The sequence below is a fragment of the Triticum aestivum genome, chromosome 7D (assembly GCF_018294505.1).
Source record: "Triticum aestivum cultivar Chinese Spring chromosome 7D, IWGSC CS RefSeq v2.1, whole genome shotgun sequence".
NCBI lineage: Eukaryota > Viridiplantae > Streptophyta > Magnoliopsida > Poales > Poaceae > Triticum > Triticum aestivum.
Genome location: NC_057814.1, coordinates 435,919,706 through 435,991,794, shown reverse-complemented (window position 1 = coordinate 435,991,794; position 72,089 = coordinate 435,919,706).

Below are 72,089 nucleotides of genomic sequence, written 5' to 3'. Positions count from 1 at the left end.
TACACCAATATGACCTAAACGGCAGTGCCACAAATAAGTTGCACTATCATTATTAACTTTGCATCTTTTGGTTTCAGCATTATGAATATGTGTATCACTACGATCGAGATTCAACAAAATAGGCCATTCATCAAGGGTGCATGACCATAAAAGATATTACCCATATAAATAGAACAACCACTATCCTATGATTTAAATGAATAACCGTCTCGTGTCAAACAAAATCCAGATATAATGTTCATGCTTAGCGCTGGCACCAAATAACAATTATTCAGGTCTAAAACTAATCCCGAAGGTAGACCTAGAGGTAGCGTGCCTATGGCGATCACGTCGACTTTGGAACCATTTCCGACACGCATCGTCACCTCGTCCTTAGCCAATCTTCGTTTAATCCATAGCCCCTGTTTCGAGTTGCAAATATGAGCAACAGAACTAGTATCAAATACCCAGACGCTACTACGAGCATTAGTAAGGTACACATAAATAACATGTATGTCAAATATACCTTTCACTTTGCCATCCTTCTTATCCGCCAAATACTTGGGGCAGTTCCGCTTCCAGTGACCAGTCCCTTTGCAGTAGAAGCACTCAATTTCAAGCTTAGGTCCAGTCTTGGGCTTCTTCCCAGGAGCAGCAACTTGCTTGCTATTCTTCTTGAAGTTCCCCTTTTTACCTTTGCTCTTTTTCTCGAAACTAGTGGTCTGGTTAACCATCAACACTTGATGCTCCTTCTTGATTTCTACCTCCGCAGCCTTAAGCATCACGAAGAGCTTGTGAATTGTCTTTTCCATCCCTTGCATATTATAGTTCATCACGAAGCCTTCATAGCTTGGTGGCATTGATTGAAGAACTCTGTCAATGACACTATCATCTAGAAGATTAACTCCCAGCTGAGTCAAGTGGTTATGGTACCCAGACATTTCGAGTATGTGTTCAGTGACAGAACTCTTCTCCTCCATCTTGCAGCTATAGAACTTCTTGGAGACTTCATATCTCTCAACTCGGGCATTTGCTTGAAATATTAACTTCAACTCCTGGAACATCTCATATGCTCCGTGATGTTCAAAACGTCTTTGAAGTCCCGATTCTAAGCCGTAAAGCAAGGCACACTGAACTATTGAGTAGTCATCAGATTTAGCTTGCCACACGTTCATAACGTCCGGAGTTGCTCCTGCAGCAGGCCTTGCACCTAGCGGTTCTTCAAGGACGTAATTCTTCTATGCAGCAATGAGGATAATCCTCAAGTTACGGACTGATAACCCACAAGTATAGGGGATCGTTTGTAGCCTTTTTGGATAAATAAGAGTGTCAAACCCAACGAGGAGCTAAAGGCAGAACAAATATTCCCTCAAGTTCTATTGACCAGCGATACAACTCCACGCACACTTGACGTTTGCTTTACCAAAAACAAGTATGAAACTATTTTGTAGGTGTGATGATAGAACTACTTTGCAAGAAAAAAACTAGAAGTACTTTGCAAGATAATAAAAGTTAGGTGTTTAGTAAAGGGGTTTGTGTCAACAAGAAAGTTATTTGTCCCTAGGCAATCGATAACAAGTATCGGTAATCATTCTTGCAACTTTATATGAGGGAGAGGCATGAGCTAACATACTTTATCTACTTGGATCATATGCACTTATGATTGGAACTCTAGCAAGCATCCGCAACTACTAAATATCATTAAGGTCGCGAAACCCAACCATAGCATTAAATATCAAGTCCTCTTTACTCCCATACGTCATACCCCACTTACTCGGGTTTAAGCTTCTGTCACTCTCGCAACCCACCATAAGCGAACCATGAACATATTGCAACACCCTACATCGGGGGGCCCTCATGTTTGCGCGAGAATGGAGGGCACCATAGGACAGCACCATAAACAAAATATACAATCATACCAACCAAGATCACGATTAACCCACATGACAAAACAGATCTACTCAAACATCATAGGATGACCATAGATCATTGGGAAATAATATATGGAGTTGAGAACCATGTTTAAGTAGATATTATAGCGGGGGGAAGAGGTGTTACACCGCTGCATAGAGGGGGAGAGAGTTGGTGTTGACGGTAGCAAGATTGTTGATGTAGATCGCCGTCCCGATCGTTGCCCCGGCGGCACTCCGGCGCCACCGGACGCGAGGGGGAGAGAACCCCCCTCCTTCTTCTTCTTCTTCCTTGGCCTCCCCCCTAGATGGGAGGAGAGTTCCCCCTCTGGCCCTTGGTCTCCATGGCGGCGGAGGGGCGGGAGCCCCTCCGAGATTGGATCTCCCTCTCTGTTCTCTTCTGTTTCTTATATTCCGGGAGATCCGTAACTCTGATTGCGCTGAGATTTTAACACGATTTTTTTCTGGATATAAGCTTCCTTGCGCACGAAGTAGAGCCCCAACCGACGTTCGAGGAGGGCACAACCCACCACCACGCGCCAGGGGCCTCTGGCGCTCCCTGGTGTCTTGTGGGCTGTGTGAGCCTCCGTTTGCGGTGATTCCAACTCCCAAAAATCACATATATTCCAAAATAATTCTCCGTAAAATTTTATTGCATTTGGACTTCGTTTGATATGGATTTTCTGCGATACAAAAAACATGCAAAAAACAGGAACTGGCCTGGGCATTGGATCAATAGGTTAGTCTAATAAATCATATAAAAAGGTGCCAAAAATATGTGAAACTTGTATAATATTGGCATGAAACAATCAAAAATTATAGATACGACGGAGACGTAGCAGCATCCCCAAGCTTAATTCCTGCTCGTCCTCGAGTAGGTAAATGATAAAAAATATAATTTTTGATGTGGAATGCGACCTAACATGAACTTGATCATATGTCTAGTCACGGCATGAATATTAAGACATAAGTGATTCAAAGCAATAGTCTATAATTTGACATAAAGACATCAATACTCAGGCATCCCAACAAACGATCATATCTTTCAAAATAACAACGCTAAAGAAAGCTATCCCTACTAAATCATATAGTCATGTCATGCTCTATCTTCTTAACACAAAGTATTTATCATGCACAACCTCGATGCCAAGCCGAGCAATTGGTTCATACTTTTTAACGCGCTTCAGCTTTTTCAACGCTCACGCAATACATGAGCGCAAGCCATGGATATAGCACTACGGGTGGAACAGAGTATGATGATAAAGGTAAATATAAAGAAGACAAAAGGTAAGAAAGTCTCACACCGACGCGGCTAACCAACGGCTATGGAGATGCCCATCAATCGATATCAATGTGAGGAGTAGCGATTGCCATGCAACGGATGCACTAAGAGCTATAAGTGTATGAAAGCTCAATATTAAAACTAAGTGGGTCTGCATCTAATCCTATAATGAAAAATTCCCACTAGTATATGAAAGTGACAACATAGGAGACTCTCCATATGAAAAACATGGTGCTACTTTGAAGCACAAGTGTGGTAAAGGATACTAACAATGCCCCTTCTCTCTTTGTTTATTTCTTTTTCTTTTTTTCTTTTTCTTTTTTTCTTTTTCTTTTATTTTCTTTTTTTTCTTTTTTTCTTTCTTTTTCTCTCATTGTCCGGAGTCTCATACCGACTTGTGGGGGAATCATAGTCTCCATCATCCTTTCCTCACTGGGGCACTGCTCTAAAAGTGAATAATGATGATCATGACACTTCTATTTACTTATAACTCAAAAGAAATAAAAATTACAACTCGATACCTATGACAAAGTATGGCTCTATATGAATGCCTTTGGCATGTACCAAGATGTGCAATGATCTAGCGTAACATGTATGAAAATGATGAACGGTGGCTGAGCCACAACTACTATGCCAGCTATATATGATCATCCAAAGCAATATGACAATGAATGCTCAAGTCATCAAACGGAAGCGGTGGAAGTTGCATGGCAATATATCTCGGAATGGCCATGGAAAAGCCATAATAGGTAGGTATGGTGGCTGTTTTGAGGAAGATATAATAAGGCTTATGTGTGATAGAGCGTATCATATCACGGGGTTTGGATGCACCGGCGAAGTTTGCACCACGTCTCGAGGTGAGAAAGGGCAATGCACAGTACCGTAGAGGCTAGCAAATTGCGAAAAGGTAAGAGTGCGTATATTCCATGGACTCACATTAGTCATAAAGAACTCATATACTTATTGCAAAATTTTATTAGACCTCGAAGCAAAGTACTACTACGCATGCCCCTAGGGGGATAGATTGGTAGGAAAAGACCATCGCCCGTCTCCGACCGCCACTCATAAGGAAGACAATCAATAATAAATCATGCTCCAACTTCATAGCATAACGAGAGACTATACGTGCATGCTTCAGGAATCACAAACCTTAACACCAATATTCTTACTAACCACAACCGTTTACTAGTACCTCCCACATATTCTCTCTATATCGCAAAACTATTACAAGGAATCAAACATATCATATTCAGTGATCCATAAGTTTTATGTAGGATTTTGTGACTAACCATCCAAATGACCAATTCCTATTGACTCTCTAAATAGATATAAGTGAAACACGAGAATTTAATTCTTTCTATAAAATATCATGCTCTAATAAGTATAAGTGAAGCAAAAGAGCATTCTACAAACAACGGTTTTCTATGTGAAGAGAAACATGAAATCCAAACTTCAAATGATATAAGTGAAGCACATGAAGCATTCTATAAAGCCATACTCAAAAGATATAAGTGAAGTGCATTGAGCATTCTATAAATAAACCATGGGCTATCTCATACCAGCATGGTTCATACAAGAAAAGTGAAAAATAAACATAAAAGACGCTCCAAGATTTGCACATATCACGCGAACGAAACGACAACGAAAACATACCGATACTTGTTGAAGAAAGATGGGATGCCTTCTGGGGCATCCCCAAGCTTAGACGCTTGAGTCTCCTTGAATATTTACTTGGGGTACCTTGGGCATCCCCAAGCTTGATCTCTTGCCTCTCCTCCTTCTCCTCATATCGAGACCTCCTCGATCTTTGATCACTTCATCCACACAAAACTCAACAGAAAGCTCGGTAAGATCCGTTAGTATAATAAAGCAAATCACTAGTCTAAGTATTGTTGCAAACCAATGCATATTTTGTTTTTGCATTGTAGCTACTGTAATATAACTTTTTCATGTCTTAATCCACTGATAGAATCGATAGTTTCATCAAAACAAGCAGAATAATGCATCCAAAACAGAATCTGTCTTAAACAGGACAGTCTGTAGTAATCTGAACATTCACCATACTTTTGGTACTCCAAAAATTCTGAAAGAATTAGGACAAATAAAAAATTTGTATAGAAAGACATTACAAAAAGTTTCAGAACCGTTTGACGTTCCAGTAAAAAAAAGTAAAATCACGCACTACAGCCAAAGTTTCTGTTTTGCACCGCACAAACCAACAAGCAATCTAAACATCCTAAAGGCAAATCTTGGCACATTATTTTTATAATACAATGGAATTGTACAAGGGGGTAATTATTATTTTTTGAAAATTTTCTGTAATTAAGATTCACAAAGTTTCCGTGAGCATGAACAAAGTTCAAGGAGCTCCCCCACTTCAACAATGCTTGTCTCTCTCACTTTCACTTTCCTTTTTGTAAAGTTTTAGGTTCCCCTCTATATATTTTTTGTTTTTAAACTTTATAAAAGCACTCAATAGAAATAATTGACTCTCTAAAACTTCAGTCTTGTCTCCCTGGCAGCGCTTTCTTTAAAGCCATTAAGCAAGGCATAAAGTGCTCAAGTAATGGATCGACCCGGATCCCAAGGTATATCAAAGCCAATTTTAATTAGCAATGAGTTGGAATTTAGTAGTGAGCACAAAGCAACACATATCAAGCGATGATGGTGTCTAACTCTCTTCCTATACATCGGCATGTCATACAAGAACAATTCATGCACATCAAGTAAAGGCCAATACATAGCATAAGCAGTTTCTTGCAATTTTATCGTGTTGGAAACATAGAGAGGTGGAGATATAGTTCCTCTCTCATAATAATTGCAAGTAGGAGCAGCAAGCACATGCATATTATATTCATCAAAATCATCATGTGTAGTAGCAAAATGCAACCCATGAACATAATCCTTAATAAGAGCAAACTTCTCCGATATAGTGTAGTTTGGAGAATTCAAAAAGATAATAGGACTATCATGTGTGGGTGCAATAGCAAAAATTTCATTCTCAACATAAGGAACTATAGCAAGTTCATTGCCATAAGCATAACTCATATTGGCATCTTGGCCGCAAGCATAACAAGCATCAAGTTCATCAAAAATGGATATTTCAAATGAATCAACGGGATCATAGCAATTATCATAGCATTCATCCTTCGGTAAGAACGAAGGGGCATTGAGTTGAAGAGTTACTCTCATTAGAAGGTTGGCACGGGTAGCTAATCCGCTCTTCCTCCATTTGTTCTTCGCTCTCCTCATCATCTTTTTCATCTAATGAGCTCGCAGTTTCATCAATTTCTTCTTCCATAGACTCCTCAAAATGTAAGTCTCTTCTTGGATAGCGGAGACTTTCTCAAATAAACACATCAATATCGTAATTAAATTTATACTTATCATAGCAAAATTTAAGGATAGCAAAATTTTCAGGTCTATAAACTGAATCATCAAAATCTTCAAACTTTTCAAACAAAGATTCAATTTCATAAGCACCCTTAAAAGCAACAAATTCTTCTATTCGTTCCACATCATAGTAATCATATGTACCATTAGCATAAGAAGCCAAGGTTTCATTATCATTAAATTTGCATGAAAAGGGAAGGTGTGGAGCATTCATCCTAGAGCAACAAGTAAAATCATATCTCAAGCATAAATCCCGAGCATACCAATGCAACATATAAATTTGATCCCATAAAAGTTTCCCCTTTTGTGTCAAGCGATAATCCCTAAAGTATTCACGTTGATCCAACGTTACTCCCATTATCAAGTTGAATGGGGTTTTCTCAGGATTATCAAAGTAGTGCATAATATCTTTCACATAACGAGCTCGAGGGTTTTAGGAGGTTCCCCATCTCCATGAGTAGCAGGTACAACTAATTTTTTTGGTGTTTCGTGTTCCATATCCATAACTGAAGATAGAGAACATCTTAGAACAGGAAATAAAAACTACTTGGTGATAAAGCAAACAAGCACACACGAGAATATTCACCCCACGCTATAACTCCCCGGCAACGGCGCCAGAAAAAGGTCTTGATAACCCACAAGTATAGGGGATCGTTTGTAGCCTTTTTTAATAAATAAGAGTGTCGAACCCAACGAGGAGCTAAAGGCAGAACAAATATTCCCACAAGTTCTATCGACAACAGATACAACTCTATGCACACTTGACGTTTGCTTTACCGAGAACAAGTATGAAACTATATTGTAGGTGCGATGCTAGAACTACTTTGCAAGAATAAAACTAGAAGTGCTTTGCAAGATAATAAAAGTTAGGTGTTTAGTAAAGGGGTTTGTGTCAACAAGAAAGTTATTTGTCCCTAGGCAATCGATAACTAGTACCGGTAATCATTCTTGCAATTTTATATGAGGGAGAGGCATGAGCTAACATACTTTCTCTACTTGGATCATATACACTTATGACTGGAACTCTAGCAAGGATCCGCAACTACTAAAGATCATTAAGGTCGTGAGACCCAACCATAGCATTAAGTATCAAGTCCTCTTTACTCCCATACGTCATACCCCACTTACTCGGGTTTAAGCTTCTGTCACTCTTGCAACCCACCATAAGCGAACCATGAACATATTGCAACACCCTACAGCGGGGGGCCCTCACGTTTGCGCGAGAATGGAGGGCACCATAGGACAGCACCATAAATAAAATATACAATCATACCAACCAAGATCACGATTAACCCACAGGACAAAACAGATCTACTCAAACATCATAGGATAACCATAGATCATTGGGAAATAATATATGGAGTTGAGCACCATGTTTAAGTAGAGATTACAGCGGGGGGAAGAGGTGTTACACCGCTGCATAGAGGGGATAGAGTTGGTGTTGACGGTAGCAAGATTGTTGGTGTAGATCGTCGTCCCGATCGTTGCCTCGGCGGCACTTCGGCGCCACCGGAAGCGAGCGGGAGAGGACCCCCCCCCCCCCTCCTTCTTATTCTTCCTTGGCCTCCCCCCTAGATGGGACGAGAGTTCCCCCTCTGGTCCTTGGTCTCCATGGCGGCGGAGGGGCGGGAGCCCCTCCGAGATTGGATATCCCTCTCTATTCTCTTCTGTTTCGCGCTCCCCAGATCTGGCCGAAAATCGTTTCTTATATTCCAGGAGATCCGTAACTCTGATTGCGCTGAGATTTTAACACGATTTTTTCCGGATATAAGCTTCCTTGCGCAGGAAGTAGAGCCCCAACCGACATTCGAGGAAGGCACAACCCACCACCATGCGCCAGGGGCCTCTGGCGCGCCCTTGTGTCTTGTGGGCTGTGTGGACCTCCGTTTGGGGTGATTCCAACTCCCAAAAATCACATATATTCCAAAATAATTCTCCATAAAATTTTATTGCATTTGGACTTTGTTTGATATGGATTTTCTGTGATACGAAAAACATGCAAAAAAATAGGAACTGGCACTGGGCACTGGATCAATAGGTTAGTCCAGTAAATCATATAAAAAGGTGCCAAAAATATGTGAAAGTTGTATAATATTGGCATGAAACAATCAAAAATTATAGATACGATGGAGACTTTTCACGGAACCAGTCTGTGTAGTTGCTACCATCATCTTTCAACTTAGCTTTCTCTAGGAACGCATTAAAATTCAAGGGAACAGTAGTACGGGCCATTGATCTACGACAACATAGATATGCAAAAACTATCAGGACTAAGTTCATTATAAATTTAAGTTTAATTAATCATATTACTAAAGAACTTCCACTTAGATAGACATCCCTCGAGTCATTTAAATGATCACGTGATCCATATCAACTAAACCATGTCCGATCATCACATGAGATGGAGTAGTTTTCAATGGTGAACATCTCTATGTTGATCATATCTACTATATGATTCACGTTCGAACTTTCGGTGTCAGTGTTCCGAGGCCATATCTGTGTTGGGAAACGTAGCATGCAATTTCAAAAATATACCTACGATCACGCAAGATCTATCTAGGAGATGCATAGCAATGAGAGGGGGAGAGTGTGTCCACGTACCCTCGTAGACCGAAAGCAGAAGCATTATGTTAATGCGGTTGATGTAGTCGAACGTCTTCATGATCGAACCGATCCAAGTACCGAATGCATGGCACCTACGTGTTCAGCACACGTTCAGCTCGATGACATCCCTCAAACTCTTGATCCAATTGAGGGTCCAGGGAGAGTTCCGTCAACACGACGGCGTGGTGACGGTGATGGTGATGTGATCCGTGCAGGGCTTCGACTAAGCACTACGACGCTATGACTGGAGGAGTAAACTGTGGAGGGGGCACCGCACATAGCTAAGAGAAATCTTGGTGTGCCTTTGGGGTGCCCCCGCCCCCGTATATAAAGAGGGGAGGAGGAGGCCGGCAGCCAAGAGGGGCCCGCCAAGGGGGGAGCCCCCCCTTTCCTTTCTCCACCGGAGGGAATAGGAAGGAGAGGGAGAGGGAAAGGGAAGGGGGGTGCCGCCCCCTCCTCCTTGTCCTATTTAGACTCCCTATGAGGGGGGCACATGGCTACCCCCCGTGGGCTTCCCTCTCTCTCCCTTAGGCCCATGTTGGCCCAACACTTCCTCGGGGGGTTCCGGTAACCCCTCGGTACTCCGGTATGTACCCGATACACTCCGGAACCCTTCCGGTGTCTGAATACTACCTTCCAATATATCAATCTTTACCTCTCAACCATTTCGAGACTCCTCGTCATGAACGTGATCTCATCCGGGACTCCGAACAAACTTCAGTCACCAAAACATATAACTCATAATGCAAATCGTCATCAAACGTTAAGCGTGCGGACCCTACGGGTTCGAGAACTATGTAGACATGACCGATACACATCTCCGGTCAATAACCAATAGAGGAACCTAGATGCTCATATTGGTTCCTACATATTCTACGAAGATCTTTATCGGTCGTACCGTAATGACAACATACATTATTCCCTTTGTCATCGGTATGTTACTTGCCCGAGATTCGATCGTCGGTATCATCATACCTAGTTCAATATCGTGACTGGCAAGTCTCTTTACTTGTTCTGTAATGCATCATCCCACAACTAACTCATTAGTCACATTGCTTGCAAGGCTTATAGTGATGTGCATTACCGAGAGGGCCCAGAGATACCTCTCCGATACTCGGAGTGACAAATCCTAATCTTGATATATGCCAACCCAACCAACACCTTCAGAGACACCTGTAGAGCATCTTTATAATCACCCAGTCACGTTGTGACGTTTGATAGGACACAAGGTGTTCCTCTGGTATTCGGGAGTTGCATAATCTCATAGTCAGAGGAATATGTATAAGTCATGAAGAAAGCAATAGCAATAAAACTTAACGATCAGTATGCTAAGCTAACGGATGGGTCTTGTCCATCACATCATTCTCTAATGATGTGATCCAGTTCATCAAATGACAACACATGTCTATGGTCAGGAAACATAACCATCTTTGATTAACGAGCTAGTCAAGTAGAGGCATACTAGGGACACTCTCTTTTGTCTATGTATTCACACATGTACAAAGTTTCCGGTTAATACAATTCTAGCATGAATAATAAACATTTATCATGATATAAGGAAATATAAGTAACAACTTTATTATTGCCTCTAGGGCATATATCCTTCAGTCTCCCACTTGCACTAGAGTCAATAATCTAGTTCACATCGCCATGTGATTCAACACCAATAGTTCACATCACCATGTGATTAACACCGAAAGGGTTTACTAGAGTCAATAATCTAGTTCACATCGCCATGTGATTAACACCCAAAGAGTACTAAGGTGTGATCATGTTTTGCTTGTGAGAGAAGTTTAGTCAACGGGTCTGCCACATTCAGATCCGTATGTATTTTTGCAAATTTCTATGTCTACAATGCTCTGCATGGAGCTACTCTAGCTAAATGCTCCCACTTTCAATATGTATCCAGATTGAGACTCAGAGTCATCCAGATCGGTGTTAAAGCTTGCATCGACATAACTCTTTACGATGAACTCTTTATCACCTCCATAACTGAGAAATATTTCCTTAGTCCTCTAAGGATAATTTTGACCGCTGTCCAGTGATCTATTCCTGGATCACTATTGTACCCCTTTGCCAAACTCATGGCAAGGTATAGAATAGATCTGGTATACAGCATGGCATACTTTATAGAACCTATGGTTGAGGCATAGGGAATGACTTTCATTCTCTCTATATCTTCTGCCGTGGTCGGGTTTTGAGTCTTACTCAACTTCATACCTTATAACTCAGGTAAGAACTCCTTCTTTGACTGATCCATTTTTAACTCCTTCAAAATCTTATCAAGGTATCTACTCATCAAAAGTCTTATCAAGCGTCTTCATCTATCTTTATAGATCTTGATGCCCAATATGTAAGTAGCTTCACCAAGATCTTTCTTTGAAAAACTCCTTTCAAACACTCCTTTATGCTTTCCAGAAAATTCTACATCATTTCCGATCAACAATATGTCATTCACATATACTTATCAGAAAGGTTGTAGTGCTCCCACTCACTTTCTTGTAAATACAGGTTTCATCGCAAGTCTGTATAAAACTATATGCTTTGATCAACTCATCAAAGCGTATATTCCAACTCTGAGATGCTTGCACCAGTCCATAAATGGATCACTGGAGCTTGCACACTTTGTTAGCACCTTTAGGATCGACAAAACCTTCTGGTTGCATCATATACAACTCTTCTTTAATAAAGCCATTAAGGAACGCAGTTTTGACATCCATTTGCCAGATTTCATAAAATGCGGCAATTGCTAACATGATTGGACAGACTTAAGCATCGATACAAGTGAAAAAATCAAATTGTAGTCAACACCTTGAACTTGTCGAAAAACCTTTTTGCAACAAGTCGAGCTTTGTACACCATAACATTACCGTCAGTGCCATTCTTCTTCTTGAAGATCCATTTATTCGCTATGGCTTGCCGATCATCGGGCAAGTCAACAAAGTCCACACTTTGTTCTCATACATGGATCCCATCTCAGATTTCATGGCCTCAAGCAATTTTTTGGAATCTGGGCTCATCATCACTTCCTCATAGTTCGTAGGTTCATCATGGTCTAGTAACATGACTTCCAGAACAGGATTATCGTACCACTCTGGTGTGGACTGTACTCTGGTTGACCTACGAGGTTCGGTAGTAACTTGATCTGAAGTATTATGATCATCATCATTAACTTCCTCACTAATTGGTGTAGGCATCACTGGAACTGATTTCTGTGATGAACCATTTTCCAATTCGAGAGAAGGTACAACTACCTCATCAAGTTCTACTTTCCTCCCACTCACTTCTTTCGAGAGAAACTCCTTCTCTAGAAAGGATCCATTCTTAGCAATAAATGTCTTGCCTTCGGATCTGTTATAGAAGGTGTACCCAACAGTTTCTTTTGGGTATCCTATGAAGACGCACTTCTCCGAGTTGGGTTCGAGCTTATCAGGTTGAAGCTTTTTCACATAACATCGCAGCCCCAAATTTTAAGAAACGATAGCTTAGGTTTCTTTCCAAACCATAGTTCATATGGTGTCGTCTCAACGGATTTAGATGGTGCCCTATTTAAAGTGAATGCAGCTGTCTCTAATGCATAACCCCAAAAAGATAGTGGTAAATCGGTAAGAGACATCATAGATCGCACCATATCTAATAAAGTAAGGTTACGACGTTCGGAGACACCATTACGCTGTGGTGTTCCAGGTGGCGTGAGTTGTGAAACTATTCCACATTGTTTTAATAGAAGGCTAAACTCGTAACTCAAATATTCACCTCTGTGATCAGATCGTAGAAACTTTATTTTGTTGTCACGATGATTCTCCATTTCACTCTGAAATTCTCTGAACTTTTCAAACGTTTCAGACTTGTGTTTCATTAAGTAGATATACTCATATCTGCTCAAATCACACTACAAAAAAAAGACACATCCGTGACATTTTGGGCCGAATGAAAAATATTTTTGTCATACATATGACACTTCTATAACGATAATTGTGACAAAACCCGGTATCATCATAGATGTGGTGGGCTGCTACTTCTATGACAAAAAATCATGATAGAGAATGGGCTTTTCGTCCTAGGCGGGCCGGAGACGCAGCTGCATGACATTCTTTGGGCCGTCCATGATGGAAAAAACCGTGGTAGAAGCGAGGGGGAGGAAAATTTCGGAGAGTTCCCGGTTACGGTGGGAGGTCGGGGGCCGAGCGATGCGCGTTTTTCTCGTACACGTACGCGCGTGTGTGCGAGGCGTTGGCTCTAACTGAACCCGAGCGAGGCGTTGGGCTCTAACTGAACCCGAGCGATTGCACTGCAGGCTACGCATTACTGAACCCGAGTGATCGATCGATGGCTGTTAACTGAACCCGATCGAGCGATTCCTTCGCTACTGCTGCTAACTGAAGCCGATCGATTGGATGAACAGTGAGCGTTGCGGGGGGGGTGGATGAACAGTGAGCGGTGGCGTTGCCTCTGGATGAACAAGACCCCGTGGTGTGGAGGGCTGGATGAATAGTAGACGGTGGAGGGGTGCCCGTGGAGGGGTGGTTGAACAGGACCCCGTGGTGTGGAGGGCTGGATGAACAGTAGACGGTGGCGGGGTGCCCGTGGAGGGGTGGTTGAACAGTAGCCGGTGGAGTAGCGTGCGGTGGAGGCTGGATGAACAGGAGCCCGTGGAGGCTAGAGGAGGTCGACGGTGGAGATGAAAAGTATCCCGTGGAGTCCCGTTTTCCGGTACGCCACACCTCCCCGATCAACAGGACCCCCGTTTCGACCGTAGCGCTCCAACACAAGTCCGTTTCCTCCGTTTTGCCGTACGCCACACCACTCCCAATCAACAGGACCCCCGTTTCGACCGTAGGAGGTCCGTTTCCTCCGTTTTGCGGTACGCCAGACCCCTCCCGATGAATAGGATCCCGTTAAGAACGTGGCCGGTCGAACACAAGGCCGTTTCCTCCGTTTTGCGGTACGCCAGGCCTCGTTTCCATCACCTGTTCCGTCCAAGCCTCCCGATGAACACGACCACGCATTCCGTTCCGACCCAGCCGGTTGACTCCCACGCGTTCCGTTGCCTCCCGATGAACACGACGCATTCCGTTGCCTCCCCATGAACACGACGCATTCTGTTGCCTCCCCATGAACATGACGACGACGCTATTTCTCGGTTCCGACCCAGCCGTGTACACGAGCCCTGGCCGTACGTATGCGCAAGTAGGCGTTCGAGACCCTGCCCGTATGTACGTACGTGGCCGTATTTTCTTTCTTGCACCCTGGTCGTTGTATGTACGTGTACATGCTACGTGCGCGCCTCTACTACGACACATACACGCCTCTACTACGACACGTGCGCACCTCTACATCGACCAGTATATATGTACGTACACGTTCGCGACCAGAATGACAACGCTACGTACGCTTCGACCAGGTGGGTCCTGACTGTCAGGCACTTCCTTGCCTGCGAAGATGTAGCTGGTGGGTCCCAGCAGTCAGGGGGGCGAATCATTTTGTTTTTTGTTTTTGCCCGGACGCACTTCCTTGCGTGCGAAGGTGTAGCTGTTGGGTCCCAGCAGTCAGGGGGGAATCTTTTTTTTTTGCCCGGACGCACTACTTTGCGTGCGAAGATATAGCTGGTGGGTCCCAACAGTCAGGGGGGCGAATCGTTTTTTTTGGACGCACTTCCTTGCGTGCGAAGATGTAGCTGGTGGGTCCCAGCAGTCAGGGGGGCGAATCATTTTTTTTCAGATGCACTTCCTTGCGTGTGAAGATGTAGCTGGTGGGTCCCAACAGTCAGGGGGAAACATTTTTTTCGCGAAATACGGTGGCCCGTCTGATGGGTCCCCGCTATCAGGTGGAGGAATAATTATTTTGCGCGTAATAAGGAGGCACTTCCTTGCTGCGGCCGTGGACCCAGCTGTCAGCCTCTCCACGTACAGTCCACGTCCGATGGAAGCCATTCCTTGACCACGTTGACCACGCCGCGCCGAGAGCACCAGGGCGGTGGACGACGGCGAGTCCTAGGAAGGGGACGACGCGGAGCCGGGGAAGACGCGGCAGTGGATGCCCACGCGTAGAGGAGTATGAGGGTTCACTCGTTCGGCTGCGGTGTGAGGCTGCCGTCGCCGCAGAATAACAGGGGGTGTGGGTGCGTAGAGGGATGGCCTGGCCAGCGGTGGGAGTAGTAGGGGGCGGTGAGGCCTCCGCGGCATCACAGCCGGCCACGGGCGGCAGGAGCAGGCGGCACGACCGGCGCTGCTTTGGGCGGCTGGAGCAAGAAGACCAGAGGTTGAAGAAGCACTACGGCCGTTGGATGGACATCGTACGGTCACTGGAGCTAGAATCGTTCATATATTGACTAAAGTTGACAAAGGCCTCCGTCCCAGTCAACTTAGTAGGCCCACAAGTCAGCCTCCCACCAAGGTGGGTCCCAGCTAGCAGGGGGTATTCATTTTTTTGTGCGTAATAAGGAGGCACTTCCGGTGGGTCCGAGCTGACAGCGGGGGGAACGTTTTTTTCGCGAAATACGGTGGCCCGTCCTGTGGGTCCCAGCAGTCAGGGGGAAACGTTTTTTTCGCGAAATACTGGTGGCCCGTCCGGTGGGTCCCTGCTGTCAGGTGGAGGAATAATTATTTTCCGCGTAATAAGGAGGCACTTCCTTGCGGCTGCCGTGGACCCAGCTGTCAGCCTCTCCACGTACAGTACTCTTCCGATGGAAGTCGGTCGTTGACCACATTGACCACGCCGCGCCGAGAGCACCACGGCGGTGGACGACGGCGAGGCCTAGGAAGGGGACGACGCGGAGCCGGGGAAGACGCGGCAGTGGAAGCCCGCGCGGAGAGGAGTACGAGGGTTCACCGGTTCGGCTGCGGTGTGAGGCTGCCGTCGCCGCAGAATAACAGGGGGTGTGGGTGAGTAGAGGGATGCCCTGGCCAGCGGTGGGAGTAGTAGGGGGCGCTGAGGCCTGCGCGGCAGCACAGCCGGCCACGGGAGGCGGGAGTAGGCGGTCCCGCCGGCGCTGCTTTGGCGGCTGGAGCAAGAAGATCAGAGATTGAAGAAACACGACGGCCGTTGGATTGACATCCAACGGTTACGTCTGCTAGAATCGTTTGTTGACGTATATAATAACTAAAAAAATCTTGCATACGCGTCAACTAAACAGGCCCACAAGTCAGACCACTCCCTCTTTTTTTAATAATTTATATATAGCTCATGGCAACTTCTTATGCAATTTATTGCAGTCGTTTTTTTGGTTGGCCAGGGCCAATTTCGCATATTTCTGTGGGTTCCAAACTATTTTTAATACCGAAATGTCGAGCCAGATTTAAAGTACTTTGAAGATATATTTAAATTAGGTTAATGCCCAGTGAAATAGGAATCTGAAAATGTGAAAAAATTCAGAAATTATAAAGTAATTGCCAATTTGTCATCTGTTTTTATATTTACAACCCATTTCATATTACTTTCAAGATTTGCAGGCGTCTTGAAAGAGTTGCAGCCCATCAGGGCGTAGAAAAATAAGTAGGCCTGGATTGGGTATTCTTCAGAAAAAATAAACTGGGCTCATTTTCACAAAGAAAAAATAGCTGGGCTGGTCACATGGTGAACATAAAATATAAGCCTGGGCTAGACGGGCCACAGCCCAGTTCAAACCCTGCTCCGTCTCAACAATACCAAACAAAAAAATACTGCTCGAGTAGCTACGTCCCAGGTGTCAGCCGATCTTGTGTTGTTCTCTTGTGTATTGACTATATACGCTCACAATGTCGTGGGTCCCAGATGTCAGGAAAACACTAGGATGAAGCATTTTATTTTTCCATACGCTGACGTGGTGGGCCCCTACTGTCATCCTCTCCACGTACTTCTGCCGATTCCTGTTGTTTGTTGACCATGTTGACAACGCGAGAGGGCTGCACCGCGGCGAGCGCACCAAAGCGCGCGGAGGACGTCGGCGTTAACGATTTAGGAGACGGTGGGGCGGCGATGCGTGCGCTGAGGCGCATCCAGCCGTGGGAGGTGGAAGCAGGCGGCCCCGCCAGCGCTGGTTTGGTTTTGGCGGCTGGAGGAAGACATGACTGAAGAAACACGACAGACTGTAAAAGCAGCAGGAGTACTTAACAACCTTAACTGAAACCAGCAGGGACACTTAACAACCAAAGCTGAAAGCAGTATGAGTGCAAAGCACGCCTCGAACAGTGCTACTTTGCCTACAGTTAACCCAGGGTGAGGCCGCCAAGCCCCACGACAAGGCCCAGGCGCCACCCCGCGCATCCACAACCTTCTGAAAGCTGCTTCATCTCGCAACGTGGTCAATAAACAGAATATTCGCTTTAGAGCCATGGAAAAGCATGAACATAATCTTCTGTCCTATTCTCCAAGATGGACGGGCCTTCATTATTTGAGACCACCCATGAATAAGTATCTTTTCACCTCCAAGGGGAATTGAGTAGGTCGACATAAAACTCATGTTGTGAGCAAGCGCAAGTCTGACCCGACCATGGTCAGGCATCTATATAGGAACAATAGAACTCGGCAGTTCCTGTTTCAAGAAGATCACAACTGTAAAACTGTGTATAAGCAATAGTTTATGAACAACATATATAACAGAAAATAGCTCGTACCATAAGTTTCTCGACACAGTTGGACCTGTTCAACGAGTGCAGCAGTGGCACACATATCCCACGTGGCCTTCCACCATTGAAACGCCCCACAAGGATCTCAAGACGATCAATAAAGTGTAGGAACTTGTGGATGTCGATCCAGTCAACTTCAGTGCCATTAGTAACAGCCGAGTTATTATAGAGTAACAAACGAGCAGACTGCTTAACTCTGAAAAAACCTACACGTGCCACCAATTATAAGAAAATATTAGTTAGAAGTAGCATCTTCGTGAGAGATTCGTTGCTACTTCTAAAGTTAAATTGTGATTAGTTAGACAGAATAGGTGGATTAAGAAGTAATCGAGGCAACAAGCAAGAACCAGATACAAAACTAACATGGATGAACAATTGGAACGACGTCGGGGTGGAAGATCGCAGTGAAGATGAGACCAGGTTCTGCTATTTCCATCAACATTCGTGCGCCAACTTTCAGTCCGTAACACTTGAGAAAGTTTATCCAAGTTCGGCCATAAAAAAGCAGCGATCTTCTTGGTTCATGAACCCAACTCGGAACTTATATCCATGGCTTGTCTTCACTGTGACCATTAAACTAGTGTATTCAGTTATGGCAAGGCCGAGCATCTTGAGTACATGTGTTCTGGCAGAGCAAATAATACACTGCAGGAAAAATAATATGAGAACACAGCATGTTCAAAAAAACCCCACCCTCCCGGATAGAAAAGAGGATTCTAGGAACATACTGTGCGCGTTTCAAAATGCTGTGTTAGGATGAGAAGGAACAAGTGTGGCGTCTCGCCGAGGGCGCAGAAACCTGTAGGGTACTCGCACTTTGGGCACTGCAAATGAAACACACTAGATTCAGTAGGAAGAAAAATGCATCAACGGCGGCGGCTGCCATCCTAGGATTACCTGCGACCAAGGGACTTGGATTTATCGGGGATGGATGAAGAATTCGTACCTGGTTCTCCATGAGAAAACCCTATGCAATCGCCGAGAGGGGGTTTTCTCTGAACAAGCAGACGAGGGAGAAGGGGATTCAGGCCCAGTGAAATATTGCCGCTTCGTCCGTCCAGCTTACTGCTAAAGCTGGAAAGGGGGGTTGTGATTTGACGGCTCATTGGGCATTACTGCGGCGCTACGACCGGGGTGTGTCTACCGTGAAGTTGTGCACTCTAATTTGTGCATATGGCACGTGGACCCCGTTGCCGGTTGCCCCACATATCAGCGAAAGGAAGTAGAAAGACAGGAGTAACTAGTTACACATAAATATATTTTTGACAGAGAGATACTCCCTCTGTAAAGAAATATACAAATCTTTTATATCACAGGCTCACCTTGCCGAGAAATATACTCCCTCTGCAACGCACGGGCATTATGGGGGTTCAGCTTTTTTATGGGGGTTCAGCTGAGAATATAATACTCAGATAGGCTCACGGTTCTGGACTTTGGGCCGCAGGCCGACCCTGCATGTTTGGGGGCCCATGTGTTCTACCTCAGCGCTTTTCATATTGCAAGCGATCGGTACGGCGCTGGTTTTAGATGCTGTCGCAAGGCGAATACACAAAATTGAATAAAGCACGGCAGCTGTTGGAATGAAATCGAACGACAGTTCCTAACCAGCAATCAGAGTTGCAATTCTATCAACGATATACCATGTGATAAATAATACTGTCGTACTACTTATACACACAGGACACTTGTTTCACCATGCCAGATTATTACATCAAAATCTCTCGGAGGATAGATCAGTTCGGCAGTTGCGTGCTGCTACTGAAGAATTTCAAAGTTGATTTGGACCAGCTCTCCTTGCCGAGAAAGTTCGATTTTGACATCATCCCCTACCGCAAGATATGATTTAGATTTGAACCTTGACCATCCTTTAGCATCAATCATCATGCGACCATCCTTTGTACTTACGGTATATTGAGCAGGTTCATTCACACCAAGGCTGCGCATGGTAAGAGAAACTTGGCCGCGGTCGCCCGGATTGTTGAACGACTCCCTCGTTGCTCTAGGAATTCTCTGTTTGCAAACAAGAAGACATACCCAAACAGTTAGATCAACACAGTGAATCATGTGAAACAACATGGAAAGAAAAAAGAACGAAGCACTTGGGCGGCCAATGCTTACCAAGAAGGTGGACATGTCGGTTTTTGTAAGGACTTTGGTATATGAAGTGCGAACTGCAGCCCAGTCTGTTGCCGGTGCAACTGCACGGGCCGGAGCAGATGCAAGTGCAAGTGTTGGTGCAGGTGCCGAAGCCGCTGCTGCTGCCGGAGATGGTGCTCCTTGTAGAGCTGGTGCCGGTGTCGGAGCAGGTGCCGGTGTCGATGCCCGATCCTCCGGTAGATCAGACTGATCCGCTGACGCGGTCGGTGCCCAATCCTCAGCTGGATCAGACTGAGCTGCTGCCGCTGTCAGTGCTAGAGCAACTGCCGGTGCTCGATCTGTGCGAGACAGCGGCGATCGTGTCTGGTCTGCTATGATCAGCTTTCTAACTTGACTAGGATCCGTGACCGTGATCCAGTTTTTTTCTTCATTTCTTTTAAACGCGAGAAGGACTAATTGTGGCGTTTTTGTTAAACCAAACTGCAGTTCATCATAGGGATTCAGCTTGTACTCAGACAACAGACTGATCCAATTTTTTCCAGTAATATAAGTGATGGACAGTGCCTTCGTTACTGACACGACATAAGAAGTGAAACCTGCAAAAATAGCCATCGTAGAGCAAACCAAACGGTTTATTCTGTGATGAATGTCACATGGCAAAACCTGCATCGTAAAATTGCAGGAAAAGAAAGAAAACATGACATTAAATCAATAAGATTTAGACAGTAAATCAATAAGATTTACTTGATGTGACACGAGTGAATCCTTACCAGGAAATCACTATGTTGAAGTACTAAACAGAAGATTGATCGTCCAACTACGCGTGGCATGCAGGGGCCCCGCCTACTCCCACAAGCAGGACAGTCCAAAGGTCGTGACAAATCGTATGGACCGAACATCCATGGGACTGGAAATCCTGGTGGGTGCGATAAACCCTGCAATGCATACAGATATTGGAGTGTAACCATAATTGATAAACCGTCCTCACAAAAAATATGATCTGGATACTTCAAAATATACAGACTGAATTGAGTGGACAGACATTAACATAGACCGTTCACACACCAAAAGCGGCAGTACTAATAAACAATACAGGGTTCACAAACACAAATCAAGTACTGAACAATAGTACTTACTACAGACAAGCAAAGTTGCACTAACTAAACTCTGCAGACTATTTCTTGCCACCGACCTACGGGATGAACCCCGCATAACTGACTAGGCCATGGACTTCGTGTGAGATGTCTACATGCACCATCACCATCTTGTCAACCTTGGAGAACCTAACAGAGTGGTCTTTCCACTCATAAACATGATGATGAAGACAGGCCGCATCAGATTTGTTGGGAAGCTTTACAAGAACCACACCCTTCGTAATCGAAGGCACAGCCAGGAAATTGTTGTGGTCAAGTACAGCCTCGAGAACACGCCTGACAACAATGCTACAGGAAAACACTAGTTCAGGACACGTGGCGACAAGGACACAGCAGCTGGATAGTTCAGCAGTAGAACTCATCATCAGGTCTTCCAGTTCACACGGCATGACTTTGAGAACTTCATCTCCACCGCGGACCTGGTTCTAATTCAAACAGAAACCATATTTTATTACTACCTCCGTTCAGAAATATAAGATGATTTTCGATATTATACTCCATATATGACTACATATACGCACAGAAATGAGTGAACAAAGACACTAGAACATGTCTTCAAAGGCATGAGAGCAGAGGGATTACATGCAATATCCATAACACAAGTTACTGAGGCAAATATACCCTCTTAAAAGGTAGCATTGATGTTCATAAAGTACTCCCTCCGTCCCAAAATTCTTGTCTTAGATTTGTCTAGATACGGATGTATCAAGTCACATTTTAGTATTAGATACATCCGTATCTAGACAAATCTAAGACAAGAAATTTGGGACAGAGGGAGTAGTTGAAAGTAATCTATAAGAAATCAGTGTCAACCTCTCGCATGTTTTGGTCAAAAGAGGAATTTAGAACCGTCATTTGGCACACTAAAATCACATGCAAGATCACCCAGAAAGTTGTACTACCAGTACTAGTACTGCGTGTTAGATGAAAAAACACGATCAAGATCGAGAAAAAGATCGTCAACAAGAGACATTACCTGGACTTGCTTAATGAGGGATCCCGGAGAGGGGGGCTTGGACAGGGCGATGGCTTTGAGCTTGTCTGCGGTAGTCTCGGCGGGGTGCTTGCGCTTCTTCGTACCATGAGCCTCGACGGTTTTGGCCAGAGCCATAGACATCACGTCGGCCGGTGCTCCGGCGTCCATCCAAGAGAGGAAGCTGAGAGAGAAGAGTGAAAGGAGGAACGAGATGAGGGAGAAGCGAAGCGAGTGGGGGTTTTCTTCAAGAGAGGAAGCTGAGAGAGAAGAGTGAAATGATGGTTGCTTCGTCCGTCCAACTTACTGCTGGAAAGGAGGGGGTTTTGTGATTTGACGGCTCATTGGGCATTACTGCGGCGGTTCGATCGGGGTAGTCTACCGTCACTCTACTACGGAGTAATTTAGTGCATGGCTGGTGGACCCAGGTGCTGGCTGTCCCACACGTCGGCGAAAGTGAGTAATTTAGTGCATGGCTGGAGGAGGATCCGCACGGTAGAGCGTGTCCACTGTTTTTCTGAAGAAAAAAATGATTACAGCAAGCGTTTCCACTCTTACGACGGAGGAGTGCGAAACACGGCAGCCACTTGAACATACACAGTGCTCCTACTACTAGGCATGTGCAGTGGTTCATACGTCAGTACTACACAATCTTGTTGCTAGTGTAGTAAGATATGACGATAACAAATGATGTTGTGCGCATGTCAACTACTCCTATATGTAACATAGTACCGCTTTTTCGACTGTCCGGTCGAGAATGAACGGTGAGATCAATGTTAACAGAACTAGGTCCACAGCGCACGGAGAGTACGGTGCTACAGTACTCCACGAAACATGAACCATATGAAGCACGAATAGTGTTAGGCAGGGTGTATGAAGGGTGCACGGGATGGGAGCAAAAGTTCCCTTCTCGACCCACTTTTGGGTGTTTGGCAGAGTGCATGAAGGGTGCATGAGTCCACACTAGTAGGTTGACAAAAATACACGAAGAGGAAACAACTATATTGAGATGAGAATGCAACCAAACACACCCACACGCTTTGTGCTACAGTGACTGATCTGCACCGTCTGAGTTTGATCCAACGGTCATGTTGCGCCGAGACATGGACATGCCCATGCAGAGGGCGCCTAAACACCACCGAAGTCCCTCTGCTTCTCGAGGCGCACGACGTTGGTGATGCAGGGTGCAACCGCCCGCAGAGCCCGCTCCCGGTCGACGGGAGCCAGCTCGTCAAAGACGGCGTCCAATGGCACGAATGGATTCCGGTGACGGAGCCCTGAAAGGATTCGCCCGGCAACGGCGACGGCAGCCCGCAACCCCTCCTTGTCCAGCTCAGCCCCCACCATCGCGCGGAGACGGCTCAGCTCCTCGGAGATATAGGTGAAGAAGGAGACCAGGTCAGGAAGCCGCAGCTCGTTGAAGTCGACCGGGTGGTCGAACGGGTTTAGCCCGACGGCCGGCATCGTCGCGCTGGCACGACGGTAGGCATCGCGCAGCCGCAACACGTGCGTGGCAACTTGGTTCACCAAGTGGCTGAGGCGATCCTGGACCTCGTCACGATCGGCCCGCTCGCGCTCCAGCCGGCTCCCCTGACGGCCTATCGTATCTCCCGCTTTCTGCAGCAACGCCGCCGACGCCTCGAGCATCTTTGTGGTGGACGCCTGCCGCTTTTGAAGCTCCGTGAACTCCCGCACATAACGGAGGAGCATGGCACTCCTCTCCTCCTTGAGCTCACGGAGCTCCACGTCCTTGGCCCTGAGCTCCGCATCCTTGGCATGGAGCTCCTGTGTCAGGCGCCTCACCTCGGACTCCGTGATCTGCTGCGCCGCCATGGCACCAGGTAGAAGCAATGGGGAGAGGAAGCAAAGGGGGCGAAACGGCTGAAAGGCAATGCAATCTACGGGAAGGCGGAGGGAGCGGGGAATCTTTTGGTTTTCACCACGGTAAAACACCAGTCGACGACTTCTCACATCAGGGAGCAGTGGGTTTTTACAGGCGGAGTCATCGTGACTAATTGCTGCCGCGCCTGCTCCCGTCAATCAAAAAATTAAAAATCCTGCCGCGCCTGCTCCCGTCAATCAAAAAATTAAAAATCCTGCCGCACCCAAACACCAGAGCAACGCCGCGGTGGATATTTAAATTTACCTGCCGGCAAGTAGATAAAAAAAGGGGTGAAAAAACAAATGTGGCGGCGGCCTAGCTAATCGGTCGAACTAGCCCAACTAGCTAGCCACCGTGCTTCACTGATGTACTCGGCGGGAAAGGTGGTCTTTCGTGATTTGACGACTCATTTACTTGCTTCGGCGCTACGACCGAGGAGGACCCAGAAAACGCGCGGTAGGGCGTCCCACGTCAGGAAGAATATATGCGTGCACCACCCGGGAGGACCCCGAAACCGCGCGGTAGGGTGTGCCACGTCTCGGCACGGAGGAAAAATGTGCGTGTAAAAATATACTGTATCAGACGTAGTACCTATGGTTCGACCTCGGGACCCAGCCAGTCGGTCGAAAACACCCCACTAGCCACACAGCTTCATCATGCAAACGTGGCACGGAGGATAGATGTGGTTAGCTCCGTCTCGACCAGCCACAACGTCTCTTGTTCTAGGCGATTCTTCTATTTTCCAAGCTTTTTTTAGTTGTAATAACACCACGGCAAGCTAGCGCCGCTCTTCGTGTGTGCCCGTGCAAAGGTTAGACGATGGAGAGAAGAGAGATTGAGATCGCAGACCTGGGACCCACCAGTAAGTGAGACAACGGTCATGCACGTGTTGACGAGGCACTCCCTCTACTCTACTCAACGCAAGTACTGTATAAAATCAAGTTATGGGACAAAGCCAACAACCGTTCGTTTTTTCAGGCTATCGACTTACGCTTTGTAGTCCAGGTTGCCAGTTCGAATCTCGTCTTTCAGATTTGTTAGTTTTAGGTCCAAATTTGATTAATGACAAGTGGGACCCCCGTGTGTTGTTCCGATATTTCAGTGTAGGATGGTTTTTTTGAACAAACACTTTGCGCGGTTAGACAAGTAACGGCACGAGTTACACGTATTTTGCAAGTTTACGAACAAAAATGACAGCGGCATAGAATATCACATCCACCCCGCAGCTTAGATACTATGGTGATACGAGTTTTTACACCGTTGGAAGTGAGATCCAATGGCTTGGGAGTAGTCTTTGTAATTATGCGCAATTTCCAAACTCTCCAAAGGTTTTTTTGCAAATAAAACATTCAGGCCTCGTGTGTGCCGCTGCATCTTCGATCCAACGGCTCCCCGGTGCTCATATTAGGTGCTCCCCGTAGCTTAATTACCCGCTACGGTGATATGAGCATCTAGGTCGTATGATCAGTGATCAGATGGCACATGCGTAGTACTTGTACTTTCTGCGCATTTCCCAAACTCTATCAGCCGTATATTGCAAAAACATTCAAACCTCCTACTGTGGGCCGTTAGATCTCAGTGAACTCGTATCACCATAGAATCTACGGTGCGGGAGCACCTCATACTCTCCCGTGCGAGAAAACATAAGGTGCTATCGCAGCTTGGATGCTACGGTGATACGAGCTTGGAGGTCGTTTGATCTGAGATCCAATGGCATCTGAGCAGTCTTTGTGCTTGTAAGCAGTGGCCGAACTCTTTTGGGGCTTTTCTGCAAAAAACCATTCGAACCACCGAGGAGGTGTTGGGTCACAAATCCAACGCCTCCGAAGAGCTTGTATCACCAAAGCATCTAAGGTGTGGTAGCACATGATATTCTTACATACAGGAGAATATGATGTCCTCCTTCATCTTAGATGCTACGGTGATACGAGCTTCGAGGTCGTTGGATATGGGATCAAAGGGCATCTAAGTAGTTTTTGTACAAATTGTGTGCAATTCTCAAACTCATCAAGGTTTCCTGCAAAAATATTAAGACACATCATGTGAGCTGCTATATCTCAGATCTACAAGCTCCAAGCAACTCGTATCGGCATATAGCATCTAAGGTATGGGGGCACATGATATTCTCCCGGGGAGGAGGGGTGGGGGTGCACAACCAATCGGTGGTTGGGAGGGTGGGGACAAATATAATCTAAACAACCCTAAACAGAGCTCCACAATTTTATCTAAGGTCGAGGGGTTGACCCCCGACAATCATAGCTCCGCCTAAACACAACATTTGCATGTACTGTAGTACTAGACTTAATATTCATGTTTCAGTTTCATGTTCATTTTAAATATTGAACTGAGGACCATGGATGTCTTACATTTTACTCCCTTCGTTCCTAAATATTAGTCTTTTTAGAGGCTTCAAATGGACTGGCACATACGGATGTATATAGACATATTTTAGAGTCTAGATTCACTCATTTTGCTCCGTATGTAGTCACTTGTTGAACTCTCTAAAAGACTAATATTTAGGAATAGAAGGAGTATTTTTGAATTCGTGTCATACATGCATGGTTTGGAAAAATAGATGCACTATACTTATTGGATTGTTGTTGTGTTCGTGCGTGTGTGTCTCTGTGTGTGTGTGTGTGTGGTCATATGCTTGATACATACAAAGTTTTCTCACCTCCATATTGTTCATCTTTTAAATTTGAATTTGCATTGGAAAACTTACTAGGGATACCATGAAATGTGAAATCCACGTTGAGATCACTATATCACAAACTCACTCTAATTCAACAACTCGTCATAAATCAATTACCACGTTGAGATTAGTATTTGCAAGGAAAATACGGGTATTGTAATACACATAGATTCGTTCGGCAATTTAAAAGGTTCCTTTCGTATTCTCGAATGGTAGGACCCAACGGCGTACCAGCCAGACCTTGGCTCGTGTTGATCCTAAAAAAACCGGGCTCGTGTCCTTCGGTGGCGTGCGTGGTACGCACATTAGGCAACCCCAACCAGTCGAGCCTCAGCGTTTCAAGTCGAAATATCTGGCGGCCAGAATTCCAGCCCTAGGAAATTCCCCTCATGTCCCCGGTCCATAATGACTACCGATGAACAACGGAGGGATGCTTTAGTAACTAGACAACGTTACCTACCGTGCCGAGCACGGTTCAATTCCCTCGGTCGCCGCTCGTCAAGGTCACCCGTCAACTGCATTGCCTAGTACTACTACTACTACACCAGGATGAGCACAGAATTGAGCCCGTTTGTTCGTGCCTAGTACTTGAGTTAATATATCAGGCAATGCACTGGTACGGAGGGATTATCCTTTTACTCTGCATATATAACTTGTCTGAAGTCTAACTAAGCAAAATGTTTGACCAAATCCTTTCTTAAGAAATACAACAGGACAGATGTACGGCTTGAAAATTTATTGCATGATGCAGGTTATGATATTGTTTCGAATCCTGGATCTTAAATTTCAGAAAATCCAAAAGTGAGCATAAATTCTTGAAACTAAGCATGGTCACGTGATATGGCACAAATATTACTTCGTAAGTTTTTTCTTCAATTTGAGACAAGCTGCTTATGACAAGTTGCACAAATGAAGAGCCAAGGTATTTTGGAACAAAGACCTGTCACGTTAAGGCGAACGCTTTCACTATTGAAACCGTGGGCGTTTACGTGCCGCCACGAGTCCCCGCTTCTCATCGGCAGGTGCCGTCCGAGCAAGCGTGTGAGTCGACGGGAGGCGTGCGAGCAGACCGCTGCGCCGGCTGTCAGGGAGGCGTGCGAGCAGACCGCTGTGCAGGCTCACCGGGAGGCGAGCCCTTTGACCAGGCTCCGCCGCCCACCGTCGTCCCAACTGCTCCCACTTTTAATGTCGCCGGCGCCGCAGTTTAAAATCAACCCCGCACTACCCGGTATCGCTACAATCCTCTCTCTTCCTCTCCGATTCTCCTGTCGTCTACCTCCAACTAGCCTGACCTAAACGTACGCCATGCCGCATCACGATGGTCTGCCCTTAGTGTTCCAGTTTCCTGAGGAAGACACCCAGCCGGAGTCTCAAGAACATAAGGCGCTTTGGGACGAGCTTGAACTGGCCTTGCGGGAAGACGCCGCGCCTGTCCCCGCTCCCGTTCCGGCTCCCGTCGCCCCGACTGCGCCAGCGCCCATCCCCGTGGCATTGATGGGCTGGGAGCCGCACATTGTCGCCGAGCTTGATCCCACGGGGTTCCACGAGGTCCCCGCCGACTTTCACGCGCCCGTGCACCTGCCAGCGCATGCGCCTGCGCGTGCACTGACGCGCACGCCCGTGCCGGTGCCCGTGCACCTGCCAGCGCATGCGCCTGCGCGTGCACTGACGTGCGCGCCCGTGCCGGTGCCCGTGCACACGAATGTCTCCGCCGCGCCGTTGACAGCGCCTGTCCCCGCGCGGGTGCCAGTGCCCCCCTCAGCGGCATGGATGGCCGCCGTCGACCGCTTCCTTGCACCAACGCCAGTCGCCTCCTCCCGCCAGTTGACTCGCTCCGAAGTCCAGAACATTTTGGCCTTCCTTGAAGCTAGGCCAACGTCCAGGAGTACGCCAACAACGGCGCAAGACGCCGCCGTCGCCGTCGGTCAGTGGCCCGACGACACACAGAGCACGGCAGAGGAGCCGCTTCCCACCGCGAGACGCCCCCGCCGCCGCCGCGTAATCTAAATTTGCCATGAAAAACGTTCGGATTGCCATGCTTAAAATCCGAACGTTTATCATTTCCGTTTATTTTATATCGATCGTCGTATAATTTAAAGTCGGAGTCAGACTGAACGAAATGTATGGTTTGATCGATTGAATGTTCTGCTAGAGCCGTATCAAATTAAATATAAAACGTCATCAAGCCACATGTATTCCTTGTCATCCAACGACCTAGACTGCTTCAATGTCGAGCGCTCAACACGTTTAGCGTGCAGTTAATTTCATGCCAAAAATAGTGCTAATCACATGACAACACGCAAATAATATCCTAGTAGTTAATATCCGCATGCACTTAATATACTTCCAAATTAACGTGCATTGCACGTACACACTGACTAGTGCTGCTAGTACGTGAAACTGGTGCCGTGACTTGTGAACGCGTCCAGATATGGTCAACGGCAACATCGCCCGCGAGTTCTTCCTGTTTGCCCGTGCGTCTAAACGCAGAAGGGGAGGAGAGAGAGAGCACACATGGAACCCACCAGTAAGTGAAGGCGAATAGTACTAAAAATAATATTACATGTTATCCATTAATTAGGCTGTGGTAATATAAAAACATTATGTGAACAAAGGGGGTACAACAAACATTGCTATTCTACGTATGTTGCCTATTGACGTGCGGCTTGAAGGCCCGGTCGCATGTTCGATCCTCGTCCTTTATTTTTTAATTTGTATATGGGTCCAAATTTGTTTCATGACATGTGGGCCCCTCGGTGTGTAGTTTGTAGCACTTTAATTTGTGGGTCGAAATTTGTTCCATTCCAAGTGGACTATCGGTGTGTAGTTTTGTAGCTTATTTATAATAATTAAAGAGAACAACATAGTTTTTTCAATAATACCATGGTGCGACGTTGAAGGCGAGAAAGGACGTGCGAGAGAGCGATGACCGAGCCAGAGGGAAATCAACTAGGGGAGTTGCGTGGGTTGCAACGGTGTTTGGAGTAGTTGTGGGCCGAATGCTACGAAAATATAATCTAAACCGACCGGAATAAATGCCTACACAAATTAATCCAAGGTTGGAGTGCCCCTCGCAATGTAAATAGCTCCGGCTTTGCGAGGGATGGAGAGGTAGTAGCTTCAACGCGTGGAAGATACGGTGTGAGAAAGCGAGGTCAATCGAGAGACATATAGATAGAGAGACAAAGTGAGTGTGGTCCGACATTCATTGAACAAATATATATGCTCTGGAGAGATATTGTCCGATTGAGCTTTTTGGCAAGGGTGAGGGCTGTAAGATAGAGCTTGAGAGATGATCCAGTCACAGACGTGTAGATATATTTTGTGCGTGGGAGGAAGCAAGGTCAACCGATCACATAGGGTCGCCGTGCGATCGAAAGAGTGAGACGGGTTGGAGAGAGTGACCTAGATAGACGATGTGCGTGAGAGAGTATACAATGTGAATAGGTCGAATTGGGCTCAAACATGGTGATATATCGTTTTTGTCCGAGAAAGAGCGAGGTCAATCGAGACATACGGAGAGAGAGAGAGAGATTGAGTGAGCGTGGCCCACCATGAGGTCGAAAGAGTGGCGGCGGCTTGGATGGACTGACCTAGATAGACAATCTGCGTGAGAGAGTATAGAGTGTGTCGATCGAGGCCCGAACAGGGAGATATATCATTTGTGTGTGAAAGAAAACGAGGTTAAACGAGACTCAGATAAAGAGAGCGAGATTGAGCGAGTGTGGCCCGCCGTGCGGAAGAAAGAGTGAGACAGTCTCGAGGGAGTGACCTAGATATACAACGTGCGTGCGTGCGCACGAGAGGTTGGGGGGCTAGATAGGCAATGCATGTATTTAGCGCGAGAGGGTGAGAGGGAGAGGGGGGAGAGAGAGAGCTCGGCATGGGGTGCAATGGCGGGTGTGTGAGGTAAATACATTTGGTAACAGAGTGGAAAAAGGGGTTGTGTAGTTGAGAGACTTAGAGATCGAAACATGGAGAGAAAGAATGAACGTGTGTTGGAAACCGATAGCTTCCTAAGGTGGTTAGGAGAGGAAGATTGACCGATACAGGAAGTATGTAGCGTTTGTGCGGGGGGGGGGGGGCTAAAAACAACATTTGAATGTACATAGTACGAGACTTAATATCGATGTTTCAATTCGGTGTACATTGTAAGATTTGAACCGAGGACCAGGCATACGGGTAATTATTTCGAATTCGTGCCATACTAAGTTTCGAAAAGTTGACATTGACTCAGTTTGTTGTGCTATTTTGTAGGTCATATGTTTGAATCCATCCAAAAGTTTTCTCACTACCATGGTGTTCATCATATACATATGAATTTGTATTAAAAAAGTAGCGTGGATACAGTGAAATGCGAAATCCACGTTAGAATTGGAGATCGCTACGTGACACACACTCTAATTCAAATAACTAACTACGTGACACACACTCTAATTCAAATAACTAATTATGTGACACACACTCTAATCCACGTTAGCGTGGGTACCGTTTCGATTTTTTTTCAAATAACTCCTCATTAATTAATTTATAGTACTCCCTCTGTTCACTTTTATAAGACCTTGAAGACATTTCAGACAATGTGCAAAACAGTTCATTTTAAGTTGTCTGAAACGACTTACAAAAGTGAACGGATGGAGTATCTCGTTTCGAATGACTAATTATTGCAAGGAAAACACGGGCATGGTAATACATACAGATTCGTTTGCAAATGAAAGAAGATTCGTTTGCATTCTCAAATGTAGGCGCACCAGGCAGACCAGGGTCGTGTCGGGGTGGACGCTGCTTCGGTGCCTTAAAGGCAACTGCCTTTGGGTCACTGACATGTGGGCCAGCCACCTGTTGGGCCCACATGTCATGGACACAAAGGCAGGTGCCTTAAGGCACCGAAGCATAGTCCTGTTGGGGTGGTCGCGTGTGTCGGACGGACGCGTAGCACCCAGCCACCCACCCCCTCCCCCCCCCCCCAAAAAAAGGACGACGACAATATAAGTTCACGCTTCCATGTTTCGGATTGAAATATCTGGCGGCCCCAATTCCAGCCCTGCAAAATCTCTCTTCTCCACCGTCCCCTTCCGCGCCCAGATTGCTCAAATCCCTAATTCGCCGCCAACCCTCGAATCGCCCCTCGTCTCGTCTCTTTCCCCACCGTTCCCCACCTCTGTGCCGGACGACGACAACGAAGACGATAGTCGCGCTTCACCACCGCACCGGAGCTACCTCATCTACGCCCTCGTCCACCGCACCGGGTGGTCCACTGACAATGTCGGACGCCGCAACCGACGTGCCTCACAGACACCGAGTTCCACCGCATCAGGTGCGCTTCACTGACGCCGTCTCCCAGCTCACCGGGGCTACTTCACCGAGCACATCGTCGCACCTCCGCCCCCCGAGGCCGTTGGGGCTTCACCAACGGTCTCGTCCACCGCATCGTAGCGCTCCGCTACCACTCAAGATCTGCATCCGTGCGCGGCCAGCCAACGCCAGTGCATCACCCTCAACGGCTCTGAAGTGACCCGCACTCTAGCTAGGCGAGCATGCCCAAACGCCGACCCGAACTAGGTATCCACACATCACTCCCTTGTGCACTGTTCCGACGATGTTTGGATATCCTTTCACTGCTCTCTTAGCTTACACGCCTATGCAACTCTGACTTTAACTCTTATTTCTTCTAGAGATAACATCTGAAACAAGCAAATCCATTTTTTAGCAAAGCATGACGGCGCTACGTGATCTGGTACACATCCTGCACACCCGTATAACCTTGTAAGTATCTGTCCTCCGGTACAACATCAAGGTCGATTCCTCTTATTTGATCAACCATTCGCCGTGTCAAAAATGCAGAGGGGGATGCAAGGAGCACAAGGCCTGCACATCCAAGCAAGTGGTAACATGGACTTGTACATGGAACATCCCAAGCGCAAGCAGAGCTGCAGTGAGCCTGTACAACGAGCTAGCGTAAGTCCCTGCATTTCATTTAATTCGTACTGGCATCCGTGTATGATTTGTGTGCAGTGGCTGATCCACGAATTCAAGTTATCAGGAGCGAACATTTAACTTAAAAAATAAGAAGGCACTTGCACTCCGAAAATCAACATAACTTGAGAAATGTGAAGCTACATGCACTTTGAAAACCAGCTAATGATCTAAAGTAGTTCAGATTATAAACACTAAATGATGCAAGCACCAAAAAACACAAAATGCAACATGGTGTACAAGGACTACAAACATGGTCTGTACCTGCTTGAATTATTCGTTCTCTGGCTGAAAATACCGAAGTGTAATTGCACGTATAACCAGTGCGCAAACTGCATATCAATATATCTATCCTGCACAAGTATGCCAATAGTTTCAAACAACAGATTAGACAAGTATTTATGCTATGTTGTCATGATACGAGGACTTTCTGGTAGATGGCCTCGACGTTTCCTCAAGCTATGAAAATGCACTATAATTTGCTTGTCATCAATGCCTGCAAATCTCTGTCTCTCTCAACATAGTAGATCATCATTATACACTAAATCCTTCAATGAGCTTGCAAAATGCTTGCATTAGATCCCTCATTAGACACTATATGTTCATCACCAGGAGCATGTAAAATGTTTGCATCAAATCCTTCATTAGCAGTCTGTTCATTAGACACTTCAGGCTCAAGAACAACATGAGCTTGTATGTTTGCACCGGAAACTTGATTAGATACATCAGATTCAGTTAGTTCAGTATTGATTGGGGGAGTTATAAAATAAGTAGAAATTGGTTTCATTATCTCATAGATTCCCTACATACAAGCAGTTTTACAACACCGTCAGGTTTAACTATTGGCCAGAAATTGAAGAGTTGAATTAGATATAATCAGGGATGTGATGTACCTGCTCGTTGTGCATGCTACTCTTGCAAGCTGCGACTGTCCGTTTGCGCAAGCTCGATGCCATGCCCGTGTTGCGGCCGCTGCCTCCCACGCAGGCTACACCCAGGGTTGGATCTTCATCTTCTTGTCCTTCCGTTCGCTTGAAGCTCGGCAACCGCCCTCCAACGAGGGCGCAAGGAAGTGCTGTGTTGGTCTGTCCAGCGGCGGCTAGGTTAGGAGCGAACCAGACTGGAGGCTGGAGTGAATGAATTGGGATTTTTCCTGCTGTCGATCGATATGGGAGGCGCTCGTTTGGGCCGCGAGCCTGCTATAGGGCCTGCCTTGCACTTATGTTATTGGCCCATCCAAATTGAAACATTTTTCTTCATTTTTTACATTGCCTGCTCGTGCGTTGGGACGAACAAAACTAGCATGGGCCAACCTGGACGACTCAAAGTAGGTGCACACTTTCCAGCCACCTGAGGCGGCCGCCCATACCAGCCCGTATGGTGGCGTCGCCCCTTTTTGTGTGTATGATTGGATAGTGAAAAATATTCCAGTGGCGCTTTTGATTTACCCATAGAATGGTTGAATTGCTTGTTTCTATGAACTGAGTTTGCCAATAATGTGAAGGATGCCAGTCTTTTCATCCTATTGTAGATTGCTTAGATCTCGATATGCCAAAAGTAATCACATGAAATATACAGTAAAAGCCAATGTGATGTGTTTGGCTACAACTAGTCTGACTACACGTCCTCATATAACATACCAAGGACGCACCATCTTACCAGATTAACCATTCGACTTACCCATGCAGTGTGGGAAGAAAGAAGTATTGGGACTGCGTATCCAAGCAATTGATGCCATGGACTCCTTCGTACAACCTTGTAAGCGAAAAAGAAGTTGCAGTGTGCCTGTACAAAGAACTAGCGTAAGTTCAGTTACCTGCTTCTCGGAATTTTAGTTAGCCACTTATTGCAAAATTGTTCAATTACGTTGCTTGGCTTAATTTAGTTTGCTACTGATTACATAATGGCACAGCCTGTTAATCATATCGTAGACTGCGCCTATCTATGTGTTTGATACTCACTGTTAAGAATTACCTGTTTGCCTTAACTTAAATATCTACTTGTTTGTTTAACTGCTTTGCTACTGCAACAGCGGGTTACAATGATGTTAATAACTACTTTTCAGCATCCAATTGAAACTCTTTAATTCCTTGTTTGTTTAACTGGTTTGCTGTTATAACTCTCAGTTGAGATGTTTTGCTAACTTCAACTTTTCTGAATCCAATCGGAACTTTAATGGCAAAACAGGTTAGCCCAAGATCAAAGAGCGAGGTCCCCATGGACGTTGCATCATCCCACAGCAGTGGCACCGGCCCAATCGTGCATTATGAATTGCCAACTGCTGATGCTCTAGAGGCTAAACTTGTGGTAGAAAGAGATTCTGCTTCTGCATTTAGAGATGAAATTGACATGTTGAGGAAGCAAACAGCACAATCACAAGCAGTACTCAAGACAACCATTAAATATGTGGTGGATTTCAAAACGAAGCAAGCTGAGACTGACCAGATTGTTAAGGTCCTGAAGGAAAAAAGGAAATTAAATTCCTACTTGGTAAATCATAGGTGGAATGTTCTTTCCATAGTTGAATAACCTTTGTGTTGTCTGTTCATGTAATCAATCAAACCATTTGTTTTAGAGATCATGTAATAATTGTTTTTTTGTTTTTTGGTTTGTAATTTTATTTGAGCACAAGTCTGTATTAATTGATAAGACTCGGAGACATTTCATTTGGATTGCTGTGCCAGACCTACAAATATGCCAATCGGGTTGAATGTGCATTCAGCAATAGTAGTAGTATAGATGGACCATAAGTGGCACGCATCGGAAAGGGCCAAGATGCTGGCTAAAAAAAGGATGCTGTTGTAGCCAAAAAAAAGTACAGTGGCCTGGCTTATGTATGTTAGTTGATATTAGTGATCCATATACTCTATAAGTGTTATATGTCTGTTAGTTCTGTACATTCTTGGTTGATTGACTCGGTATTTGAATCTTGATACATCGCTTGTGTACATATCTAAATGGGAGTACACATTATGATGCATGTGACATTTGAGTTGGACATCAAGTGTTCCAAATATTCGAATTCACCTTAAACTGGATTCTAGTTTCTGAATTTGAGTATCGGCATTTGTAAACCATATTCATATATGACAGTGGAATACATCTTTGTCGTCCTTTTGAAGATATATAAAAACACATAGAATGATTTATAAAGATTCATATAGGAATACAAAATGGATTCGAATTTAGTTGCCAGGGTAAACGTGGATGCTTATTGTCCCAAAATTCGAAAGAAGCAGCAAAATGTCCACTCCCACGTCGGCTGCCAGAAGCCAAGTGTTTGGGAGATGGAAATTACTGTCTACCCATTACACGGACAATCCATCGGCCCGATTTCCATTGCTCTAAATAGGGGTAGGTTAGTAACTTCAATTAGACGTGACACGGCCGCCTCTGAGCCCATTCCGACACGGTGGGCGTCAAACATGGGCGGCAAAACTCATTTGATTCAAGCTCGTCCGAAAGACCTCTGTTTCTCCCTCCATTCCCCATTCATACACGGTGGGCGGCAAAACAAACTCGACTCGGCCGAAATTGATGTAGGCAAATATTTTCAATAGGGGCAGGTTTGTAACTTCACTCAGACGTGACACAACCGCCCTACCTGTCAGCCCCGTTCATACACCGTGGGCGCCAACCATGGGCGCCAACCACCCTCTCCTCGCCCGAAATCGCTCTGGGCAAATATTGGCGAGATGCGAGATTACCGTCCTATCCCCAACCGACGAGACGTCCAAATTTTAAACGGGGGCTAAGTTCGTAACTTTCCCATATTTCAGACAGGCGCGTCCCAAAAACATGGTTCCCCGTACCTCTCCCTCCATTTTCCCATTCATACACCGTCCGTGCTAGAACACCCCATCCCCACACCAGCCTCCGTCCACCACCCCATCCATCGCCGCCGTCCTCCACCACATCCATCACCACCGTCCTCCACCATGCCGGAGCGCCTACCAAGACCGCGTCGTCCACTGCTAGAGATGGATGTTTCTCATCCACGGCGACGGACCAATAGCCTTGCATCGCGTCCTCTCGCTTCATCGGCGCTGTCGTCCTCTTTGCCGGGGCCGCTCACACGACCTTCTCTTCCACCGCAATGGGACTTATCCCCCATGCACCCGTCTACCATCGCAGATCTGCTTCAACGCCACCGACAGCCATCGCACCCCCGATGCCTACACGGCGCCGCAAGAGAGGTGGTACTTCATATCTCCTCAACTTTTCGATCTCAACCAAAAAATAGATCTTAACTTGGTTACTCTACTTTCTTTTCAGCTCTTAGAATTTAGTTCTTAGTTCGAAGCAAACAATGGATGCTAAATATCATTTCTCCGGTTTGCAGCTTCAAATCTGCCATGGCACAGCCATAATACGGTTTAATTGATCATGCTTAGGGTTTAATTGATCATGTTGGTTCCGTGGTGGTTTCTTTAATAGAAATCGGAGGGGAAACCCTCTTTTGCTAAAAAAATATGCTTAGAGTTTCCCCCTTTTATGATCACAATACGATCAGAATACGTGCTTCGTGTCATAATAACACTGTTTTACCCATCAAGCTAAACAAGCTTAGTTGTTCAAATATGAATATGATATTATTAAAACATAGTTGTTTAATTGGTCAGCTAAATGTTCCTAAATTAGTTTCGATAATGCATGTTCGCCGCTCGGGTGTGTATCTCTACAGGGTGCCCACGGTGGGCCGGCCCACCCTGGGATTTTGGGTCGTCCCAGGCCCCGATTCCCCTCTGTTCTGCTGCGCGCTTCCGATCTCTACTCGCCCCCAGCCGCCTGCCTCGCCGGCGACTTGCCGTCCCCGGACGGCATGACTCTAGGAGGAGACACCGGACTAACAGGAGGCCAGGAGCCGCTCACCCAACAGCGTCACCGCTGCCCGGGCGCGCCGCCATGCCTACCTTCCCAGTCCGTTCAGGGCTCAGGCGTGCAGCACCCACCAAGCCAACCCGATTTATCCTGGGATACGTCCTCAACACTCAGCAGCCACTCATCACCACCCATTTTCTAATTGATTCATTACTCATTAGGCAGGACTGTCATTAGGGTTTGTTGTGTGCTCAGTGCTCCTACACTTAATGGTTCAGATGTATTTCGGTAATCTTTAGTACCTCTAAAGTTCACAGGGTTTTCAAAATTCCGGCCCTCGGAACAGAAACTAGTCATTTTGGATTGTTGGTCATAGTGACATTGGCCCAGATTACTACCGCAAGCCAGGTTTGTTGACAATTTTACTTGTCTTTCTTACTCATTCGATATAATATCCAATTATTCACGTCGATTAGTTGCAAACAATAAGTGTGTTGGGGATCGTAGCAGAAATTTAAAATTTTCTACGCATCACCAAGATCAATCTATGGAGTTTACTAGCAACGAGCGGGCAGGAGTGCATCTACATACCCTTGTAGATCGCGAGCGGAAGCGTTCAAGAGAACGGGGTTGATGGAGTCGTACTCGTCGTGATCCAAATCACCGATGATCCTAGCGCTGAACGGACGGCACCTCCGCGTTCAACACACGTACGGTTGGGAGAGACGTCTCCTCCTTCTTGATCCAGCAAGGGGGAAGGAGAGGTTGATGGAGATCCAGCAGCACGACGGTGTGGTGGCGCAAGCAGCGGGGATCTCGGCAGGGCTTCGCCAAGCTCAGCGAGAGGGAGAGGTGTTACGGGGGGAGAGGGAGGCACCAGGGGCTTAGGTGCGCAGCCCTCCCTCCCCCCTTTATATAGGGGCCCTGGGGGGCGCCGGCCCCTGGAGATCCCATCTCAAGGGGGGGCAGCGGCCAAGGGAGGAACTTGCCCCCCAAGTCAGGTGGGGCGCCCCCACCCCCAGGGTTTCCAACCCTAGGCACAGGGGGAGGCCCATGGGGGGGCGCACCAGCCCACCAGGGGCTGGTCCCCTTCCCACTTCAGCCCATGGGGCCCTCCGAGATAGGTGGTCCCACCCGGTGGACCCCCGGGACCCTTCCGGTGGTCCCGGTACAATACCGGTGACCCCGAAACTTTCCCGGTGGCCGAAACTGGACTTCCTATATACAAATCTTCACCTCCGGACCATTCCGGAACTCCTCGTGATGTCCGGGATCTCATCCGGGACTCCGAACAACTTTCGGGTTACCGCATACTAATATCTCTACAACCCTAGCGTTACCGAACCTTAAGTGTGTAGACCCTACGGGTTCGGGAGACACGCAGACATGACCGAGACGACTCTTCGGTTAATAACCAACAGCGGGATCTGGATACCCATGTTGGCTCCCACATGCTCCTTGATGATCTCATCGGATGAACCACGATGTCGAGGATTCAAGTAATCCCGTATACAATTCCCTATGTCAATCGGTACGTTACTTGCCCGAGATTCAATCGTTGGTATCCCAATACCTCGTTCAATCTCGCTACCGGCAAGTCACTTTACTCGTTCCGTAATGCATGATCCCGTGACTAACTACTTAGTCACATTGAGCTCATTATGATGATGCAATACCGAGTGGGCCCAGAGATACCTCTCCGTCATACGGAGTGACAAATCCCAGTCTCGATCCGAGCCAACCCAAAAGACACTTTTGGAGATACCTGTAGTGCACCTTTATAGCCACCCAGTTACGTTGTGACGTTTGGCACACCCAAAGCATTCCTACGGTATCCGTGAGTTGCACGATCTCATGGTCTAAGGAAATGATACTTGACATTAGAAAAGCCTCACCAACGAACTACACGATCTAGTGCTATGCTTAGGACTGGGTCTTGTCCATCACATCATTCTCCTAATGATGTGATCCCGTTATCAATGACATCCAATGTCCATGGTCAGGAAACCGTAACCATCTATTGATCAACGAGCTAGTCAACTAGAGGCTCAGTAGGGACATGTTATGGTCTATGTGTTCACACATGTATTACGATTTCCGGATAACACAATTATAGCATGAACAATAGACAATTATCATGAACAAGGAAATATAATAATAACCATTTTATTATTGCCTCTAGGGCATATTTCCAACAGTCTCCCACTTGCACTAGAGTCAATAATCTAGTTACATTGTGATGAATCGTACACCCATAGAGTTCTGGTGTTGATCATGTTTTGCCCTTGGAAGAGGTTTAGTCAACGGATCTGCGACATTCAAATCCGTATGTACTTTACAAATATCTATGTCTCCATTTTGAACATTTTCACGAATGGAGTTGAAGCGACGCTTGATGTGCCTAGTCTTCTTGTGAAACCTGGGCTCCTTGGCAAGGGCAATAGCTCCAGTGTTGTCACAGAAGAGAGTCATCGGCCCCGATGCATTGGGAATAACTCCTAGGTCGGCAATGAACTCCTTCATCCAGATTGCTTCATGTGCTGCCTCCGAGGCTTCCATGTACTCCGCTTCTCATGTAGATCCCGCCACGACGCTTTGCTTGCAACTGCACCAGCTGACTACCCCACCATTCAAAATATACACGTATCCGGTTTGTGACTTAGAGTCATCCAGATCTGTGTCGAAGCTAGCATCGACGTAACCCTTTACGACGAGCTCTTCGTCACCTCCATAAACGAGAAACATATCCTTAGTCCTTTTCAGGTACTTCAGGATGTTCTTGACCGTTGTCCAGTGTTCCATGTCGGGATTACTTTGGTACCTTCCTACCAAACTCACGGCAAGGTTTACATCAGGTCTGGTACACAGCATGGCATACATAATAGACCCTATGGCCGAGGCATAGGGGACGACACTCATCTTTTCTCTATCTTCTGTCGTGGTCGGGCATTGAGCCGTGCTCAATCTCACTCCTTGCAATACAGGCAAGAACCCCTTCTTGGACTGATCCATATTGAACTTCTTCAATATCTTGTCAAGGTATGTGCTTTGTGAAAGACCTATGAGGCGTCTCGATCTATCTCTATAGATCTTGATGCCTAATATGTAAGCAGCTTCTCCAAGGTCCTTCATTGAAAAACACTCATTCAAGTAGGCCTTTATACTTTCCAAGAATTCTATATCATTTCCCATCAATAGTATGTCATCCACATATAATATGAGAAATGCTACAGAGCTCCCACTCAATTTCTTGTAAACACAGGCTTCTCCATAACTCTGTGTAAACCCAAACACTTTGATCAACTCATCAAAGCGAATGTTCCAACTCCGAGATGCCTGCACCAGCCCATAGATTGAGCGCTGGAGCTTGCATACTTTGTTAGCATTCTTAGGATCGACAAAACCTTCCGGCTGCATCATATACAATTCTTCCTTAAGAAAGCCGTTAAGGAATGCCGTTTTGACGTCCATTTGCCATATCTCATAATCGTAGAATGCGGCAATTGAAGGAAATATGCCCTAGAGGCAATAATAAGTATTATTTATTTCCTTATATCATGATAAATGTTTATTATTCATGCTAGAATTGTATTAACCGGAAACATAATACATGTGTGAATACATAGACAAACAGTGTGTCACTAGTATGCCTCTACCTGACTAGCTCGTTAATCAAAGATGGTTATGTTTCCTAGCCATAGACATCAGTTGTCATTTGATTAACGGGATCACCTCATTAGGAGAATGACGTGATTGACTTGACCCATTCCGTTAGCTTAGCACCCGATCGTTTAGTATGTTGCTATTGCTTTCTTCATGACTTATACATGTTCCTATGACTATGAGATTATGCAACTCCCGTTTACCGGAGGAACACTTTGTGTGCTACCAAACGTCACAACGTAAATGGGTGATTATAAAGGTGCTCTACAGGTGTCTCCAAAGGTACTTGTTGGGTTGGCGTATTTCGAGATTAGGATTTGTCACACGATTGTCGGAGAGGTATCTCTGGGCCCACTCAGTAATGCACATCACTATAAGCCTTGCAAGCATTGTGACTAATGAGTTAGTTGCGGGATGATGTATTATGGAACGAGTAAAGAGACTTGCCGGTAACGAGATTGAACTAGGTATCGAGATACCGACGATCGAATCTCGGGCAAGTAACATACCGATGACACAGGGAACAACGTATGTTGTTATGCGGTCTGACCGATAAAGATCTTCGTAGAATATGTGGGAACCAATATGAGCATCCAGGTTCCGCTACTGGTTATTGACCGGAGAGGTGTCTCGGTCATGTCTACATAGTTCTCGAACCCGTAGGGTCCGCACGCTTAAAGTTACGATGACAGTTATATTATGAGTTTATATGTTTTGATGTACCGAAGGTTGTTCGGAGTCCCGGATGTGATCACGGACATGATGAGGAGTCTCGAAATGGTCCAGACATAAAGATTGATATATTGGACGACTATATTCGGACACCAGAAGTGTTCCGGAGAAGTTTTGGATAAAACCGGAGTGCCGGAGGGGTTACCGGAACCCCCCGGGGAAGTATTGGGCCTTAGTGGGCCTTGAGGGGAGAGAGAGGGCAGCAGCCAGGAGGTGGCGCGCCCTCTCCCATGAGGAGTCCGAATTGGACTAGGGGAGGGGGGCGTACCCCCTCTTTCCCTCTCCCTCTCCCTCTCTTTCCTTCCCCCCCCCTCTCTTCCTAGTTGGACTAGGAAAGGGGAGTCCTACTCCTACTAGGAGGAGGACTCCCCCCCTCTCGTTGGCGCGCCCAAAGGCAGCCGGCCTCCCCCTTGCTCCTTTATATACGGGGGCAGGGGCACCTCTAGACACACTTGATATACGATATTTTAGCCGTGTGCGGTGCCCCCCTCCACCATATTACACCTCGATAATATCGTTGCGGAGCTTAGGCGAAGCCCTGCATCGGTAGAACATCATCATCATCACCACGCTGTCGTGCTGACGAAACTCTCCCTCAACACTCGGCTGGATCAGAGTTCGAGGGACGTCATCGAGCTAAACGTGTGCTGAACTCGGAGGTGCCGTGCGTTCGGTACTTGATCGGTCGGATCGTGAAGACGTACGACTACATCAACCGCGTTGTGATAACCCTTCTGCTGTCGGTCTACGAGGGTACGTGGACAACACACTCCCCTCTCGTTGCTATGCATCACCATGATCTTGCGTGTGCGTAGGAATTTTTTTGAAATTACTACGTTCCCCAACAGTGGTATCAGAGCCTGGTTTTATGCGTTGATGCTATGCACGAGTAGAACACAAGTGAGTTGTGGGCGATATAAGTCATACTGCTTACCAGCATGTCATACTTTGGTTCAGCGGTATTGTGAGATGAAGCGGCCCGGACCGACATTACGCGTACGCTTACGCGAGACTGGTTTCACCGTTGCGAGCACTCGTTGCTTAAAGGTGACCGGCGGGTGTCTGTCTCTCTCACTTTAGTTGAACCGAGTGTGGCTACGCCCGGTCCTTGCGAAGGTTAAAACAGCACCAACTTGACAAACTATCATTGTGGTTTTGATGCGTAGGTAAGAACGGTTCTTGCTAAGCCCTGTAGCAGCCACGTAAAACTTGCAACAACAAAGTAGAGGACGTCTAACTTGTTTTTGCAGGGCATGTTGTGATGTGATATGGTCAAGACATGATGCTATATTTTATTGTATGAGATGATCATGTTTTGTAACCGAGTTATCGGCAACTGGCAGGAGCCATATGGTTGTCGCTTTATTGTATGCAATGCAATCGCCATGTAATTGTTTTACTTTATCACTAAGCGGTAGCGATAGTCGTAAAAGCAATAAGTTGGCGAGACGACAGCGATACTACGATGGAGATCAAGGTGTCGCGCCGGTGACGATGGTGATCATGACGGTGCTTCGGAGATGGAGATCACAAGCACAAGATGATGATGGCCATATCATATCACTTATATTGATTGCATGTGATGTTAATCTTTTATGCATCTTATCTTGCTTTAATTGACGGTAGCATTATAAGATGATCTCTCACTAAAATTTCAAGATAAAAGTGTTCTCCCTGAGTATGCACTGTTGCAAAAGTTCTTCGTGCTGAGACACCACGTGATGATCGGGTGTGATAGGCTCTACGTTCAAATACAACGGGTCCAAAACAGTTGCACACGCGGAATACTCAGGTTAAACTTGACGAGCCTAGCATATGCAGATATGGCCTCGGAACACGGAGACCGAAAGGTCGAGCGTGAATCATATAGTGGATATGATCAACATAGTGATGTTCACCATTAAAACTACTCCATCTCACGTGATGATCGGACATGGTTTAGTTGATTTGGATCACGTAATCACTTAGATGATGAGAGGGATGTCTATCTAAGTGGGAGTTCTTAAGTAATATGATTAATTGAACTTGAATTTATCATGAACTTAGTACCTGATAGTATCTTGCTTGTCTAATTGTAGATAAATGGCCCGTGCTGTTGTTCCGTTGAATTTTAATGCGTTCCTTGAGAAAGCAAAGTTGAAAGATGATGGTAGCAATTACACGGACTGGGTCCGTAACTTGAGGATTATCCTCATTGCTGCACAGAAGAATTACGTCCTGGAAGCACCGCTAGGTGCCAGGCCTCCTGCAAGAGCAACACCAGAAGTTATGAACGTCTGGCAGAGCAAAGCTGATGACTACTCAATAGTTCAGTGTGCCATGCTTTACGGCTTAGAACCGGGTCTTCAACGACGTTTTGAACGTCATGGAGCATATGAGATGTTCCAGGAGTTGAAGTTAATATTTCAAGCAAATGCCCGGATTGAGAGATATGAGGTCTCCAATAAGTTCTATAGCTGCAAGATGGAAGAGAATAGTTCTGTCAGTGAGCATATACTCAAAATGTCTGGGTATAATAATCACTTGATTCAACTGGGAGTTAATCTTCCGGGTGATAGCATCATTGACAGAATTCTTCAATCACTGCCACCAAGCTACAAGAGCTTCGTGATGAACTATAACATGCAAGGGATGAATAAGACAATTCCCGAGCTCTTCGCAATGCTAAAGGCAGCGGAGGTAGAAATCAAAAAGGAGCATCAAGTGTTGATGGTCAGTAAAACTACTAGTTTCAAGAAAAAGGGCAAAGGGAAGAAGAAGGGGAACTTCAAGAAGAACAGCAAGCAAGTTGCTGTTCAGGAGAAGAAATCCCAAGTCTGGACCTAAGCCTGAAACTGAGTGCTTCTACTGTCAAGCAGACTGGTCACTGGAAGCGGAACTGCCCCAAGTATTTGGCGGATAAGAATGATGGCAAGGTTAACAAAGGTATATGTGATATACATGTTATTGATGTGTACCTTACTAATGCTCGCAGTAGCACCTGGGTATTTGATACTGGTTCTGTTGCTAATATTTGCAACTCGAAATAGGGGCTACGGATTGAGCGAAGATTGGCTAAGGACGAGGTGACGATGCGCGTGGGAAATGGTTCCAAAGTCGATGTGATCGCCGTCGGCACGCTACCTCTACATCTACCTTCGGGATTAGTATTAGACCTAAATAATTGTTATTTGGTGACAGCGTTGAGCATGAACATTATATCTGGATCTTGTTTGATGCGAGACGGTTATTCATTTAAATCAGAGAATAATGGTTGTTCTATTTATATGAATAATATCTTTTATGGTCATGCACCCTTGAAGAGTGGTCTATTTTTAATGATACTCGATAGTAGTGACACACATATTCATAATGTTGAAGCCAAAAGATGCAGAGTTGATAATGACAGTGCAACTTATTTGTGGCACTGCCGTTTAGGTCATATCGGTGTAAAGCGCATGAAGAAACTCCATACTGATGGACTTTTGGAATCACTTGATTATGAATCATTTGGTACTTGCGAACCGTGCCTCATGAGCAAGATGACTAAAACACCGTTCTCCGGAACTATGGAGAGAGCAAAAGATTTATTGGAAATCATACATACAGATGTATGTAGTTCAATGAATATTGAGGCTCGTGGCGGATATCGTTATTTTCTCACCTTCACAGATGATTTGAGCAGATATGGGTATATCTACTTAATGAAACATAAGTCTGAAACATTTGAAAAGTTCAAAGAATTTCAGAGTGAAGTTGAAAATCATCGTAACAAGAAAATAAAGTTTCTACGATCAGATCATGGAGGAGAATATTTGAGTTACGAGTTTGGCCTACATTTGAAACAATGCGGAATAGTTTCGCAACTCACGCCACCCGGAACACCACAGCGTAATGGTGTGTCCGAACGTCGTAATCGTACTTTATTAGATATGGTGCGATCTATGATGTCTCTTACTGATTTACCGCTATCGTTTTGGGGTTATGCTTTAGAGACGGCTGCATTCACTCTAAATAGGACACCATCAAAATCCGTTGAGACGACGCCTTATGAACTATGGTTTGGCAAGAAACCAAAGTTGTCGTATCTTAAAGTTTGGGGTTGCGATGCTTATGTGAAGAAACTTCAACCTGATAAGCTCGAACCTAAATCGGAGAAATGTGTCTTCATAGGATACCCAAAGGAGACTATTGGGTACACCTTCTATCACAGATCTGAAGGCAAGATATTCGTTGCTAAGAATGGATCCTTTCTAGAGAAGGAGTTTCTCTCGAAAGAAGTGAGTGGGAGGAAAGTAGAACTTGATGAGGTAATTGTACCTGCTCCCTTATTGGAAAGTAGATCATCACAGAAATCAGTTTCTGCGACACCTACACCAATTAGTGAGGAAGTTAGTGATAATGGTCATGAAACTTCAGATCAAGTTATTACTGAAACTCGTAGGTCAACTAGATCAAGATCTGCACCAGAGTGGTACGGTAATCCTGTTCTGGAGGTTATGTTACTAGACCATGACGAACCTACGAACTATGAAGAAGCGATGGTGAGCCCAGATTCCGCAAAATGTCTTGAAGCCATGAAATCCGAGATGGGATCCATGTATGAGAACAAAGTATGGACTTTGGTTGACTTGCCCGATGGTCGGCAAGCCATTGAAATAAATGGATCTTCAAGAAGAAGACTGACGCTGATGGTAATGTTACTGTCTATAAAGCTCGACTTGTTGCGAAAGGTTTTCGACAAGTTCAAGGGATTGACTACGATGAGACCTTCTCACCCGTAGCGATGCTTAAGTCTGTCCGAATCATGTTAGCAATTGCCGCATTTTATGATTATGAAATTTGGCAAATGGATGTCAAAACTGCATTCCTGAATGGATTTCTGGAAGAAGAGTTGTATATGATGCAACCGGAAGGTTTTGTCGATCCAAAGGGAGCTAACAAAGTGTGCAAGCTCCAGCGATCCATTTATGGACTGGTGCAAGCCTCTCGGAGTTGGAATAAACACTTTGATAGTGTGATCAAAGCATTTGGTTTTATACAGACTTTTGGAGAAGCCTGTATTTACAAGAAAGTGAGTGGGAGCTCAGTAGCATTTCTGATATTATATGTGGATGACATATTGCTGATTGGAAATGATATAGAATTTCTGGATAGCATAAAGGGATACTTGAATAAGAGTTTTTCAATGAAAGACCTCAGTGAAGCTGCATATATATTAGGCATTAAGATCTATAGAGATAGATCAAGACGCTTAATTGGACTTTCACAAAGCACATACCTTGACAAAGTTTTGAAGAAGTTCAAAATGGATCAAGCAAAGAAAGGGTTCTTGCCTGTACTACAAGGTGTGAGATTGAGTAAGACTCAATGCCCGACCACTGCAGAAGATAGAGAGAAGATGAAAGATGTTCCCTATGCTTCAGCCATAGGCTCTATCGTGTATGCAATGCTGTGTACCAGACCTGATGTGTGCCTTGCTATAAGTTTAGCAGGGAGGTACCAAAGTAATCTAGGAGTGGATCACTGGACAGGGGTCAAGAACATCCTGAAATACCTGAAAAGGACTAAGGATATGTTTCTCGTTTATGGAGGTGACAAAGAGCTCATCGTAAGTGGTTACGTTGATGCAAGCTTTGACACTGATCCGGACGATTCTAAATCGCAAACCGGATATGTATTTACATTGAACAGTGGAGCTGTCAGTTGGTGCAGTTCTAAGCAAAGTGTCGTGGCGGGATCTACGTGTGAAGCGGAGTACATAGCTGCTTCGGAAGCAGCAAATGAAGGAGTCTGGCTGAAGGAGTTCATATCCGATCTAGGTGTCATACCTAATGCATCGGGACCAATGAAAATCTTTTGTGACAATACTAGTGCAATTTCCTTAGCAAAGGAATCCAGATTTCACAAGAGAACCAAGCACATCAAAAGACGCTTCAATTCCATCCGGGATTTCGTCCAGGTGGGAGACATAGAAATTTGCAAGATACATACGGATCTGAATGTTGCAGACCCGTTGACTAAGCCTCTTCCACGAGCAAAACATGATCAGCACCAAGACTCCATGGGTGTAAGAATCATTACTGTGTAATCTAGATTATTGACTCTAGTGCAAGTGGGAGACTGAAGGAAATATGCCCTAGAGGCAATAATAAAGTATTATTTATTTCCTTATATCATGATAAATGTTTATTATTCATGCTAGAATTGTATTAACCGGAAACATAATACATGTGTGAATACATAGACAAACAGTGTGTCACTAGTATGCCTCTACTTGACTAGCTCGTTAATCAAAGATGGTTATGTTTCCTAGCCATAGACATGAGTTGTCATTTGATTAACGGGATCACCTCATTAGGAGAATGACGTGATTGACTTGACCCATTCCGTTAGCTTAGCACCCGATCGTTTAGTATGTTGCTATTGCTTTCTTCATGACTTATACATGTTCCTATGACTATGAGATTATGCAACTCCCGTTTACCGGAGGAACACTTTGTGTGCTACCAAACTTCACAACGTAAATGGGTGATTATAAAGGTGCTCTACAGGTGTCTCCAAAGGTACTTGTTGGGTTGGCGTATTTCGAGATTAGGATTTGTCACTCCAATTGTCGGAGAGGTATCTCTGGGCCCACTCAGTAATGCACATCACTATAAGCCTTGCAAGCATTGTGACTAATGAGTTAGTTGCGGGATGATGTATTACGGAACGAGTAAAGAGACTTGCCGGTAACGAGATTGAACTAGGTATCGAGATACCGACGATCGAATCTCGGGCAAGTAACATACCGATGACAAAGGGAACAACGTATGTTGTTATGCGGTCTGACAGATAAAGATCTTCGTAGAATATGTGGGAACCAATATGAGCATCCAGGTTCCGCTTTTGGTTATTGACCGGAGAGGTGTCTCGGTCATGTCTACATAGTTCTCGAACCCGTAGGGTCCGCACGCTTAAAGTTACGATGACAGTTATATTATGAGTTTATATGTTTTGATGTACCGAAGGTTGTTCGGAGTCCCGGATGTGATCACGGACATGACGAGGAGTCTCGAAATGGTCGAGACATAAAGATTGATATATTGGACGACTATATTCGGACACCGAAGTGTTCCGGAGAAGTTTCGGATAAAACCGGGGTGCTGGAGGGGTTACCGAAACCCCTGGGGAAGTATTGGGCCTTAGTGGGCCTTGAGGGGAGAGAGAGGGCAGCAGCCAGGAGGTGGCGCGCCCACTCCCATGAGGAGTCCGAATTGGACTAGGGGAGGGGGGCGCAGCCCCTCTTTCCCTCTCCCTCTCCCTCTCTTTCCTTCCCCCCTCTCTTCCTAGTTGGACTAGGAAAGGGGAGTCCTACTCCTACTAGGAGGAGGACTCCCCCCTCTCCTTGGCGCGCCCAAAGGCAGCCGGCCTCCCCCTTGCTCCTTTATATACGGGGGCAGGGGGGCACCTCTAGACACACTTGATATACAATATTTCAGCCGTGTGCGGTGCCCCCCTCCACCATATTACACCTCGATAATATCGTTGCGGAGCTTAGGCGAAGCCGTGCGTCGGTAGAACATCATCATCGTCACCACGCCGTCGTGCTGACGAAACTCTCCCTCAACACTCCGCTAGATCGGAGTTCGAGGGACGCCATCGAGCTGAACGTGTGCTGAACTCGGAGGTGTCGTGCGTTCGGTACTTGATCGGTCGGATCATGAAGACGTACGACTACATCAACCGCGTTGTGATAACGCTTCCGCTGTCGGTCTACGAGGGTACGTGGACAACACTCTCCCCTCTCGTTGCTATGCATCACCATGATCTTGCGTGTGCGTAGGAATTTTTTTGAAATTACTACGTTCCCCAATAGCAATTGCTAACATGATTCAGATGGACTTCAGCTTCGCTACGGGTGAGAAGGTCTCATCGTAGTCAACACCTTGAACTTGTCGATAACCCTTAGCGACAATTCAAGCTTTATAGATGGTAACATTTCCATCCGCGTCCATCTTCTTCTTAAAGATCCATTTATTTTCTATCGCTCGCCGATCATCGGGCAAGTCTGTCAAAGTCCACACTTTGTTTTCATACATGGATCCTATCTCGGATTGCATGGCTTCAAGCCATTTGTTGGAATCTGGACCCGCCATTGCTTCTTCATAGTTCGAAGGTTCACCGTTGTCCAACAACATGATTTCCAAGACAGGGTTGCCGTACCACTCTGGTGCGGAACGTGTCCTTGTGGACCTACGAAGTTCAGTGGTAACTTGATCATCAACGTCATCATCAACTTCCTCTCTAGTCGGTGCAGGCACCACAGAAACATTTTCTTGTGTTGCGCTACTTTCCGGTTCGAGAGGGGTCATCTCATCAAGTTCCACTTTCCTCCCACTTACTTCTTTCGAGAGAAACTCTTTCTCCAGAAAGGACCCGTTCTTGGCAACAAAGATCTTGCCTTCGGGTCTGAGGTAGAAGCTATACCCAATGGTTTCCTTAGGGTATCCTATGAAGACGCATTTTCCGACTTGGGTTCGAGCTTTTCAGGTTGAAGTTTCTTGACATAAGCATCGCATCCCCAAACTTTAAGAAACGACAGCTTAGGTTTCTTTCCAAACCATAATTCATACGGTGTCGTCTCAACGGATTTCGACGGAGCCCTATTTAAAGTGAATGCAGCAGTCTCTAAAGCATAACCCCAGAATGATAGCGGTAGATCGGTAAGAGACATCATAGATCGCACCATATCCAATAGAGTGCGATTACGACGTTCGGACACACCATTACGCTGAGGTGTTCCAGGCGGCGTGAGTTGTGAAACAATTCCACATTTCCTTAAGTGTGTGCCAAATTCGTGACTCAAATATTCCCCTCCACGATCTGATCGTAAGAACTTTATTTTCCTGTCACGTTGATTCTCAACCTCACTCTGAAATTCCTTGAACTTTTCAAAGGTCTCAGACTTGTGTTTCATTAAGTAGACATACCCATATCTACTCAAGTCATCAGTGAGGGTGAGAACATAACGATAGCCACCGCGAGCCTCAACGCTCATTGGACCGCACACATCAGTATGTATGATTTCCAATAAGTTGGTTGCTCGCTCCATTGTTCCGGAGAATGGAGTCTTGGTCATTTTGCCCATGAGGCATGGTTCGCACGTGTCAAATGATTCATAATCAAGAGACTCCAAAAGTCCATCTGCATGGAGTTTCTTCATGCGTTTGACTCCAATGTGACCAAGGCGGCAGTGCCACAAGTATGTGGGACTATCATTATCAACCTTACATTTCTTGGCATTCATACTATGAATATGTGTAACGTCACGTTCGAGATTCATTAAGAATAAACCATTGACCAGCGGGGCATGACCATAAAACATATCTCTCATATAAATAGAACAACCATTATTCTCGGATTTAAATGAGTAGCCATCTCACATTAAACGAGATCCTGATACAATGTTCATGCTCAAAGCTGGCACTAAATAACAATTATTGAGGTTTAAAACTAATCCCGTAGGTAAATGTAGAGGTAGCGTCCCGACGGCGATCACATCGACCTTGGAACCATTCCCGACGCGCATCGTCACCTCGTCCTTCGTCAGTCTCCGCTTATTCCGCAGCTCCTGCTTTGAGTTACAAATATGAGCAACCGCACCGGTATCAAATACCCAGGAGCTACTAGCGCTGGTTAGGTACACATCAATAACATGTATATCACATATACCTTTGGTATTGCCGGCCTTCTTATCCGCTAAGTACTTGGGGCAGTTCCGCTTCCAATGACCGTTTCCCTTGCAATAAAAGCACTCAGTCTCAGGCTTAGGTCCATTCTTTGTCTTCTTCCCGGCAGCTTGCTTACCGGGCGCGGCAACTACCTTGCCGTCTTTCTTGAAGTTCTTCTTACCCTTGCCTTTCTTGAACTTAGTGGTTTTATTCACCATCAACACTTGATGTTCCTTTTTGATCTCCACCTCCGCCGATTTCAGCATTGAATATACCTCAGGAATGGTCTTTTCCATCCCCTGCATATTGAAGTTCATCACAAAGCTCTTGTAGCTAGGTGGGAGCGACTGAAGGATTCTGTCAACGACCGCGTCATCCGGGAGATTAACTCCCAGCTGAGACAAGCGGTTGTGCAACCCAGACATTTTGAGTATGTGTTCGCTGACGGAACTATTCTCCTCCATCTTACAACTGTAGAATTTGTCGGAGACTTCATATCTCTCGACCCGGGCATGAGCTTGGAAAACCATTTTCAGCTCTTGGAACATCTCATATGCTCCGTGCTGCTCAAAACGCTTTTGGAGCCCCGGTTCTAAGCTGTAAAGCATGCCGCACTGAACCAGGGAGTAATCATCACTACGCGACTGCCAGGCGTTTAGAACGTCTTGAGTTGCTGGGAAAACAGGTGCATCACCTAGCGGTGCTTCAAGGACATATGCTTTCTTGGCAGCTATGAGGATAATCCTCAGGTTACGGACCCAGTCCGTGTACTTGCTACCATCGTCTTTCAGCTTGGTTTTCTCTAGGAACGCGTTGAAGTTGAGGGCAACATTAGCGTGGGCCATTTGATCTACAAGACATATTGTAAAGATTTTTAGACTAAGTTCATGATAATAAAGTTCATCTAATCAAACTATTAATGAACTCCCACTCAGACAGACATCCCTCTAGTCATCTAAGTGTTACATGATCCGAGTCAACTAGGCCGTGTCCGATCATCACGTGAGACGGACTAGTCATCATCGGTGAACATCTTCATGTTGATCGTATCTGCTATACAACTCATGTTTGACCTTTCGGTCTCTTGTGTTCCGAAGCCATGTCTGTACATGCTAGGCTCGTCAAGTCAACCTAAGTGTATTGCGTGTGTAAATCTGGATTACACCCGTTGTATGCGAACGTTAGAACCTATCACACCCGACCATCACGTGGTGCTTCGGAACAACGAACCTTCGCAACGGTGCACATTTAGGGGGAACACTTTCTTGAAATTTTAGCGAGGGATCATCTAATTTATGCTACCGTCGTTCTAAGAAAATAAGATGTAAAACATGATAAACATCACATGCAATCAAATAGTGACATGATATGGCCAATATCATTTTGCTCCTTTTGATCTCCATCTTCGGGGCGCCATGTTCATCATCGTCACCAGCATGACACCATGATCTCCATCATCATGATCTCCATCATCGTGTCTTCATGAAGTTGTCTCGCCAATTATTACTTCTACTACTATGGCTAACGGTTAGCAATAAAGTAAAGTAATTACATGACGTTTCAGTTGACACGCAGGTCATAAATAAATTAAGACAACTCCTAGGCTCCTGCCCGTTGTCATATTCATCGACATGCAAGTCGTGATTCCTATTACAAGAACATGATCAATCTCATACATCACATATATCATTCATCACATCCTTTTGGCCATATCACATCACATGACACTTGCTGCAAAAACAAGTTAGGCGTCCTCTAATTGTTGTTGCAAACTTTTACGTGGCTACTATAGGTTTCTAGCAAGAACGATTCTTACCTACGCCAAAACCACAACGTGATATGCCAATTTCTATGTACCCTTCATAAGGACCCTTTTCATCGAATCCGATCCGACTAACGTGGGAGAGACAGACACCCGCTAACCACCTTATGCAACTAGTGCATGTCAGTCAGTGGAACCTGTCTCACGTAAGCGTACGTGTAAGGTCGGTCCGGGCCGCTTCATCCCATGATGCCGCCGAATCAAGATAAGACTAGTAACGGCAAGTAAATTGACAAAATCAACGCCCACAACAACTTGTGTTCTACTCGTGCATAGAAACTACGCATAGACCTAGCTCATGATGCCACTGTTGGGGATCATAGCAGAAATTTAAAATTTTCTACGCATCACCAAGATCAATCTATGGAATTTACTAGCAAAAAGAGGGAAGGAGTGCATCTACATACCCTTGTAGATCGCGAGCGGAAGCGTTCAAGAGAACGGGGTTGATGGAGTCGTACTCGTCGTGATCCAAATCACCGATGATCCTAGCGCCGAACGGACGGCACCTCCGCGTTCAACACACGTATGGTTGGGAGAGACGTCTCCTCCTTCTTGATCCAGCAAGGGGGAAGGAGAGGTTCATGGAGATCCAGCAGCACGATGGCGTGGTGGTGGAAGCAGCGGGGATCTCGGCAGGGCTTCGCCAAGCTCAGCGAGAGGGAGAGGTGTTACGGGGGGAGAGGGAGGCACCAGGGGCTTAGGTGCGCAGCCCTCCCCCCCCTTTATATAGGGGCCCTGGGGGGCGCCGGCCCCTAGAGATCCCATCTCAAGGGGGGGCGCCGGCCAAGGGGGGAACTTGCCCCCCAAGTCAGGTGGGGCGCCCCCCACCCCCAGGGTTTCCAACCCTAGGCGCAGGGGGAGGCCCATGGGGGGCGCACCAGCCCACCAGGGGCTGGTCCCCTTCCCACTTCAGCCCATGGGGCCCTCCGGGATAGGTGGCCCCACCCGGTGGACCCCCGGGACCCTTTCGGTGGTCCCGGTACAATACCGGTGACCCTGAAACTTTCCCGGTGGCTGAAACTGGACTTCCTATATACAAATCTTCACCTCCGGACCATTCCGGAACTCCTCGTGATTTTCGGGATCTCATCCGGGACTCCGAACAACTTTTGGGTTACCGCATACTAATATCTCTACAACCCTAGCGTTACCGAACCTTAAGTGTGTAGACCCTACGGGTTCGGGAGACACGCAGACATGACCGAGACGACTCTCCGGTCAATAACCAACAGCGGGATCTGGATACCCATGTTGGCTCCCACATGCTCCTCGATGATCTCATCGGATGAACCACGATGTCGAGGATTCAAGTAATCCCGTATACAATTCCCTTTGTCAATCGGTACGTTACTTGCCCGAGATTCGATCGTCGGTATCCCAATACCTCGTTCAATCTCGTTACCGGCAAGTCACTTTACTCGTTCCATAATGCATGATCCCGTGACTAACTACTTAGTCACATTGAGCTCATTATGATGATGCAATACCGAGTGGGCCCAGAGATACCTCTCCGTCATACGGAGTGAAAAATCCCAGTCTCGATCCGAGCCAACCCAACAGACACTTTCGGAGATACCTGCAGTGCACCTTTATAGCCACCCAGTTACGTTGTGACGTTTGGCACACCCAAAGCATTCCTACGGTATCCGTGAGTTGCACGATCTCATGGTCTAAGGAAATGATACTTGACATTAGAAAAGCCTCAGCAAACGAACTACATGATCTAGTGTTATGCTTAGGATTGGGTCTTGTCCATCACGTCATTCTCTTAATGATGTGATCCCGTTATCAATGACATCCAATGTCCATGGTCAGGAAATCGTAACCATCTATTGATCAACGAGCTAGTCAACTAGAGGCTCACTAGGGACATGTTATGGTCTATGTGTTCACACATGTATTACGATTTCTGGATAACACAATTATAGCATGAACAATAGACAATTATCATGAACAAGGAAATATAATAATAACCATTTTATTATTGCCTCTAGGGCATATTTCCAACAGAGTGCTAGACAAACTTCTTCATTCAGATTTTGGACGGTCTCTTACTGCGGTTACAATTCTGCATACTTGTCCTAGTAAGGTCACAAGTAAATGATTGATTCACTACATCTATGCTTGCCTTGTCATATTTGTTGTCAATATTCTTTTAGGGTGGACCACCCTGTTTCTAAATACTGGAACCGTAGACATGAGTGAATAGTATTTCTCTATGCGATCTCTTCCATCATGTGTGGGTAACGAACACTTCATTGTATAGAAAGAAAGTGTCATTTCCAGCTTTTACATAGGTTTCGATCTTTTACATGGAATACAATCTGCCTACTTGCTTTGTGTCGCACTACCAACACTTCACCCTTGAAGCTAAACATTACGCCACTCATAATTGCTTAGTTTATTTGTTCAAATACGAATTTCATATGATTCTAATGTTCCTACTTTAGTTTTGAAATGTGTGCCTGCCTGTTATAGAGACATAAGGGGTTTGTATTTCTGTGTGTGGTCTGGTCAGCACGGTTGGGGAGGTGAACTTTGCATATGCAGGGGTTTATAGGGAGACACTCTCCGAGTTGAATCCGCAATGCATTCCATAGATAATCTGACTACTTTTTATGTTTTCATGAATCTCAGATTCTGAACAGCATCATAATGATTATGAGCTTGCGCGCATGAAAAGAATAAAGCAGAACAATGCCATGGCTGTCAAACTTGGCATTAAGGGGCTGAAATCAAGTTTGGATGCAATGCAATGCAAACTCTCTCCACCTACAGATTCATGCTCAGAATATGATCCTAACAGTGATTCTGAGCTAGAGGGAGACCTAAGTCAATGTAGCTCCCTAGTGGAGGAGTCAGAGGAAGATGCCCTATCTTATTCACCCATCAAGGTACTTGCTCTAACTTTCCAAGGTTACATTGCTCGCACATATCTTGCAACTGATGCTTTGCATTGCTTCTACTTTGTTGAACTGCCATTAGCTTAGTTTACACATCGTGTATGTGAATACGCCCTGCCTATCCATTTTCAGTACATATTCCATCTGTCATCATACCATATTTATCCATTCAAATGTTGTTCTTGTGTATCAGACGTTCAAAAGGAAGAGGGTGATTGCTGATCGTGGAGGAGCACAAGCAAAGTATTTGGAAAAGGTAGTGGCATCTAATAAATCAAATAGCCCATTAGGTGTAGTTGCAATATCACCTGACCCACAAAATACCCCAACTCTAGCAGACTCTAGCCCTACTACACTGGTCATTTCTGATGCCCCAACTCAGCAGACCCCAACTGCAGCAAACAGTATGATTATGCCAGTTGACATAGCACCAGCTGTACGACGCAAAAACCCCATTCCAGCAAAGAGCACACCAAATCCAGTTGCCAAATCCCTTTTCGAACCTGAGAGAGCCCCAATTGCAGCAAATAGGACCCTTGTTCCATTTCTTCCCAGTTTAGAAGATGAAGCTTATGTTGTTGTCAGGAAATTTGTGCGCATCTTTCCTTCATGGAAAGATTGTACCGCAGACACAGAACAATTTCTAGTCTTCCTCCGCAACTTACGCGTAAGTAATGTACTAATGTTATTCATGGTCATTGATGCATATGTTTCTGCTGACAGAAGACACAAGATTTCATTATTTTAAATAGGCGAGGAGCAAACTGGATTGTGATGACGAGCAAGGGTTGGTTGCGCTTTTCAAGCACTGTTGATGAAGTATCGTTCCTACCTGAGGCAAGCGCACTTCGATGGCAAGCCTCTGAATGAAATTTCTGTAAAGTCTCCGGTGCTACATTTATCCGACGGTGACTGGAATAATCTTGTTACACATTGGTCTCGGCTGCAGCGTAAGGTACTGTCTATGATATCACATCACAATTTGAACTACATTTCTGCATTTGCCTTAATGTCTCACTTGTACGAAAACTGTTAGCAGAAGAACATTCGTTCTCAAGGGACCACAGAATCTCGCAACTATACTGCACACTGCATTGCTTTTGTGAGTACCTCTTGCCCTGTATGACCATACATATTTTCATAGCTGTTTGATTATGTAGCATCACTGCACATGTTAGCCTCGTAATCGTCCATTTGGTGGACATTATAAGATTCGTATGGACTCTTACATAAATTTAGAATCAACCCAATGCTTTTGAAGAGGTTTAGCTCTGCAGTCCTCTTGTAAGGACTGAACGTGGTCTATCACTATACTTACATTAACAGCTACTCCCTCCGTCCCATAATATAAGAACGTTTTGTACAGTACACCAGTGTTCAAAACACTCTTGTATTATGGGAAGAGGGATTGGTTCATTTTGTAGCATTCTGCATCTTATCTCCCTCGCCCACCATTTACTAAAAAAGATCAGATCTATATTTAATCTTACCAACAAGTAGAATACACAGACAATGCCAGTGCAGAAGTGTAGCCCATTGCTCTTGTTAGTACATTTTGTCCTCTAACACTTGTACTTCCAGGGATTGGTAGTTGATTATGTAGCATCAATCTGCATCTTATCTTCATTATCCTCTATCCCTTCCAGTATTATCATATCTATAATTACTCTCTACAAAATGTAGAGTACAGGCAATGCTTATGAAGAAGATTCTATGCTGAAATTCTTGAGTTATCCTTCCCTTGACATGGAGAAGGTCATTATAAAGCCGGTGCTAACTGTTAATGTAAGTCAGTCCTTCTAAAGCCTTTATCCTCAACTGCTGTTTAATTTGCTCATACTCCCTATCGTTTACTGCTGTTTAGTTTGCTGTTTCTACCAAAATGCATGTTCGTAAGAACCGTAAGTTCTAAGTTTTACTTGTAAAACCAAATTCCTTATTCATACCATGCACATTACTTAATACTCCCTATATGTGTGCTTGTTTTTGTGGATCTATAATCTAGTGTGTGGTGAAGCAGCCCACGTTTGCACCTTGTCATCTCCTGTTTTATCTTACTGATGTGGCTGATGATATGAACAACATGCCATGCACATTATCCAAAATAGATACAATGATTTTATTTGCCCTTCATCTATGCTTGTTATGTTGACATGGTAATCCAGTAGTGTGGTGAAGCTCCCCGCATTATGAACAATGCCAAATTATGCTATTGATATTTTGAACTTACTCTTTATTTTCTAATTTGAAATTGGATAGAATTGACAGAACAGTTATCATCTTTGTTTATACATGTGCAAAACATGTCATCTCTCTGCTTTGTTTCAGGGTGATATGCCTGATGGCATGCACAAGTCTGCTGAAGGCTATGAGACAAACCCAACATATATTGCAGCAAAGAAGTCAAAACATCTTGAAGATAGCGAGACAACCCCAAAGTCTTGTCTTGATGTAGTGTTCAAGTTACTTGAGACTAACAGTTAGACAAGCTCACGGAATTCGTTGTCTGAATCAGTTCGACTTCTTCAGTCCCAAGTTCTAGCAGAAAGGCATTCTGCAACTCAACTTCGACTTGAAGTCCTATCTCTAAGAAAGACTGCGGAGAACACCAATGAGAACCTCATCGCTAAACAGCTACACCTGGAAGCTATGACCGACATGCTAGGCCGGTCTCACAGCCTTGCTCAGCAGCTTACGCAGCAGTTCCCCCTCAAGGCTAACCTTTCTTGAACTGTCTTGGAAGTGGTCTCGGTTCAGTATTATTTTGTTACGCTGCAATGGTGCCCAGTTTTTGCAATCTGCTTCTTCGTTGCGCTTTATGATCACTGGTGGCGAACTTCGATGCCCAGTGGATGTAATATACCTTAAATCCTTTATTGTATAGTGTAGGTTTATTCTTAGTTACTATGCCGTAATTTCTTTATTTTATAGAGTAGGTTTGTTCTTAATTCCTACTAGTTACTGCCATCATTCGCTATCTGAAAAAAATCAAATGTAGTCGACCGGACCGAAACATTCGACTCTAACGGGCCAGGTTTTTAGCGGGCCACAATTGGGCCGGCCTGCGTCTTTCTTGGGCCCGAATGATTGGGGCCTTCACACATTGCGCCAAGCCCAAACTTACACCGGCCTATATTTTAGTTGGGCCTTTTGTCGACCCAGCGCTTAGTTTGGCCCAGGTAGCGTTGGGCCATTAACAGGCTGAATATTGTACTGGCCTGTTACGGCCGAGATGAAACCACGGGCCTTTAGCAGGCCAAAATGCATGTTGGGCCTCAATTTTCACTAGTCGTCGACGGGCCTTCAGCAGGCCGAAATGTAGACCGGGCCGTTTTGGGCCCAGTTAGCTCACGGGCCGTTACCAGGCCGAAACATATCTCGGGCCTTAGTTGGCCCACTGATATCATGGGCCTTTAAGAGGCCGAAAGCTTAGCACAGGCATCAACGGGCCGAATTACGCGACAGGCCTTTAACAGGCCCAAAGTCACGTTGGGCTTAACTGTTGCCACCTTTAGCACGGGCCGTTAGTGGGCCCGATGTCCCGTCGGACCATATATGGCCCATGGGCAGCATGGGCCATTCCTAGGCCGAAAGTCACACCGGGCTGAAATGGGCCCATGTCTACATCAGGCCTCTAATAGGCCGAAAGTCACTGGGCTGTAGTTGGGACCAAATATTCGGCAAACAATTAACGGGGCAGATCTGGCTTCGGGCCGCAAATGGACCCAAATATTGGGCGAACAATTAACGGGCCAGATCTGGCTTCGGGCCGTAAATGGGCCCAAATATTGGGCGAACAATTAACGGGCCAGATCTGGCTTCGGGCCGTAAATGGGCCTTTATTAAGCAAGCCATTATTGGGCTGGCCCACTAGTACCTGATTAAGTTCTACGGGCCTTTGACTGGGCCAGCCTTTTTAACCTATATGGGCCTCTGTTGGGCCCAGCCACGTGTCGACGTATCATAGGCATGTCTCCTCCAATGGACGGGCGACATCTGGCCCACTGACGAGCTGAGAGGTGTTCCCTTCGGCCAATCAGAATTTTACACGTGGAAATTTCCCATTGGTAAGGGCTGTTAACGGGTTACCGGATCCAAAATCCGACCCGATAGCTTAACGGCGTTACGTTACGGTGGATGCCACGTGTCGGTCACCCTTGACGAAAGCACTTCTATGACGCGCGATTTATCGTCATGGAAGTGGACACTTCCATGATGATAATTTTGGTAATGTCATGGAACACTTCTACGACAGCACAGGTATGACTATCTTGATTCTGTCATAAAATCGTCATGGATGTACATGCATGACAAAAAACGCGACCTACTGTGACAAACACGTATCATCACGGAAGTGTATTTTTTTGTAGTGTCACCTGTGAAGGTCAGAAAATAATGATACCCGCCGCGAGCCTCAACACCCATTGGGCCGCATACATCGGTATGTATTATTTCCAATAAGTCATTGGCTCGCTCCATTGTTCCGGAGAACGGAGTTTTAGTCATCTTGCCCATGAGGCATGGTTCGCACGCATCAAGTGATTCATAATCAAGTGATTCCAAAAGCATCAGCATGGAGTTTCTTCATGCGCTTTACACCAATATGACCTAAACGGCAGTGCCACAAACATGTTGCACTATCATTATTAACTTTGCGTGTTTTGGCATCAATATTATCAATATGTGTATTACTGCGATCGAGATTCAGTAAACCATTTACATTGGATGTAAGACCATAGACGGTTTTATTCATGTAAACAGAACAACAATTATTCTCTGACTTAAATGAATAACCATATCCCAATAAACATGATCCAATCATATTCATGCTCAACGCAAGCACCAAATAACATTTATTTAGGTCCAATACTAATCCTGAAGGTAGAGGGAGTATGCGATGGTGATCTTATCAACCTTGGAATCACTTCCAACACACATCGTCACCTCGCCCTTAACTAGTCTGTGTTCATTTTGCAACTCCTATTTTGAGTTACTAATCATAGCAACTGAACCGGTATCAAATACCCTAGGGTTACTATGAACACTAGTAAAGTACACATCAATAGCATGTATATCAAATATACCTTTGTTCACTTTGCCATCCTTCTTATTCGCCAAGTATTTGGGGTAGTTCCGCTTCCAGTGACCATTCCCTTTGCTGTAGAAGCACTCAGTTTCAGGCTTAGGTCTAGCTTTGGGTTTCTTCATGGGAGTGGCAACTTGCTTGCCATTCTTTCTTGAAGTTCCCTTTCTTTTTGTTTGCCCCTTTTCTTGAAACTAGTGGTCTTGTTAACCATCAACACTTGATGCTCTTTCTTGATTTCTACCTTCGCCAATTTTAGCATCGCGAAGAGCTCGGGAATCGTTTTCGTCATCCCTTGCATATTATAGTTCATCATGAAGTTCTAGTAACTTGGTGATAGTGACTAGAGAACTCTGTCAATCACTACCTTATCTGGAAGATTAACTCCCACTTGATTCAAGCGATTGTAGTACTCAGACATTCTGAGCACATGCTCACTGGTTGAGCTATTCTCCTCCATCGTGTAGGCAAAGTACTTTTCAGAGGTCTCATACCTCTCGACACGGGCATGAGTCTGAAATACCAATTTCAAATCTTGGAACATCTCATATGCTCCGTGGCGCTCAAAACATTATTGAAGTCCCGGTTCTAAGCCGTAAAGCATGGCGCACTAAACTATCAAATAGTCATCATACCGAGCTTGCCAAACGTTCATAACGACTGCATCTGCTCCTGCAATAGGTCCGTCACCTAGCGGTGCATCAAGGACATAATTCTTCTGTGCAGCAATGAGGATAATCCTCAGATCACGGACTCGGTCCGTATCATTGCTACTATCATCTTTCAACTAATTTTTCTCTAGGAACATATCAAAAATAAACGGGGAGCTACATCGCAAGCTATTGATCTATAACATAGATATGCAAATACTATCAGGACTAAGTTCATGATAAATTAAGTTCAATTAATCATATTACTTAAGAACTCCCACTTAGATAGACATCCCTCAAGTCATCTAAATGATACGTGATCCAAATCAACTAAACCATGTCCGATCATCACGTGAGATGGAGTAGTCATCAATGGTGAACATCTTTATGTTGATCATATCTACTATATGATTCATGTTCGACCTTTCGGTCTCCAGTGTTCCGAGGCCATGTCTGTACATGCTAGGCTCGTCAAGTTTAACCCGAGTATTCCGCATGTGCAAAACTGTCTTGCACCCATTGTATGTGAACGTAGAGCTTATCACACCCAATCATCACGTGGTGTCTCAGCACGACGAACTATCGCAACGGTGCATACTCAGGGAGAACACTTATACCTTGAAATTTTAGTAAGGGATCATCTTATAATGCTACCACCGTACTAAGCAAAATAAGATGCGTAAAAGATAAACATCACATGCAATCAAAATATGTGACATGATATGGCCATCATCATCTTGTGCCTTTGATCTCCATCTCCAAAGCACCGTCATGATTTCCATCATCATCGGCTTGACACCTTGATCTCCATCGTAGCGTCGTTGTCGTCTCGCCAACTATAGCTTCTACAACTATCGTTAACGCATAGTGAGAAAGTAAAGCAATTACATGGCGTTTGCATTTCATACAATAAAGCGACAACCATAAGGCTCCTGCCAGTTGCCGATAACTTTTACAAAACATGATCATGTCATACAATAACGTATATCACATCATGTCTTGACCATATCACATCACAACATGCCCTGCAAAAACAAGTTAGACGTCCTCTACTTTGTTGTTGCAAGTTTTACGTGGCTGCTACAGGCTTCTAGTAAGAACCATTCTTACCTACGCATCAAAACCACAATGGTGATTTATCAAGTTTGTTGTTTTAACCTTCAACAAGGACCGGCCGCAGTCAAATTCGATTCAACTAAAGTTGGAGAAACAGACACCTGCCAGCCACCTTTATGCAAAACTAGTTGCATGTCCGTCGGTGGAACCGGTCTCATGAACGTGGTCATGTAAGGTTGGTCCGGGCCGCTTCATCCAACAATACCGCTGAATCAAAATAAGACATTGGTGGTAAGAAATATGACGATCACCGCCCACAACTCTTTGTGTTCTACTCGTGCATATCATCTACGCATAGACCTGGCTCGGATGCCACTGTTGGGAAACGTAGCATGTAATTTCCAAAAATTTCCTACAATCACGCAAGATCTATCTAGGAGATGCATAGCAACGAGAAGGGGAGAGTGTGTCCACGTACCCTCGAAGACCAAAAGAGGAAGCGTTATGTTAACGCGGTTGATGTAGTCGAACGTCTTCACGATCCAACCGATCCAAGTAAAGAGCGCACGACACCTCCGTGTTCAGCACACGTTCAGCTCGATGACATCCCTCGAACTCTTGATCCAGTAGAGGGTCGAGGGAGAGTTCCGTCAGCACGACGGCGTGGTGACGGTGATGGTGATGTGATCCGCGTAGGGCTTCGCCTAAGCACTACGACGCTATGACCGGAGGAGTAAACTGTGGAAGGGGGCACCGCACACGCCTAAGAGAAATATTGGTGTGCCCTCCGCCCCCGTATATAAAGGGGGGAGGAGGAGGCCGGCGGCCAGGAGGGGCACACCAAGGGGGGTCCTACTTGAACTCCTAGTCCAAGTAGGATTCGCCCCCCCCCCTTTTCTTTTCTCCACCGGAGGGAATAGGAAGGAGAGGGAGAGGGAAAGGGAAGGGGGGCGCCGCCCCCTCCTCCTTGTCCTATTCCGACTCCCTAGGAGGGGGTGCGCGGCCACCCCCCACGGGCTTCCCTCTCTCTCCCTTAGGCCCATGTTGTACTAACACTTCCCCGGGGGGTTCCCGTAACCCCTCGGTACTCCGGTATGTACGCGATACACTCCAGAACCCTTCCGGTGTCCGAATACTACCTTCCAATATATCAATATTTACCGCTCGAACATTTCGAGACTCCTCGTCATGTCCATGATCTCATCCAGGACTCCGAACAAACTTCCTTCAACTCATAATACAAATTGTCATCAAACGTTAAGCGTGCAGACACTACGGGTTCGAGAACTATGTAGACATGACTGAGACACATCTCCGGTCAATAACCAATAGCGGAACTTGGATGCTCATATTGGTTCCTACATATTCTACGAAGATCTTTATCGGTCGTACCATAATGACAACATACGTTATTCCCTTTGTCATCGGTATGTTACTTGCCCGAGATTCGATCGTCGGTATGATCATACCTAGTTCAATCTCGTTACCAGCAAGTCTCTTTACTCGTTCCGTAATGCATCATCCCGCAACTAACTCATTAGTCACATTGCTTGCAAGGCTTATAGTGATGTGCATTACCAAGAGGGCCCAGAGATACCTCTCTGATACTCGGAGTGACAAATCCTAATCTTGATCTATGCCAACCCAACAAACACCTTCGGAGACACCTGTAGAGCATCTTTATAATCACCCAGTTATGTTGTGACGTTTGATAGCACACAAGGTGTTCCTCCGGTATTCGGGAGTTGCATAATCTCATAGTCAGAGGAATATGTATAAGTCATGAAGAAAGCAATAGCAATAAAACTTAACGATCATTATGCTAAGCTAACGGATGGGTCTTGTCCATCACATCATTATCTAATGATGTGATCCCGTTCATCAAATGACAACAGATGTCTATGGTCAGGAAACATAACCATCTTTGATTAACGAGTTAGTCAAGTAGAGGCATACTGGGGACACTCTGTTTTGTCTATGTATTCACACATGTACAAAGTTTCCGGTTAATACAATTCTAGAATGAATAATAAACATTTATCATGATATAAGTAAATATAAATAACAACTTTATTATTACCTCTAGGGCATATCTCCTTCAGTCTGTACATGCTAGGCTCGTCAAGTTTAACCCGAGTATTCCGCACGTGCAAAACTTTCTTGCACCCGTTGTGTGTGAACGTAGAGCTTATCACCCCCGATCATCACGTGGTGTCTCCGCACGACGAACTGTCGCAACGGTGCATACTCAGGGAGAACACTTATACCTTGAAATTTATTGAGGGATCATCTTATAATGCTACCGTCGTACTAAGCAAAATAAGATGCATAAAAGATAAACATCACATGCAATCAAAATATGTGACATCATATGGCCATCATCATTTTGTGCCTTTGATCTCCATCTCTAAAGCACCGTCATGATCTCCATCGTCACCGGCTTGACACCTCGATCTCCATCGTAGTGTCGTTGTCGTCTCGCCAACTATTGCTTCTACAACTATCGCTACCGCATAGTGATAAAGTAAAGCAATTACATGGCGATTGCATTTCATACAATAAAGTGACAACCATAAGGCTCCTGCCAGTTGCCGATAACTTTAACAAAACATGATCATCTCATATAATAGCTTATATCACATCATGTCTTGACCATATTACATCACAACATGCCCTGCAAAAACAAGTTAGACGTCCTCTACTTTGTTGTTGCAAGTTTTACGTGGCTGCTACAGGCTTCTTGAAGGAAATATGCCCTAGAGGCAATAATAAAGTATTATTTATTTCCTTATATCATGATAAATGTTTATTATTCATGCTAGAATTGTATTAACCAGAAACATAATACATGTGTGAATACATAGACAAACAGTGTGTCACTAGTATGCCTCTACTTGACTAGCTCGTTAATCAAAGATGGTTATGTTTCCTAGCCATAGACATGAGTTGTCATTTGATTAACGGGATCACCTCATTAGGAGAATGATGTGATTGACTTGACCCATTCCGTTAGCTTAGCACCCGATCGTTTAGTATGTTGCTATTGCTTTCTTCATGACTTATACATGTTCCTATGACTATGAGATTATGCAACTCCCGTTTACGGGAGGAACACTTTGTGTGCTACCAAACGTCACAACGTAAATGGGTGATTATAAAGGTGCTCTACAGGTGTCTCCAAAGGTACTTGTTGGGTTGGCGTATTTCGAGATTAGGATTTGTCACTCCGATTGTCGGAGAGGTATCTCTGGGCCCACCCAGTAATGCACATCACTATAAGCCTTGCAAGCATTGTGACTAATGAGTTAGTTGCGGGATGATGTATTACGGAACGAGTAAAGAGACTTGCCGGTAACGAGATTGAACTAGGTATCGAGATACCGACGATCGAATCTCGGGCAAGTAACATACCGATGACAAAGGGAACAACGTATGTTGTTATGCGGTCTGACCGATAAAGATCTTCGTAGAATATGTGGGAACCAATATGAGCATCCAGGTTCCGCTATTGGTTATTGACTGGAGAGGTGTCTCGGTCATGTCTACATAGTTCTCGAACCCGTAGGGTCCGCACGCTTAAAGTTACGATGACAGTTATATTATGAGTTTATATGTTTTGATGTACCGAAGGTTGTTCGGAGTCCCGGATGTGATCACGGACATGATGAGGAGTCTTGAAATGGTCGAGAAATAAATATTGATATATTGGATGACTATATCCGGACACCAGAAGTGTTCCGGAGAAGTTTCGGATAAAACCGGAGTGCCGGAGGGGTTACCGGAACCCCCCGGGGAAGTATTGGGCCTTAGTGGGCCTTGAGGGGAGAGAGAGGGCAGCAGCCAGGAGGTGGCGCGGCCCCTCCCATGAGGAGTCCGAATTGGACTAGGGGAGGGGGGCGTACCCCCTCTTTCCCTCTCCCTCTCCCTCTCTTTCCTTCCCCCCCTCTCTTCCTAGTTGGACTAGGAAAGGGGAGTCCTACTCCTACAAGGAGGAGGACTCCCCCCCTCTCCTTGGCGCGCCCAAAGGCAGCCGGCCTCCCCCTTGCTCCTTTATATATGGGGGCAGGGGGGCACCTCTAGACACACTTGATATACGATATTTTAGCCGTGTGCGGTGCCCCCTTCCACCATATTACACCTCGATAATATCGTTGCGGAGCTTAGGCGAAGCCCTGCGTCGGTAGAACATCATCATCATCACCACGCTGTCGTGCTGACGAAACTCTCCCTCAACACTCGGCTGGATCAGAGTTCGAGGGACGTCATCGAGCTAAACGTGTGCTGAACTCGGAGGTGCCGTGCGTTCGGTACTTGATCGGTCGGATCGTGAAGACGTACGACTACATCAACCGCGTTGTGATAACGCTTCCGCTGTCGGTCTACGAGGGTACGTGGACAACACTCTCCCCTCTCGTTGCTATGCATCACCATGATCTTGCGTGTGCGTAGGAATTTTTTTGAAATTACTACGTTACCCAACACTTCTAGCAAGAACTGTTCTTACCTAGGCATCAAAACCACAATGATTTTCATCAAGTGTGTTGTTTTAACCTTCAACAAGGACCGGCCGTAGTCAAATTCGATTCAACTGAAGTTGGAGAAGCAGACACCCGCCAGCCACCTTTATGCAAAACAAGTTGCATGTCAGTCGGTGGAACCGGTCTCATGAACGTGGTCATGTAAGGTTGGTCCGGGCCGCTTCATCCAACAATACTGCCGAATCAAAATAAGACGTTGGTGGTAAGCAGTATGACTATGATCGCCCACAACTCTTTGTGTTCTACTCATGCATATCATCTACGCATAGACCTGGCTTGGATGCTACTATTAGGGAACGTAGCATGCAATTTCAAAAAAAATCCTACGCTCACGCAAGATCTATCTAGGAAATGCATATCAACAAGAGGGGAAGAGTGTGTCCACGTACCCTCATAGACCAAAAGCAGAAGCACTAGTTTAATGCGGTTGATGTAGTCGAACGTCTTCGCGATCCAACCGATCAAGTACCAAACGTATGGCACCTCCGAGTTCAGCACACGTTCAGCTCGATGACGTCCCTCAAACTCTTGATCCAGCAAAATGTCGAGGGAGAGTTTCGTCAGCACGACGGCATGGTGACGATGATGGTGATGTGATCCACGGAGGGCTTCACCTAAGCACTACGACACTATGACCGGAGGAGTAAACTGTGGAGGGGGCACCACACACGGCTAAGAGAACAATTGATGTGCTTTGGGGTGCCCCTGCCCCCGTATATAAAGGAGGAGGGGAGGAGGCCAGCCCTAGGGGCGTGCCCAAGTGGGGGGGAAACCGACTAGGACTCCCAATCCTAGTCGGCCCCCCTTTCCTTTCTTTCGGTGGGGGGAAAGGGAAGGAGAGGGAGATGGAGAGGGAGAAGGAAAGGGGGCCGCGCCCCTCCCCCTTGTCCGATTCGGACTCCCTTGGGGGGGCGCCACCCCTTGCGGGCTCCCCTCTCTCTCCCCTATGGCCCATGTAGGCCCAATACTTCCCCGGGGGGTTCCGGTAACCCCTCGGTACTCCGAAAAATAGCCGAACCACTCCGAAACCATTCCGGTGTCCGAATACCATCGTCCAATATATCAATCTTTACCTCTCGACCATTTCGAGACTCCTCGTCATGTCCGTGATCTTATCCGGGACTCCGAACAATCTTCGGTCACCAGAACACATAACTCATAATACAAATCGTCATCGAACGTTAAGCGTGCGGACCCTACGGGTTCGAGAACTATGTAGACATGATCGAGACTCATCTCCGATCAATAACCAATAGCGGAACCTAGATGCTCATATTGGTTCCTACATATTCTATGAAGATCTTTATCGGTCAAACCGTAATGACAACATACGTCATTCCCTTTGTCACCGGTATGTTACTTGCCCAAGATTCGATCGTCGGTATCATCATACCTAGTTCAATCTCGTTACCGGCAAGTCTGTTTACTAGTTCTATAATGCATCATCCCGTAACTAACTTATTAGTCACATTGCTTGCAAGGCTTATCATGATGTTCATTACCGAGAGGGCCTAGAGATACCTCTCCGGTACCTGGAGTGACAAATCCTAATCTCGATCTATGCCAACCCAACAAACACCTTCGGAGACACCTGTAGAGCATCTTTATAATCACCCATTTACGTTGTGACATTTGATAGCACACAAGGTGTTCCTCCGGTATTCGGGAGTTGCATAATCTCATAGTCAGAGGAATATGTATAAGTCATGAAAAAAGCAATAGCAATAAAACTTAATGATCATTATGCTAACTAAAGGATGGGTCTTGTCCATCACATCATTCTCCTAATGATGTGATCTCGTTCATCAAATGACAACACATGTCTATGGTCAGGAAAATTAACCATCTTTGATTAACGAGCTAGTCAAGTAGAGGCATGATACGTCTCCAACGTATCTATAATTTTTTACTGTTCCATGCTATATTATATTCTGTTTTGGAAATTATTGGGCTTTATTATACACTTTTACATTATTTTTGGGACTACCCTATTAACCGGAGGCCTAGCCGAGAATTGCTATTTTTTGCCTATTTCAGAGTTTCGCAGAAAAAGAATATCAAACGGAGTCCAAGCGGAATGAAACCTTCGGGAACGTGATTTTCGGAACGAACGTGATCCAGAGGACTTGGACCCTACGTCAAGACATCAACCAGGAGGGCACGAGGTAGGGGGGCACGCCTACCCTCCAGGGCGCGCCCTCCACCCTCGTGGGCCCCCTGTTGCTCCATCGACGTACTCCTTCCTCCTATATATACCTACGTACCCCCAAACTACCAGATACGGAGCCAAAAACCTAATTCCACCGCCGCAACCTTCTGTACCCGTGAGATCCCATCTTGGGGCCTGTTCCGGAGCTCCGCCGGAGGGGGCATCGATCATGGAGGGCTTCTACATCAACACCATAGCCTCTCCGATGATGTGTGAGTAGTTTACCTCAGACCTTCGGGTCCATAGTAATTAGCTAGATGGCTTCTTCTCTCTTTTTGGATCTCAATACAATGTTCTCCCCCTCTCTCGTGGAGATCTATTCGATGTAATCTTCTTTTGCGGTGTGTTTGTTGAGACCGATGAATTGTGGGTTTATGATCAAGTTTATCTATGAACAATATTTGAATCTTCTCTGAATTCTTTTATGTATGATTGGTTATCTTTACAAGTCTCTTCGAATTATCAGTTTGGTTTGGCCTACTAGATTGATCTTTCTTGCAATGGGAGAAGTGCTTAGCTTTGGGTTCAATCTTGCGGTGTCCTTTCCCAGTGACAGTAGGGGCAGCAAGGCACGTATTGTATTGTTTCCATCGAGGATAAGAAGATGGGGTTTATATCATATTGCATGAGTTTATCCCTCTACATCATGTCATCTTACTTAAAGTGTTACTCTGTTCTTATGAACTTAATACTCTAGATGCATGCTGGATAGCGGTCGATGTGTGGAGTAATAGTAGTAGATGCAAGCAGGAGTCGGTCTACTTGTCTCGGACGTGATGCCTATATACATGATCATACCTAGATATTCTCATAACTATGCTCAATTCTGTCAATTGCTCAACAGTAATTTGTTCACCCACCGTAATACTTATGCTCTTGAGAGAAGCCACTAGTGAAACCTATGGCCCCCGGGTCTATTTTCCATCATATTAATCTTCCAACACTTAGCTATTTTTATTGCCTTTTATTTTACTTTGCATCTTTATCATAAAAATACCAAAAATATTATCTTATCATATCTATCAGATCTCACTCTCGTAAGTGACCGTGTAGGGATTGACAACCCCTTATCGCGTTGGTTGCGAGGATTTATTTGTTTGTGTAGGTGCGAGGGACTCGTGCGTGGCCTCCTACTGGATTGATACCTTGGTTCTGAAAAACTGAGGGAAATACTTACGCTACTTTGCTGCATCACCCTTTCCTCTTCAAGGGAAAACCAATGCAGTGCTCAAGAGGTAGCAAGAAGGATTTCTGGCGCCGTTGCCGGGGAGTCTACGCAAAAGTCAACATACCAAGTACCCATCACAAACCCTTATCTCCCGCATTACATTTTTTGCCATTTGCCTATAGTTTTCCTCTCCCCCACTTCACCCTCGCCGTTTTATTCGCCCTCTCTTTCCCATTTGCCTCCCTCTTTCTTTTTGCTCCTCGCTCGTTCTGCCGCCATGTCTGAAATTGGGGAAACTATTGTCGATATGGACAATAATAATAATATGGAAAATTCTGATGCTCCTGCTAAAGAACCTCCCGGATTCGAGCATAACTTCGCTAAAAAAAATTAAAAACCAAGATGATAATACCTAGATCTATCCTTGCTATTATGCCTAGCTAGGGGCGTTAAACGATAGCACTTGTTGGGAGGCAACCCAATTTTATTTTTATTTTTTTTGCTTTTTGCTTCTGTTTAGGAATAAATATGTGATCTAACCTCTGGTTAGATGTGTTTTTATGTTTTAATTAGTGTTTGTGCCAAGTTAAACCCATAGGATCTTCTTGGATGATAGTTATTTGATCTTGCTGTAAATTCCAGAAACTTTCTGTTCACGAAAATAATTGTTAAAAATCACCAGAACGTGATAAAATATTGATTCCAATTTTTTCTGATCAATAAACAAATTGTCTAGGTCGTCCTATTTTTGCTGAATTTTTGGAGTTCCAGAAGTTTGCGTTAGTTACAGATTACTACAGACTGTTCTGTTTTTGACAGATTCTGTTTTTCGTGTGTTGTTTGCTTATTTTGATGAATCTATGGCTAGTAAAATAGTTTATAAACCATAGAGAAGTTGGAATACAGTAGGTTTAACACCAATATAAATAAAGAATGAGTTCATTACAGTACCTTGAAGTGGTCTTTTGTTTTCTTTCGCTAACGGAGCTTACGAGATTTTCTGTTAAGTTTTGTGTTGTGAAATTTTCAAGTTTTGGCTAAAAGATTTGATGGATTATGAAACAAGGAGTGGAAAGAGCCTAAGCTTGGGGATTCCCATGGCACCCCAAGATAATCTAAGGACACCTAAAAGCCAAAGCTTGGGGATGCCCCGGAAGGCATCCCCTCTTTCATCTACTTCCATCGGTAACTTTGCTTG